This window comes from Melozone crissalis, unplaced genomic scaffold (assembly GCF_028551555.1).
Source record: "Melozone crissalis strain CALT ecotype California unplaced genomic scaffold, PUWL_Pcris_2 ptg000617l_1, whole genome shotgun sequence".
Lineage (NCBI taxonomy): Eukaryota > Metazoa > Chordata > Aves > Passeriformes > Passerellidae > Melozone > Melozone crissalis.
In genome coordinates, this window is record NW_026536295.1 from 38,031 (window position 1) to 107,435 (window position 69,405).

Consider the following 69,405-nt stretch of genomic DNA (forward strand, 5'->3'; position numbering starts at 1 on the left):
CACCCCCTTGTCCCCGCCGTGTCCCCCCCGCGCGTGTCCCCGCGCACACGGCAGGTGGCGCTGTCAGACCGGGATAGGGATTGCCGGGATCTATTCCCGGGATTCGGGACCCTCAGGGCCCACCTGGGATAAACCCGGGATAAACCTGGGATAAACCTCTCTGTGATAAACCTGGCTGCGATAAACCCGGGATAAATCTGACTGCAATAAACCTGACTGCGATAAACCTGTCTGGGATAAACCCGGGATAAACCTGTCTGGGATAAACCTACTGGGGATGAACCTGGATGGGATAAACCCGGGATAAATCTGCCCTGGATAAACCTGCCCAGGATAAACTTGTCTGGGATAAACCTGGAATAAACCTGTCTGGGGTAAACCTGCCCAGGATAAACTCGGGATAAACCTGCCAGAGATAAACCTGTCTGGGATAAACCCAGGATAAACCTGCCCATGATAAACCAGGATAAACCTGCCCGGGATAAACCTGTCCAGGATAAACCTGCCTGGTATAAATCAGGGATAAACCTGTCTGGGATAAACCTGTCCAGGATAAACCTGGCTGCGATAAACCTGGGATAAATCTGACTGCGACAAACCTGACTGCGATAAACCCGGGATAAACCTGGCTGAGATAAACCCGAGGTAAACCCGGGATAAACCTGACTGCGATAAACCTGTTTGGGATAGGATAAACCCACCCGGGATAAACCTGTCTGGGATAAACCCAGGATAAACCTGTCTGGGATAAACTTGCAATAAACGTGTTTGGGATAAACCTGCCCAGGATAAACTTGCCCAGGATAAACTCGGGACAAACCTGTCTGGGATAAACCTGTTTGGGATAAACCTGTCTGGGATAAACCCGGGATAAATCTGCCTGGGATAAACCCTGGATAAACCTGCCCAGGATAAACTTGTCTGGGATAAACCCAGGATAAACATGTCTGGGATAAACCTGTTGGGGATAAACCCGGGATAAACCTGCCCAGGATAAACCTGACTGGGACGAGCCTACCTGGGATAAGCCTGTCTGGGATAAATTTGTCTGGAAAGACCTGACCAGGGTAAACCTGGGATAAATCTGCCCAGGATAAACCCAGGATAAACCTGCCCGGGATAATCCCAGGAAGCTTCTCTGACCCCCTGTTCCCTCCTGGGCCTCCCCCACAACCGGTGATGAATTGTTTTTCCGTACCTTTTCTACCCCTTTTTCGACCCCTTTTCCAGCCCTTTTCCTTCCCTTTCTCACCCCATTCCCACCCGTTTTTCCACCCCATTCCCACCCCATTCCCACTCTTTTCCCACCCCTTTTTCAATCCCTTTTCCCACCCCTTTTTCCATTCCTTTTCCACCCACTTTCTACCCCTTTTCCATCTCTTTTCCATCTATTTTCCACCCCTTTTTCATCCCTTTTTCATCTCTTTTTCCCATCCCTTTTCCGTCCATTTTCCAGACCTTTCGCACCCTTTCCCATGCCTGGGGATGGGAATTCCCAATCCAGGGATTTCACCAAGGCCAGGATCAGGATGGGATTAACCCTTCCCATGCCTGGGGGTTGGGCAGAGTGGGGAGGGGGAAATCGTTTGAGGGAGGGGCAGGGGGGACAGAAATGTGACCCTGGAGGGGACAAAAATGTGGCCCTGGGGGGGACAAGAGCATGGCCAGAGGTGGACATCAAAATGTGATCCTGGGGGACAGAAATGTGACCCTGGTGGACACCAAAATATGGTCCTGAAGGGGACAGAAACGTGACCCTGGAGGGGACAAGAGTGTGACCCTGGGAGACACCAAAATGTGGCCCTAAGGGACAGAAGTGTGACCCCGGGGGACAGAAATGTGGCCCTGGAGGTGACAAGAGTGTGGGCCTAAGAGGGGACACCAAAATGTGACTCTGGAGGGGACAGAAATGTCAGCCTGGGAGACAGAAATGTGACCTTGGGGGACACCAAAATGTGACCCTGGGGTGTACAGAAGTGTGACCCTGGTGGTGACAAGACTGTGGCCCTGGGGGGGGCACAAAAATGTGACCCTGGTGGTGACAAGAGTGTGGCCCTGGGGGGGGGGGGGGGGACAAAAATGTGACCCTGGTGGTGACAAGAGTGTGGCACTGGGGGGGGGGAGGGGACAAAAATGTGACCCTGGTGGTGACAAGAGTGTGGCACTGGGGGGGGGGGGGGGACAAAAATGTGACCCTGGTGGTGACAAGAGTGTGGCACTGGGGGGGGGGGGGAACAAAAATGTGACCCTGGTGGTGACAAGAGTGTGGCCCTGGGGGGGGGAGGGACAAAAATGTGACCCTGGTGGTGACAAGAGTGTGGCCCTGGGGGGGGGACAAAAATGTGACCCTGGTGGTGACAAGAGTGTGGCCCTAAGGGGGGACAGAAATGTGGCCCCTGTGAGGATAAAGGTGTGACCCTAATGGGGATGTGAGGGGGGGACAGGAAAGTGGCCTCAGGAGAGACCCAAATGTGTCACCGGGGAGGGACAGAATACTGGCCCTGGAGGGGACAGAAAGGTGGCCCTGAGGGACAGAAAGGTGGCCCCGAAGGACAGAAATATGACCCTGGAGGAAACAAGAGCATGGCCCTCAGGGGGGACACCAAAATGTGACCCTGAGGGACAGAAATGTGACCCTGGAGGTGACAAGAGCATGGCCCTCAGGGGGGACACCAAAATGTGACCCTGAGGGACAGAAATGTGACCCTGGAGGTGACAAGAGCATGGCCCTCAGGGGGGACACCAAAATGTGACCCTGAGGGACAGAAATGTGACCCTGGAGGTGACAAGAGCATGGCCCTAAGGGTGGACAGAATGTCAAATCAAAATGTGGCCCTGGGGGACAGAAAGGTGGCCCTATAGGGGACAGAAATGTGACCCTGGGGGACACCAAAATGTGACCTGGAGAGGGGACAAGAGCATGGCCCTAAGGGTGGAACACCAAAATGTGACCCTGGTGGGGACAGAAAGGTGACCCTGGGGGACACGAAAATGTGGCCCCAGAGGGGACAAAAATGTGACCCTGGGGGACAGAAATGTCATCCTGGAGGTGACGAGAGCATGGGCCTAAGAGGGGACATCAAAATGTGGCCTTGGGGGACAGAAGTGTGATCTTAGGAGGGACAGAAATGTGACCCCATTTTTCCTTTGTTTTTTCCCCAATAATCCCTGGATTTCCCCAATTTTTCCCCGATTTTTTCAGCGATTTTTTCCCCAATTTTTTCCCTGATTTTTCCCCAATTTTTTCCCTGTTTCCCACCGGGATAACAACCTTCCCTCCTGCTCCTGGGATGAGCCCTGGGACGAGCTTCCCCCACGGTCACCCAGCGCCAGGCTGGAATTTGGAGCCACTCCGACAGATTGTAAATATTTGGGATTCGGCTGACAGGGAAAATTCAAATGCTTTAAGAGGGAAAAAAAATGGCTCAGGATCCCTGAATCCCTCGGGAATCTGCCTGGAGGCTCCTCTGGATCCCTGGATCAGCCCCTGTGGATCCCTCAGGAATGTTTTGTGTCCCCAAATGCTGAAGGGAGCTGAGCTTGGAGTCCTGGGACTGGGACAATCCTGGAATTTCCATCAGGAATTGAGGCATGGAAAATGGGGAGGGGTTAAAGGGTGTAGGGATGGATGGATGGATGGATGGATGGATGGATGGATGGATGGATGATGGTTGGATGATGGATGGATGGATGGATGGATGATGGATGGATGGAGAGATGGATGGATGGATGGATGGATGGATGGATGGATGGATGGATGGAGAGATGGATGGATGGATGGATGGAGAGATGGATGGATGGATGATGGATGGATGGATGGATGGATGGATGGATGGATGATGGATGGATGGATGGATGGATGGATGGAGAGATGGATGGATGGATGATGGATGGATGGATGGATGGATGATGGATGGATGGAGAGATGGATGGATGGATGATGGATGGATGGATGGATGGATGGATGGATGGATGGATGGATGATGGATGGATGGATGGATGATGGTTGGATGATGGATGGATGGATGGATGGATGGATGGATGGATGGATGATGGATGGATGGATGGATGATGGATGGATGGAGAGATGGATGGATGATGGTTGGATGATGGATGGATGGATGGATGGATGATGGATGGATGGAGAGATGGATGGATGGATGATGGATGGATGGATGATGGATGGATGGATGGATGATGGTTGGATGATGGATGGATGGATGGATGGATGGATGGATGGATGGATGATGGATGGATGGATGGATGGATGGATGGTTGGATGATGGATGGATGGATGGATGGATGGATGGAGAGATGGATGGATGGATGGATGGATGGATGGATGGATGGAGAGATGGATGGATGGATGGATGGATGGATGGATGATGGATGGATGGAGAGATGGACGGATGGATCCTTCTCTCCCAGCCTTTCACCCTCACAGATGCCAAGGGAAGGAGCCGAGAACCTGGGGACCAGAATCCTCCATTCCCAGATCCCAAGGAAATTACTGGAAGCAAAGCTGAGATCCCAGAGGATCAGGATCCTCTTTTCCCAGTCCCTAGGGAATTACTGGAGGTAAAGTCGAGATCCCAGGGGATTGGGATCCTCCTCTCATGGATCCTGAGGGAAGGACTGGAGGCAAATCTGAGATCCCACAGGATCAGGGCCCTCCTTTCCTGATCCCAAGGGAGTTACAGGAGGTAAAGTCGAGATCCCACAGGATCAGGATCCTCCTTTCCCAATCCTCACGGGAGGCAAAGCCGAGATCCTGGGGGATCGGGATCCTCCTTTCCCAATCCTCATGGGAAGCAAAGCTGAGATCCCAGAGGATCAGAACTCTTCTCTCCCTGATCCCAAGGGAATTACTGGAAGCAAGGTTGAGATCCCAGAGAATTGGGATCCTCCCTTCCAAATCCTCGCAGGAAGCAAAGTTGAGATCCCAGAGGATCAGGACCCTCCTTTCCTGATCCCAAGGGAGGGACTGGATGCAAAGTCAAAATCCCAAGGGATCGGGATCCTCCTTTCCCACTCCCAAGGGAATTACTGGAGGCAAAGCTGAGATCCCAGAGGATCGGGATCTTCCTTTCCCAGATCCTGAGGGATTTACGGGAGGCACAGCCAGGATCCCAGGGGATCAGGATGCTCCTTTCCCAATCCTCATGGGAAACAAAGCCAAGATCCCAGAGGATCGGGATCCTCCTTCCCCAGATCCTGAGGGAGTTACTGGAAGCAAAGCCAAGATTTCAGAGGATCTGGGCCATCCTTTTCCAATCCCAAGGGAATTACTGGAAGCAAAGCCGAGATCCCAGGGGATCGGGATCCTCCTTTCCCAATCCTCACGGATAGCAAAGCTGAGATCCCAGGGGATCGGGATCCTCCTTCCCCAGATCCTGAGGGAATTACTGGAGGGAAAGTCAAATCTCAGAGGATCAGGACCCTCCTTTCTCAATCCCAAGGGAATTACTGGAAGCAAAGCCGAGATCCCAGGGGATCGGGATCCTCCTTTCCCAGATCCTGAGGGAATTACTGGAAGCAAAGCCGAGATCTCAGAGGATGTGGGCCCTCCTTTCCCAATCCCAAGGGAATTACTGGAAGCGAAGCCAGGATCCCAGGGGATCGGGATCCTCCTTTCCCAATCCTCACGGATAGCAAAGCTGAGATCTCAGAGGATGTGGGCCCTCCTTTCCCAGTCCCAAGGGAATTACTGGAAGCAAAGGTGAGATCCCAGGGGATTGGGATCCTCCTTTCCCAGCCCCCTCCCTCTCCATACCCTTTGGGAAGATCCCAGACACTCCCAGGTTTCCAACAATCCTTTATTTCTCTCTCCAAGGAATGGAACCCCGCGGGACACATTGGCTTTGGCATGAGAACCAGGGAGCCCTTCCCGGCAGGAATCGGGCACCCCTGGGTGAGGAAGATGCAGAAATTCCTCCCTGGAATCGTCAGGAAGTGTCCCCCGAGCCTCCTCTCCGACGGATCTTTCTGGAATTCCACGGACAGCGCCGTTGGTCATAAATATCCTCAGGAATCTGACAAATGTACAGCTCGAGGATCAGAAATCCATGGATTTTTTTTTCCCTCTCTGGAAAGGTGACGGAACACCCCCAAAGTCCCCCCCTGCCACCTCCAGCGCTCCAGAAGGGTCCCCCCCGTGTCCCCTCTGTGTTCCCCCCGTGTCCCCTGGAGGGGCTTTGGGTGCTGGGAGGGGAAAATTCCATCCTGGAAGGGCGGGAATGGGAAAGGAGGGAAGTTCTGCTTCCCTGTTGGGGTGGTGGTGACAGAGGTGACCTCCGGGGTATCCCGGGGAATTCCGGGAGTGTCCCAGGAGTGAGGGCGGTGGTGGGAAGGGGTGCGGAGGGAAGGATGGAGGAGTGTTGTAACATCCCAGATTTCTCTCTGAGGGAAAAGATTCCATCCCCGGAGTCCTGGTGAGGATGGGAATGGGGATCCCGGGGGATAATTGCCCCCAAAGTTCCTCCCCGAGGGAACAGTTCCATTCCCAGAGTCCCGGTGAGGATGGAGATGGGGATCCAAGGGGAAAATATCCCAAAAAAACCTCCCTGAGGGGAATAATTCCACCCCTGGAGCCTTGGGGAGGATGGAGATGGAGATCCCAAGGGAAAAGATCCCAAATTTCCCCCAAAATACCTTCCCAGGAGGAATAATTCCACCCCTGAAGCCTTGGGGAGGATGGAGATGGAGATCCCATGGGAAAATATCCCAGATTTCCCCAAATACTGTTCCAGGAGGAACAGCTCTACCCCCAGAGCTTTGGAGAGGATGAAAATGGGGATCCCACGGGAAAATATCCCAGATTGTCCCCAAAAAAAACACTCTGAGGGAAATAATTCCATCCCTGGAGCCTTGGAGAGGATGGAGATGGGGATCACACGGGAAAATACCCCAAACTGTCTCCAAAATACAATTCCAGGAGGAAAAATTCCATCCCCGGAGCCTTCAGGAGGACAGAAATGGGGATCTCAAGGGAAAATACCCTGATTATCCCCGAAAAAACTATTCTGAGGGAAATAATTCCACCCCTGGAGCTCTGGGGAGGATGGAGATGGGGGATCTCATGGGAAAATATCCCAGATTTCCCTAAATACTGTTCCAGGAGGAACAGCTCTACCCCCAGAGCTTTGGAGAGGATGAAAATGGGGATCCCAAGGGAAAAGATCCCAAATTTCCCCCAAAATACCTTCCCAGCAGGAACAATTCCATCCTGGAGCCTTGGAGAGGATGGAAATGGGGATCCCACGGGAAAATATCCCAGATTGTCCCCAAAAAAAACACTCTGAGGGAAATAATTCCATCCCTGGAGCCTTCGGGGAGGATGGAGATGGGGATCACATGGGAAAACATCCTGAATTTTCCCCAAAATACCTTCCCAGGAGGAACAATTCCATCCGTGGAGAGGATCTCAAGGGAAAATACTCCGATTATCCCCGAAAAAATAATTCTGCGGGAAATAATTCCACCCCTGGAGCCCTGGGGAGGATGGAGATGGGGGAATCTCATGGGAAAATATCCCAGATTGCCCCCAAAATACCTTCCCAGCAGGAACAATTCCATCCTGGAGCCTTGGAGAGGATGGAAATGGGGATCCCATGGGAAAATATCCCAGATATTCCCCAAACACCTTCCTGAGGGGAACAACCCCATCCCCAGACCCTCGGTGTGGATGGACACGGAAATCCCGTGGGATCAGCCAGCCTCCCATGGATGATTCCCGCTAAATCCCGAGAACTCCCAGCTCTGCCCCGCCACCAATTTGGGTTAAGACAGCCCCAAATCCCAGGGTTTGGAGCAGCCTACGTGACTCCCGGCTGCTTTTGCGGGCGGCTGATGTGGAAAAGCTCTGGCTAAGCCCCTCTTAGCCTGATTTCCGCAGCCGTCGGGTCCCTCTGCGCTTCCCGGGGAATTCCCGAGGATCCAGAGCTGCCCACGGTGGGAGGTGCCCCTCAATTCCGAGGCTCTCCCGCTCTCCCAAGTTTCACATTTTCAAGGAGTGGTTTTTGTGTGTGTGTGTGTGTGTGTGAAATTAAAATCCAAGAGGTTTTAAATTAAAATCCATTCCGGAGCCAACGGGCACGGCCCCGCTCCGGCGTCATTCCCGTGTCCGGAGCAGCTTCCTCCCGCTCCAGGAGGGATCCGGGATGGGAGGGCATGATGGGGGCTACACGGAGCTGCGTCTCTTGGCGAATCCCGGGAACGCCGCCAGGCTCTGGAGCCCGGTGGACACGGAGCTGATGGCGGAGCGCCGGGAGCGGCAGAAGCACCGGTGCTCCGGAGTCTCGGGGCAGCGCGCGGGCGACGAGTGGCTGCGCTCCACGCCCGTGTCCGAGCTGGACAAATCCCTGGGAATGATCATGGGGATGGAATACTGCAGCTTCTCGCGGCTCTTGTACCACAGGCACGAGCACACCGACTGGAAGTGCAGCACCTCGGCGTAGACGTTCCTGAAGCCGCTCTCGGCCGGGGCCACCGCGGCGCCCTCGGGGACGGCGGCCACGGCTCCGGAGCGAGCGCCCCGGCCGAGCAGCGCCCGCTGCTCGGCGTCGCGGCGCTCGTCCTCGGCGTTCATGGTCATGAAGCGCAGCACCACCAGGTTGAGGAAGGCGCCGATGACCGTCAGCCCCGTGAGGATGTAGACGAAGCTGAAGGCCACGTACTGCGGCTGCGTCTGCAGCGCGTGGTCCTTCTGCAGCGCCACGTAGTCGCCGAAGCCGATGGTGGTCAGCGTGATGAAGCAGTAGTAGTAGGCCTGGAAGAAGCTCCAGTTCTCGTAGTGCGAGAAGGCGGCGGCGCCGATGCAGAGCGTGCTGACGCACGAGAAGAAGCCGATGGTCACCATGTTGGCCATGGACACCTCCGGCCGCCGCATGCCCAGGCGCTTCTTGAGGCGGCGCAGCAGCGAGCGCACCAGGGTGTTGATGCGCTCGCCCAGGCTCTGGAACATCACCAGGGTCAGCGGGATGCCCAGCAGCGCGTAGAGCATGCAGAAAACCTTCCCGCCGTCCGTGCTGGGCGCTGCGTGCCCGTAGCCTGTGGGGAGAGGGAGAGAGGGGTTGGATCCGTGATCCCAGAGGGAATGGGGAGCGGGGAATGTCGGTGGGAAAAGCAGGAGGGGTGTGGGATCCCAAAGTGAGGGAAGGGAGGGGAGCTTAGAGATCATCCCATTCCAAGCCTGACACCTCCCATGATACCTGGGTGATCCAAATCCACTCTTGGATGCTCCCAGGGATCCAGGGATTCTCTGGGAATTCCAGCCCAGCCAGGAATCCCTTCCCAAGATCCCACAATCCCAAGCTCCCCTTTCCCACTGGAAGCCATTCCCTGGCTCCTGCCCCTCCAGCCCTTGCCCAAATCCCAGCTCTCCTTTCCCTCTGGAAAAGGCTCCAAGGATTCCCTGGACCCTTCCCTGACCCAGCTGCACATTCCCAGCTCTCCCAGCCTGCCATTGGATCCATCCCCATCCCGACTCCTCTCCTAGAAAGAGTTTTAGGAATGAAAGGCTTCACTTGGACTCTCAGGACTCCAGGAACGGTCTCTCTCCCCTTTACCTCCCTTTTCCATAAAAATCCCTGTGAACGGATTCTGAGTGTCCTTTTTCATGGAATCATGGGGTGGTTTGGGTGGGGAGGGACCTCAAATCCCATCCTCTTCCAACCCCGACTCCTTCCACCATCCCAGGATGCTCCAAACTCCATCCGACATTTCCTTGGACATTTCCAGGTATCCAGGGGCAGCCACAGCTTCTCTGGGAACGCTGTGCCAGTGACAATGTTTGGGTGAACCCTTGGGTGGGGGCACATTCCCCATGCCTGGGTTCGGGAAAATTCCCAAATTTCCCATCCCAGACTCTCCGGAGATGGGGAAATCAGGGATTTTGGTGGTCACCAGGGCTGAGCGCTCTGTCTGTCCCCTGTCACCCCCCGTCCCCTGTCCTGGTGCCCCAGTTCCCGCCATCCGGGGGCTGCATCCGCATCCAGCCCGGGAACAGCTGTGCTCCCGTAATCCCACACCGCTGCTGATGGGATTTATCCCACTCTGTGCCCGTGGATCGGCTCTCCTGAATGGACCCTGGGATGCCACGGGCAGGGCCAGCGCAGGCCTTGGATGGGGGTGGCAGGAACCAGCTGCTCCCTTTTCCTGCCCCTTTTCCTGTCCCCGTCCCTCTCCTCCTTTTCCTTTTCCTGTCCCTGTCTATTTCCTCCTTTTCCTGTCCCTTTCTTCCTTTTCCTGTCCATTTTCCTGCCCATGTCCCTTTCCTCTTTTTCTTTTCCCTTTCCTCCTTTTCCCTTTCCTCCTTTTCCTTTCTCTTTTCCGTCCCTTTCCCTCTCCTATTCCTTCTCCATCTCTTTTTTTCTTTCCCAGTCTCTTTCTCATTTCTTATTTTTATCTTTTCCATCATTTCCTCACTTTCTTCCTTTTCCTCCTTTTCACTTCCTTTTCCTTTCCCTCCTTTCCCTTTATCTTTCCTTACCATTTTTCTTTCCCTTCCTCTTCTTCCTTTTTTCCTTTTCTTCATTTTTTCTTTTTCCTTTTCCTTTTCCTTTTCCTTTTCCTTTTCCTTTTCCTTTTCCGTTTCCTTTTCCTTTTCCGTTTCCATCGCTTTTCCATTCCTTCTCCTTCTTAGTTTCTCTTTCTCATTTCCTTATTTTAAAAATTTATCCTCCTTTCCTTCTTTTTCTAACCTTCCCTCACCTTTCCTTTCCTACTTTCCCTTCCTCTCTTTTTTCCCATTTTTCTCCTTTTCCTTCTTTCCCTCCTTTTTCTTCCTTTCCCTTTTCCTCTAATTTTTTCACTTTTCCTCCTTTTCCTTTTCCTTTTCATTTTCCTTTTCCTTTTCCTTTTCCCAGGAAAACCAGGAGCAGGCAGGAACAGGAAGGAGACTCCAAACCTCTTCCTTTGGACTCAGAGCATTCCTGGGCCCCTTTTCCAAGCCCTGTCCCAGCCATGGTCTCAGAACACCCCCCAAACCTTTGGGAATGCTGAGGGGAGCTGATCCTGGGTCCCAAATCCCAATCCTGTGTCCCCCTCACTGCCACCTTCGAGAGGACACAGATGAAGCTGGAGCAAGGGGAAAATCGGGATCGTGGGATCACCTCCAAGGAGGAGCTGCTGTGGGATCCTCTTTGTGTGGGGATGGAATCCGTGGGAGGGAATCGATGGGATGGAATCGATGGAGAGGAAATCCATGGGAAGGAATCCATGGAGAGGGAATCCATGAGAGGCAATCCATGGGAAGGAATCCATGGAGAGGGAATCCATGGAGAGGGAAATGATGGGAGGGAATCCATGGAGAGGGAATCCATGAGAGGCAATCCATGGGAAGGAATCCATGGAGAGGGAATCCATGGGATGGAGTCCATGGGGATGGAATCCATGGGAAGGAATCAATGGGAGGGAATACGTGGGAGGGAAGCCATGGGAGGGAAGCCATGGGAGGGAATTGATGGAAAGGGAATCATGGGAGAGAGAGCAACACCTGAGAGTGGCACCTGAGATCATGTCTGGAGAGCAACACCTGAGCATCACCAAAAATCATCACTGGGGCATCACAGAGCAGCACCTGGGAAACACCTGTGATACACCTGGGAAACACCTGGCAAACACCTGAGAGCATCACCAGAAAACATCACCAGAGCATGACCTGAGCAGCACCTGGGGTCATCATGGCAGAGCACCACCAGAAAACATCACCTGAGTGCCATCTGACCATCACTGGAACATCACCTGAGAGAGAGCATCACTGGAGAGCATCTCTGAGATGTCACCTGAGCATCACCAGAAAACATCACCTGAGCAGCACCACTGGAACATTCCCTGAGCACCACCTGAGAGCATCACTGCAGCCTCGCTCCAGCCTCACCTGAGAAACACCTGGGGAGAATCACCTGGGAGCATCATCTGGACATCGCTGCAGAGCAATGCCTGAAATCATCCCCTGAGCATCCCCAGAGCATTCCCTGAGCATCACTGGAGCATCACATGAACATCACCAGAGCATCACCAGAGCATCACCTGAGCATCACCAGAGAGTAACACCCGAGAGAATCACCTGGCAGCATCACCTGAGAAGCACCTGAGAAACACCTGAACATCACTGCAGCATCACAGAAGCATCACCTGAAGCATGACCTGAACATTACCTGAGAGCATCCCCGATCCAACCCTGCTTTTTGTGCCCCCACCCTGTTCCTTGTGTCCCTTCCCTATTCCTCATGTCACTCCCTGTTCCTCCTGTCCCTTCCCTGTGTCCCTCTACCCCTGTTCCTCATGTCCTTCCCATTCCTCTTGTCCCTCCCCTGTTCCTCCTGTCATTCCCTGCTCCTTGTGACCCCTCCCACTTCATTGTGTCCTTTCCCTTGTCCCATCCAGTTCCCTGTGTCCCTCTCTCCCTGTTCCTCATGTCCCTCTCTCCCTGTTCCTCATGTCCCTTTCCTGTGTCCCTCTTCTCCCAGCTCTGTGTCCCTCCCTCCCAGTTCCTCACGTCCCTCTCTCCCAGCTCCTCGTGTCCCTCTCTTCCAACTCCTTGTGTCTCTCTCTCCCTGCTCCTCATGTCCCTCTCTCCCTGTTCCCCGTGTCCCTCTCTCCCTGTTCCTTGTGTCCCTTCCTTATTCTTCATGTCCCTCTCTCCCTGTTCCTCATGTCCCTTCCCTGTGTCCCTCTCTCCCATCTCCTCATGTCCCTCTCTCCCTGTTCCTCGCGTCCCTCTCTCCCAGCTCCTCATGTCCCTTCCCTGTGTCCCTCTCTCCCTGTTCTTCATGTCCCTCTCTCCCAACTCCTCAAGTCCCTCTCTCCCTGTTCCTTGTGTCCCTCTCTCCCTCCTCCTTGTGTCCCTCTCTCCCTGTTCTTCATGTCCCTTCCTTGTTCCTCATGTCCCTCCCTCCCAGCTCCTTGTGTCCCATCCCTGTGTCCCTCTCTCCTGCTCTTCATGTCCCTCTCCCTGTTCTTCCTGTCCCTCTCTCCCGCTCTTCATGTCCCTCTCTCCCTGTTCTTCCTGTCCCTCTCTCCCTGTTCCTCATGTCATGTTCCCCTCTCCATGTTCCTCATGTCCCTCTCTCTCTCCTCCTCGTGTCCCTCTCTCCCAGCTCCTTGTGTCCCGCTCCCTGCTCCTTGTGTCCCTCTCTCCCTGCTCCTCATGTCCCTCTCCCTGTTCTTCATGTCCCTCTCTCCCTGCTCCTCATGTCCCTTCCCTGTGTCCCTCTCTCCCTCCTCCTCGTGTCCCTCTCTCCCTGTTCTTCTTGTCCCTTCCTTGTTCCTCATGTCCCTCTCTCCCTGTTCTTCCTATCCCTCTCTCCCGCTCTTCACGTCCCTCTCTCCCTGTTCCTCATGTTCCCCTCTCCCTGTTCTTGGTGTCCCTCTCTCCCAGCTCCTCCTGTCTCTCTCTCCCAGCTCCTCGTGTCCCTCTCTCCCAGTTCCTCACGTCCCTCTCTCCCAGCTCCTCGTGTCCCTCTCTTCCAACTCCTTGTGTCTCTCTCTCCCATCTCCTCATGTCCCTCTCTCCCTGTTCCCCGTGTCCCTCTCTCCCTGTTCCTTGTGTCCTTTCCTTATTCTTCATATCCCTCTCTCCTTGTTCCTTATGTCCCTTCCTCGCGTCCCTCTCTCCCATCTCCTCACGTCCCTCTCTCCCTGTTCCTCATGTCCCTTCCCTGTGTCCCTCTCTCCCATCTCCTCATGTCCCTCTCTCCCAGCTCCTCATGTCCCTTCCCTGTGTCCCTCTCTCCCTGTTCTTCATGTCCCTCTCTCCCAACTCCTCAAGTCCCTCTCTCCCTGTTCCTTGTGTCCCTCTCTCCCTCCTCCTTGTGTCCCTCTCTCCCTGTTCTTCATGTCCCTTCCTTGTTCCTCATGTCCCTCTCTCCCAGCTCCTTGTGTCCCATCCCTGTGTCCCTCTCTCCTGCTCTTCATGTCCCTCTCCCTGTTCTTCCTGTCCCTCTCTCCCGCTCTTCATGTCCCTCTCTCCCTGTTCTTCCTGTCCCTCTCTCCCTGTTCCTCATGTCATGTTTCCCTCTCCATGTTCCTCATGTCCCTCTCTCTCTCCTCCTCGTGTCCCTCTCTCCCAGCTCCTTGTGTCCCGCTCCCTGCTCCTTGTGTCCCTCTCTCCCTGCTCCTCATGTCCCTCTCCCTGTTCTTCATGTCCCTCTCTCCCAGCTCCTCATGTCCCTTCCCTGTGTCCCTCTCTCCCTCCTCCTCGTGTCCCTCTCTCCCTGTTCTTCTTGTCCCTTCCTTGTTCCTCATGTCCCTCTCTCCCAGCTCCTCATGTCCCACCCCTGTGTCCCTCTCTCCCTGTTCTTCCTGTCCCTCTCTCCCTGTTCCTCATGTTCCCCTCTCCCTGTTCCTCGTGTCCCTCTCTCCCAGCCCCTCGTGTCCCTTCCCTGCGTCCCTCTCTCCCTCCTCCTCGTGTCCCTCTCTCCCTGTTCTTCTTGTCCCTTCCTTGTTCCTCATGTCCCTCTCTCCCTGTTCTTCCTATCCCTCTCTCCCGCTCTTCACGTCCCTCTCTCCCTGTTCCTCATGTTCCCCTCTCCCTGTTCTTGGTGTCCCTCTCTCCCAGCTCCTCCTGTCTCTCTCTCCCAGCCCATTGAGTCCCTCTCTCCCAGCTCCTCCTGTCTCTCTCTCCCAGCTCCTCGTGTCCCTCTCTCCCAGCTCCTCATTCTCCCTCCAGTCCCACACCCCAAGCCTTCACCATCCCCTCCCCAGCAATTCCCAAATCCCCTTTCCGGCTGTTCGGGATGGATTTTGGGATGGACCCTCCCGCAGTGCCCACGGGTGCCTTTTCAAAATCCTCCCTGAGCATCCTCCTGCCCTTTGCTGCCCCTTCCTGCCCTTTCCTGCCCTCTCCAGCCCCCTCCAGCCTCTCCATCCCTCCCCGGCCTCCCGGAGCTATTTTTAGCGCCCTTTCCCGAGGGAAGGGAGTTTATGAGCTCTCCAAGCGTCGGTCAATCCCCCGATCCCCCCCCGTTCCCGGTTTTAGCAGGAGCTGCCTGAGCTCCGGCACGTCTGAGGGTGGGGGGAAGGTCGGGAATGGCAGGAGAGGGAAAACCCCGGAAAAACGGCTCCGGGGGTGACCCCCAAATCCCTCCGGGACCCGCGGATGGCTAGAAATTGTGTTGGAGAGGAGGGCACGTCCCAGCCGGGAAATCCGCCGGGAATAACGCCTGGAATTCCGGCTCCTTCCCCACCTCCTGCCCCCCGGCCCTTCCCGGCTCCCGGGGGTGTCCCTGGAGCCGAGCGGGGCCGGGATCCCGCTGCGGGCAGGGCCGGGAGCAGGGATCGTGTCCCCAGGGAGGGAGGATGACACGTCCCGCAGGAACGCGGCCGATCCTGGCCTTTTTAGGGCCGGAGGAGCGGGGCTGGATCCGGCCCCGGAGCAGGTGCAGGGCTGGCCCCGGGCCTGGAGCGGATCCCGGCTGTCGGGGCGATGGATGGCCGGGATTAGCGGGACAGCTGCGGGAACGGGAACGGGCAGGGGGAGGATGGCACACGGCTGGGAGGGACGGGAGCGAAGGGAAGGATCTGTGGGAATGGGGATGGGAGGGTGGGATGGGGATGAGGGGCAGGGAATGGAGCAGGGAACGGGGCAGGAGATGGGGCAGGGGGTTTGGGGAATGGGGCAGGGGATGCAGGGAGTGGGGCAGGGGATGCAGAGAATGGGGCAGGGGGATTTAGGGAATGAGGCAGGGGGTTTAGGGAATGGGGCAGGGGGTTTTGGGAATGGGGCAGGGGGTTTGGGGAATGGGGCAGGGGGTTTAGGGAACCTGGACAGGGAAATCAGGAAAGCAGGGGATGGGATTCAGGGAGATTCAGGGAATGGGCAGGAGGTTTAGGGAATGGGGCAGGGCAGGGGATGCAGGGAATGGGGCAGAGGATGCAGGGAATGGGGAAAGGGGTTTAGGGAATCTGGACAGGGAATTCAGGGAAGCAGGGGATGGGATTCAGGGATCAGGGACAGGGAGATTCAGGGAATGGGGCAGGGAATGTAGGGAGTGGGGCAAGGGATGTAGGGAACGGGGCAGGGGGTTTAGGGAACCTGGACAGGGAAATCAGGGAAGCAGGGGATGGGATTCAGGGAGCAGGGACAGGGGATGGAAGGAGCCTCCTCATGCCAGCCCTTCCTGCTATCCCACTGCTTCCAGTAAGGATCAGCATCTGCTCCCAGTAGGGATCATTGTCCCATTGCTCCCAGGGAGGATCCCACTGCTCCAAGTAAGGATCTGGCTATTCCCAGTAAAGATCCTTCTGCTCCCAGTAAGGATCACACTGTTCCCAGTAAGAATCCCACTGCTCCCAGCAAGGATCTCACTTTTCCCAGTAAGGATCCCGGTATTCCCAGTAAGGATCCTGTTGTTCCCAGTAGGAATCCCACTGTTCCCAGTAGTTTGTCATTGTCCCATTGCTCCCAGTAAGGATCCCACTGTTCCCAGTAAGGATCCCGCTGTTCCCAGTAAGGATCATTGTCCTATTGTTCGCAGTAAGGTTCATTGTCCCATTGCTCCCAGTGAGGATCCCACTGTCCCCAGTATGATCCCATTGCTCCCAGTAAGGATCCCACTGCTCCCAGTAAGGATCCCACTGCTCCCAGTAAGAATCCCACTGTTCCCAGTAAGGATTCCGCTGCTCCCAGTAAAGATCCCGTTGTTCCCAGTGCTGGGGCCACCCCAGCTGTCCCCAGGCAGGGGGAGGGGACACAGCTGTCCCCAGAGACCCCCGCGTGCCCGGGAAGAGCAAACGCGCCTGGAGATGGCGGCTGGGAACGCAGCAGGTGCTGGGGACAGCGGAATTCCAGGAAAAAATGTCCTGGAAAACACGGAGCTGGCACCGAGGGACACGGGCAGGGGACACAGGCATGGGGACAGGGGCAGGGGGACACGGGCAGGGGACATGAGCAGGGGACACGGGCACGGGACATGGGCAGGGGACATGGGCAGGGGGAGAAAACCAGGGGGACACTGGCAGGGGGACACGGGCAGGAGGACATGGCCAGGGGACACAGACAGGGGACACAGTCAGGGAGACGCAATCAGGGGGACACAGCCAGGGGGACACGGCCAGGGGACACAGGCAGGGGACACGGCCAGGGGGACACAGGCAGGGGGACACAGCAGGGGACACGGGCAGGGGACACGGGCAGGGGGACACAGCAGGGGACACGGGCAGGGGGACACGGGCAGGGGGACACAGGCAGGGGGACACAGCAGGGGACACGGGCAGGGGACACGGGCAGGGGGACACAGCAGGGGACACGGGCAGGGGGACACGGGCAGGGGACATGGGTAGGGGGACATGGGCAGGGGACACGGGCAGGGGACACGGGCAGGGGGACACGGGCAGGGGACATGGCCAGGGGGACACAGCCAGGGGGACACGGGCAGGGGGACATGGGCAGGGGGACACGGGCTGGGGGACACCTGGGTCATGCAGGGCCACCAAAATGCCTGGATGGGGCTGGGGGACACAGGAGGGGACATGGGGACACCAAAATCCCTGGGTGGTGCTGGGGGTCACAGGACATGGGGACACGTCCTGCAGCCAGAGCAGAGGGATGGGATCTGGGATGGGCTGAACTGGGAATGAAGAGCTGGAGGGACCCCTGGGAATCCCAAAATCCCGACTGGCCCTGTTCCAGTTCTCCTTGGATCCATCCATCCATCCATCCATCCATCCATCCATCCATCCATCCATCCTTCTCCCCATCCCCAAATCTCCTCTGTTCCATCTCCCCCCTTCTCCCATACTTCCCCCCTAGAAAAGCAGGATCCCATTCCGTAGGAGGGCGGTTCTGGAACATTCCAGGGTCCCCCCATGTGACCCCAAAGATCAGGGACCCCCAGGACCCCCCATTCCCAGCAGGATGGGGTTGGATGTGGGGCCAGACCCTGATCCCCCCCTTCATTCCCACATCCCTCCACATTCCCGCGCCATTCCCAAAGGGACTCGGCTCCGCAGCGGGATCCCCCCCCCGGATTTTTTGGGGTGTGGGGGGTGCCTGATTCCCCTCCCCCCAGCGCCTCCCGCGGCCGGGGGGGTCGGGATGGAGTCATGGAAAATCCCGGCGCCGGCCAAGCTCCCTGTTTGCGCCAAAACTGGCAATTTTTCCTTGGATTCTGGGGCCCCGCCAGGCCCCTTCCCGCCCCCCCCTCCCCGTGCCTCTCCCTGGAAAAGGGGGGGCCCCCAGCGGGAAGGGGGGTCCAGATAAAAATCCCTCAGGGATTTTGGGATGGATTTTGGGGTGGATTTACGGGTGGATTTTGGGATGAATGTTAGGGTGGATTTGGGGGTGAATTTGGGGTGGATTTTGGGATGAATTTTGGGGTGAGTTTTGGGGTGGATTTTGGGGTGGATTTTGGGGTGGATTTTGGGTGGAGTTTGGGGTGGATTTAGGGCTGGATTTGGGGTGGATTTGGGGTGGATTTGGGGTGGATTTTGGGGTGGATTTTTGGGTGGATTTAGGGGTGGATTTTGGGGGTGGATTTGTGTCCCAAAATGGGCAGGGATGGGTGTCCAGGCCCTTCCCAGAAAAATGGGGATGAGGATGTGGAGTGGGGATTTGGGATGGGGATGGGGATGGGGATTTGGGATGGGGATATGGGGTGGGGATATGCGAAAAGGGGGGCCTACAGTGGAAAGGGGGGTCTGGAGCTCAGGGATAAGCTAGGATGCCCTGGGAATGCCCCGGGGCACCCCAAGGGGGGCGGCCCCGATGTTCTGGGAGGATCGGGGGGGGGGGTGGGGGGCGCAACAGCTCCAGTGGGAATAAAATCCCTCAGGGATTTTGGGATGGATTTAGGGCTGGATTTTGGGTGGATTTTGGGGTGGATTTTGGGGCGGATTTGTGTCCCAAAATGGGCACAGGTGGGTGTCCAGGCCCTTCCCAGAAAAATGGGGATGAGGACGTGGAGTGGGGATTTGGGATGGGGATGGGGATGGGAATATGGGATGGGGTTATGGGGTGGGGGTATGGAATGAGGATGAGGGATATGGGATGGGGACAAGGATGGAGATTATGGGGTGGGGATATGGGATGGGGATATGGGATGGAGATATGGGGTGAGGATGTGGGGTGGGGATATGGGGTGGGGATATGGGGTGGGGATATGGGGTGGGGATTTGGGGTGGGGATGGAGATATGTGGTGGGGACGGGGATGAGGATGGGGATGTGGGATGGGGATGTGGGGACATGAGATGAGGATGGGGATATGGGATGGGGATGGCGATATGGGATGGGGATTTGGGATATGGGGTGGGGATGGGGATAAAGGGCAGGGATATGGGGTGGGGATATGGGATAGGGATGGGGATATGGGGTGGTAATGGGGATATGGAGTGGATATGGTGGGATGGAGATTATGGGATGAGGATGTAGCATGCGGATATGGGTTGGGGATATCGAATGGGGATTGGGATGGATTTTACGGGATGGGGATGGGGGTATGGGATGAGGGATGAAGATTATGGGATGAGGATGTGGGGTGGGAATGTGGGATGGGATTGGGATGTGGGATGGGGATGCAGGATGAGGATATGGGATGGAGATTATGAAATGGGGATAGGGGATGGGGATGTAGGATGGGAATTAGGACATGGGATGCAGATGAGGGATGGGAATGGGGACAGGGATATGGGGTGGGAATGCGGGATGGGAATGGGGACAGGGATATGGGGTGGGAATGCGGGATGGGAATGGGGACTGGGATATGGGGTGGGAATGCAGGACAGGGATGGGGATGCAGGACAGGAACAAGGAATGGATCCAGTCCCTTTCCCCTGGGAGCTGCTGATTCCATCCATCCATCCATTCCAGAAATTCCATTCCAGGCTCTCAGATCCACCCCGAGCCCGAGCCACCAGCTCTGGTGCTTGGGAAAAACCGGGAAAAACTCCCAAATCTTCAGAAATCTGGGATGGCTTTCCCTGCCCCTAATCCCCCTGGCCCATGAGTTTCATTCCTTGCTCCTGGTAGGGATTTTCTGGGATTTTGGGAGGAATCAGCTGGGAAGGCCAGGAGTGGGAATTAGTGGGAACTAATTAATAGTGTCACTCCTGGATGTAAAAAAGACGGGAATTTATGGCCTGGGCAAGAGAAGGGGATGGGAGAGGGAAGATCCAGAGGGGCCCCAATCCTGATCCTGATCCCGATCCCAATCCTGATCCTGATCCCGATCCCAATCCTGAGCCTGATCCCAGTCTTGACCCCAACCCCAACTCTGATCTTGATCCCAAACCTGACCCTGACCACAATCCTGATCTGGATCTCAATCCCAATCTTTATCCCAATCCTGATCTGATCCTGATCCTGATCCCACTCCCAATCCTGACCATGATCCTGAACCCGATCTCAATTCCAATCCCAATCCCGATCCCGATCCTGATCCCAATCTCAATCCCAATCTTGATCCTGATCCCAATCCTGATCTCAATCCCAATCCCAATCCTGATCCCAATCCCGATCCCATCCTGACCATGATCCCAATCCCGATCCTGACCATGATCCTGATCCCGATCTCAATCCCAATCCCAATCCTAATCCTGGATACCAATCCCAATCTTGATCCCGGATCCCAATCCTGATCCCAATCTCAATCCCAATCCCAATCCCAATCCCAATCCCAATCCCAATCCCAATACTAATCTCATTTCCAATCCCGATCCTGATCCTGGATCCTGATCCCAATCCCAACCCCAATCCCGATCCCTGCCTTGAATCCCATGGGAACAACCCCAAGGCCTCCCCACGTCGAGTTTGCCGGAGCCTCCTTGGGAAGAGATTCCCAGGAAAAGGCACCGGATTCAACCCGGGCTGGGATTGTCACCCTAAATCCTAAATCCCCATCCCAGCGGGAAGCGGCTCCGATCCCAATGGGAATTCTCCACATCCTCATCCAGCCCCTTCCTGGATCCTCTGGAAAACCCCTGGATGCAGAGGATCCAGGAGGAACATCCAGGAATTCCAGAGTGCAACAGGGAAGGGAAGCGATCCCAATTTTCCAACAATTCTCGTGGATGGGATGCTCCCAAAACCCCCAGGATGGGCTTGGGATCTCTTTCCCAGGAAAACCCAGGAGGGAATTTCAGGAATATTCCCCCTTTCTCCCTCTTAATTCCAAAGCCTGTGGATGGTTCAGGAGGTGCCAGCACGGATTTCCATGGAAATGTTTGTTTTTGTGGAATGGGAGCAGGAATGGCCGGAAGGATGGGAGGAATTCCAGCCCTGGAATTGTGGCCAAATTTTCCCCTTTCCCTCTTGATCCCAAATCCCATCCCCCATCCCAAGGAGCCACCAGCAATTTCCATGGAAATGTTTTTTTGTGGAATGGGAGCAGGAATGTCCAGGAGAAACATCCAGGAATCATTAGTGGAACAGGGAAGGGAAGCGATCCCAATTTTCCAACAATTCCCGGGGATGGGATGCTCCAACAACCCCCGGGATGGGCAGGATTGCTTTTCTGGGAAAACCCATGAGGGAAAACCCAGGAGGGAATTCCAGGAATTTCAGGAATATTCCCCCTTTCTCCCTCTTGATTCCAAAGCCTGTGGATGGTTCAGGAGGTGCCAGCACGGATTTCCATGGAAATGTTTTTTTTTTTTGTGGAATGGGAGCAGGAATGGCTGGAGGGGTTGGGAGGAATTCCAGCCCTGGAGTTGCGGCAGAGTTTTCCCCTTTCCCTGGTGATCCCAAATCCCATCTCAAGGAGTGATTTCCATGGAAATGGGGTTTTTTGGTGGAATGGGAGCAGGAATGTCCAGGAGGGGGTGGGAGGAATTCCAGCCCTGGAATTGCGGCAGAGTTTCCCCCTTTCCCTGTTGATCCCAAATCCCATCCCAAGGAGTGATTTCCATGGAAATGTTTTTTTGTGGAATGGGAGCAGGAATGTCCAGGAGGGGGTGGGAAGAATTCCAGCCCTGGAATTGCGGCAGAGTTTTCCCCTTTCCCTGTTGATCCCAAATCCCATCCCAAGGAGCCACCAGCGATTTCCATGGAAATGTTTTTTCTGTGGAATGAGAGCAGCAATAGCCCGGGGGGTTGGGAGGAATTCCAGCCCTGGAATTGGGGTGGGAATTCCCTGAAATTCCCCTTTCCCTGTTGATTTCAAGGAGCGATTTCCATAGAAATTTTTTTTTTTTTTTTTGTGGAATGGGAGCAGGAGTGTCCGGAGGGGTGGGAGGAATTCCAGCTTTGGAATTAGGGCGGGAATTCCCTGGAATTCCCCTTTCCCTGTTGATCCCAAGGAGCGATTTCCATGGAAATGTTTTGTTTTTGTGGAATGGGAGCAGGAACGTCCCGAGGGGACGGAGGGAGCTCCCTATCCCAGCAATTCCCAACAATTCCCGGAGTTTTTCCCCCCAAATCCCAGGAATTCAGTGCCTTTCCTGCCGCCCGGGGGTGGCAGTGCCGTGGGAGATGACAGAGCTGTCCCCAAACCCTTCCCGACCCCAGAGGTGGCCACGGATGGGGGACAGGGGCGGTGTCACCGGCCTGGGGCACACGGAACAGGGGGACAGAGGGACAGAGGGGGACAGAGGGGGACAGAGGGGACAGAAGGGACAGGGTGGGACGGAAGGGACAGAGGGGACACGGGGGTCAGGGGGACAGAGAGGACAGGGGGACAGAGGAAACTGAGGGACAGAGGGGATGGGGGCCTGAGGGGACTGAAGGGACTGAGGGGACAGATAGGACAGGGGGGACAGAGGGGATAGGGGGGACTGTGGGACAGAGGGACAGAGGGGACAGAAGGGCAGGGCAGGACAGGGGGACAGAGGAGAAAGAGGGGCAGATGGGACTGAAGGGACAAAGGGGACAGAGGGGACAGGGGGGATTGAGAGGACAGGGTGGGACAGGAGGGACAGAGGGGACTGAGGGTACAGAGGGACAGAGGGGACAGGGTGGGACAGAGGGGACATGGGGATTGAGGGGACAGAGGGGACAGGCCAGGACAGGGCAGGACAGGAGGACAGAGGGGCTGAGGGCACAGAGAGGACAGACAGACAGAAGGGACAGAGGGACAGGAGGGACAGAGGGGACAGAGGGACAGGGTGAGACAGGGGGGACAGAGGGATAGAGGGGACAGAGGGGACAGAGGGACAGGGTAGGACAGAGTGGGACAGGAGAGACTGAGGAGACAGGGCAGGACAGGGGGACAAGGGGACAGGAGGAGAGAGGGGACAAGGGGGACAGAGGGGACAGGAGGGACAGAGGGACAGAGGGGACAGGAGGAGAGAGGGGATAGGAGGGACAAGGGAGGGAAAAGGACATAGGAGGGACAGAGGGACAAAGGGGTCAGGGGGTGACAGGAGGGGACAGAAGGGAAGGGGGGGGTCTGAGGGGACAAAGAGGGGCGAGGGATGTGACAGGAGGGGACAGAGGGGACAGGGGGTGACAGAGTGGGACAGAAGGAGGACAAGGGGGATGACAAACGGGGACAGAAAGGGACAGGGGGAGACCAGAGGGGACAGCAGGTGACAAACGGGGACAAAAGGGCCCGGCCTCCCGCCGGGCGCTGTTCCCGTGGCAGAGGCTCGGGCGGGTGGCGGCGGTGACAGATGGTGACACCGCGGTGGCATTTGCCACCTGCTCCCTCTGCGCGGGGCCGCGGGGGAGGGGGGGCGGGGATCGGGGCTTCTGGGATCGGGATTTTGGGATCGGGGTTTTTGGGATCAAGATTTTTGGGATTGGGTTTTTAGGATCGGGGTTTTGGGGATCGGGGTTTTTGGGATCGAGTTTTAGGGATTGTGACTTTTGGGGTCGGGGCTTTTGGGATTAGGACTTTTGGGATCGGGACTTTGGGATCGGGGTTTTTGGGATTGGGTTTTTTGGGATTGTGATTTTTGGGATCTGTTTTTTTAGGATCTGTTTTTTTGGAATTGGGATTTTTGGGATTGTGACTTTTGGGATTAGGGTTTTTTGAATCTGTTTTTTTAGGATCGGGTTTTTTGGGATCGGTATTTTTGAGATTGTGACTTTTGGGATCAGGATTTTTGGGATTGTGACTTTCGTGATTGGGATTTTTGGGATTGGGGTTTTTGGGACCGGGTTTTTTTGGGATTGGGTTTTTTAGAATCTGTTTTTTTTGGGATTGTGACTTTTGGGATTGGGTTTTTTAGGATCTGGTTTTTTAGGATCTGGTTTTTTGTGATTGGGGTTTTTGGGATCGGGTTTTTTAGGATTGGATTTTTGGGATTCTGACTTTTGAGAGTGGGATTTTTGGGATCAGGGTTTTTGGGATTGGGACTTTTGGGAGCCATCCAGAGCCAGAGCAGCCCACCCTGGCTCGGGACAGCGGCAGAGATGACAAGGGACACTGCCGGTGACACTGCCACCCCCCCGGGGACATCCCAGCCCCTGGAATTGCGGGATGGGGGCAGAGGGGACATCCCAGCCCCAGGAATTTCTTGGGAGCCACAGGAAAGCTTTGGAGCAGTGACAGGAGCTGCTTCTCTCTCGGCTTTTTTCATGGATAAAGGGGGAAAAAACCAAAACCCCAAATGGATTCAAACTTTTCCCAGTGGGATCTGTAATCCCGGATTTTCCTCCCCTCGTGCCACCAGGATCTGTAATCCCAGATTTTTCCCCACCAGGATCTCCCCCACCTCAGGAGCCGTTTCCCAATCCCAGTCCAGCTTTTCCCTGTCCCACCAAGAGCTCGGTGGTGAATTCCTGGGAAAATCCCTTTTTTTCCCCTGCCTTGGAAAATCCAGTTCCATGGGAATAATGGGAATTTCTTCCCCTTTTCCCTGGATTTGGAGGGGTCTCCTCTCATTCCAGCCCCATCCCAGCGTTGCTGCCATATCCATCCATCCAAATTGTGGATTTTGTGGAATTGTGGGATTTTGGGATCTTCTCGCACATCCGGATGTCCCAGACCCTTCCCCACATCCCTGGAAATTCCAGAAGAACTGGGCTGGATTCAGGGAAAGCCATTTGAGGCCATTCCCTCTGCAATTCCCAAATTTGGGATATTGGGAATCCTCATCCCAATCCCAAAGTGGAGCCCAACTCCAGGACTTAAGGTTGGGAGTGCTGGGATGGGCAGGAATTTTTGGGATGCAATGTTTGGGTTGGGATAAGTCTCGCTCCAGCATTCCCAGCTCCTGGCAGTGGGATTGGGAATTCCGGGATTGGGAATTCCAGGATCGGGAATCCTGGGAGGGCAGAGTGGGATCCCGATCCATCCTCGGGATGGATCCCAGCAGGTCCATGTCCCTCTCCAGCATTCCGGGATCCTTGGGATGGGCTGGATCCCTTTGGAGATTCTCAATTCCTCCCATCCTGTCCAATGCCGGAGGATTGGCCACAATTCCAGAACTTTTCCAGTTGCTCCTGGCAGCCTGGAGAGGTCGGAGCTGGGATAATGGGAATGGTAAAAACACTGGGATAATGGGATAATGGGATTGAAAAAGACTGGGATAATGGGATGATGGGAATGGCAAACACTGGGAAAATGGGAATGGTAAAGACCAGGATAATGGGAATGGTAAACACCAGGAAAAATGTGATAATGGTATTGAAAAACACTGGGATAATGGGATAATGGGAATGTCAAACACTGGGATAATGGGATAATGGGATTGAAAAATAACAGGAAAATGGGATAACAGGAATGGCAAACACCGGGATAAGGGGATAATGGGATTGAAAAACACTGGGATAATGGGAATGGCAAACAACACTGGGATAACGGGATAACAAGAATGGCAAACACTGGGATAACAGGGATGGCAAACGCCAGGAAACTGGGATCACGGGAATGGTAAACATGGGGAAAAATGGGATAGAAAAACACCAGGATAATGGGATAATGGGAATGGCAAACACTGGGATAGTGGGATAATGGGAATGGCAAACACCAGGAAAAATGGGAAAATGGGATTGAAAAACACTGGGATAATGGGAATGGTAAACATTGGGATAATGGGAATGGCAAACAACACTGGGATAACAGGATAACAGAAATGGCAAACACTGGGATAACAGGGATGGCAAACACCAGGAAACTGGGATCATGGGAATGGTAAACAGGGGGAAAAATGGGATAGAAAAACACCAGGATAATGGGATAATGGGAATGGCAAACACTGGGATAATGGGATAATGGGAACAACAAACAGCAGGATAAAGGGATAATGGGATTAGAAAACACCTGGATAATGGGAATACTAAACACTAGGATAACAGGAATAGTGATTACCAGGATAATGGGATAATGGGAATTGCAAGCACCGGGATAACAGGGACAATAAACACCCTGACACCAGGATAACAGGAATGGCAAACACCAGGATAATGGGAATAAATAATGGGAGTGACAAACACCGGGATAACAGCTCTGGGAATAACAAACACCAGAATACCAGTGCTGGGAATAACAAACACCCTGACACCGGAATAATGGGAATAATGAACATTGGGAAAACAGCCCTGGGATAATGGGAATAACAATCACCAGGAATAACAAACAGCAGGATAAGAGCTCCAGCAATAACAGCCTGACACTGGGATAACAGCTCCGGGAATAATAAACACCTTGAGAGTGGGAATAACAACTCCAGGAGTAACAAACACCCTGACACCGGGATAATGGGAATAATGAACATTGGGAAAACAGCCCCGGGAATAATGAACACCCTGAGGATGGGAATGACAAACATTGGGATAATGGGAATAATAAACATTGGGGATAAAAACCCCTGGAATAGCAAACACAGGGATAAAAGTGCTGGGAATGACAAACACCCTGACACCTGGATAATGGGAATAATAAACAGCAGGATAACAGCTCCGGGAATAACAGCCTGGAACTCTGGGAACAATGAACACCCTGCGAGTGGGAATAACCGCTCTGGGAATGACAAACACCAGGACAAAAACCCTGGAATAACAAACACCCTGACACTGGAATAATGGGAATAATAAACATTTGGAAAACAGCCCGGGGAATAATGAACGCCCTGACACCGGGATAATGGGACTGACAAATACCAGGATAACAGCTCCGGGAATAACAAACACCGGGATAGCAGTCTGGGAATAAAAAACACTGAGATAAAAGCCCCGGGAATAATGAAACACTGACACCGGGATAAGAGCTCTGGGAATAACAAACACCCTGACACCGGGATAACGGGAATAATGCACATTGGGAAAACAGCCCCGGGAATAATTAATGCCTTGAGGGTGGGAATAACCAACACGGCCGGGATAAGAGCTCCGGGAATGACAAACGCCGGGATAAAAGCCCCAGGAATAAGGAACAACCAGAAAGTGGGAATAACAACTCTGGGAATAAAAAAAACAACTGGGATAAAAGGCCTGGAAATAGCAAACACCGGGATGACAACTCCGGGAATGACAAACACCCTGACACCGGGATAATGGGAATAATGAACATGTGGAAAACAGCCCCGGGAGTAATCAATGCCCTGAGGGTGGGAATAAGAAACACCGGGATAACGGCCCTGGGAATAACAGCCTGATAAAAGTCCCAGGAATAAGGAACACCCTGAGAGTGGGAATAACAACTCTGGGAATAACAAACACCAGAGTAAAAACACCAGGAATAATGAACACCCTGACATGGGGAATAATAAATATTGGGATAATGGCTCCAGGAATAACAAACACCGGGATAACGGCTCCAGGAATAATAAATATGGGGATAAAAGCCCCAGGAATAACAAATATCGGGATAAAAGCCCCAGGAATAACAAACACCCTGAGACCGGGATAATGGGAATGACAAACACCAGGATAGCAGCTCCGGGAATAATGAATGCCCCGAGGGTGGGAATGACAAACAGAGGGATAAAAGCCATGGAATAACAGCTGGACACCAGGATAACAGCTCCAGGAATAAGCAACACCCTGAGAGTGGGAATAAGAACTCCAGGAATAACAAACACCGGGATAGCAGCTCCAGGAATAATAAATATTGGGATAAAAGCCCTGGAAATAACAAACACCCTGACACCGGGATAATGGGAATGACTAACACCGGGATAACAGCCCCGGGAATAATGAACACCCTGAGGGTGGGAATAACAAACACTGGGATAAAAGCCTGGGAACAACAGCCTGACACTGGGATAAAAGCCCCGGAAATAAGCAACACCGTGAGAGTGGGAATAAGAGCTCTGGGAGTAACAAACACCGGGATAACAGCTCTGGGAGTAACAAACACCCTGAGGGATAATGGGAATTACAAACATTGGGAAAACAGCCCCAGAAATAATGAACACCCTGAGGGTGGCAGTGTAAAACACAGGGATAAAACCCCTGGGAATGACAAAGACCCTGACACCGGGATAATGGGAATAATAAACTTGGGTGGGAAAACAATGGGGATAGCAAACACCGAGATACCAGTGCTGGGAGTGACAAACACCCCGATGTCGGGATAATGGGAATAATGAACATTGGGAAAACAGCCCTGGGAATAATGAATGCCCTGAGGGTGGGAATGACAAACACCGGGATAACAGCCCTGGAATAACAGCCTGATAAAAGTCCCAGGAATAAGGAACACTCTGGGAATGGGAATAACAACTCTGCGAATGACAAACACCAGGATAACTGCTCTGGGAAGAATGAACACCCTGAGGGTGGGAATGACAAACGCCAGGATAACAGCCCTGGAATAACAGCTGGACACCAGGATAAAAGCCCCAGGAATAAGGGATGTGTTGAGAGTGGGAATAAGAATGACAAACACCTGAATAACAGCTCCAGGAATAACAAACACCGGGATAGCAGCTCCGGGAATAATGAACACTCTGAGGGTGGGAATGACAAACACTGGGAGAAAAGCCCTGGAATAACAGCCTGACACCAAGTTAAAAGCCCTGGGAATAATGAACACCCTGACACCAGGCTAACAGCCCTGGGAATAATGAACACCCTGAGAGTGGGAATAACAACTCTGGGAATAAAAAAACTGGGATAGAAGCCTTGGGAATAACCAACACTGGAACAACTGCTCTGGGAATGACAAACACCGGGATAAAAACTCCTGGAATAACGAGCACCCCAACCGTGGTGTTTCAGCACCGGGAAATCTTTTGACTCCACACACCAGGATTTAGGGCCCGGAAATCCTCCCAATATCCACAGCCCAAATCTGGGAACCCACGAGCACCCCAATACCTGGATCTGAGCCCCGGGAACAAACAGGCACCCCCATATCCCTGTCCCAATCCTGGGAATGCACAGGAACCCCAAAATCCATGTGACAGCAGCTCTGGGGACCCAGGGACACCCCAAAATCCGTGTGACAGTTTTGGGGACCCAGGGACACCTCAAAATCTGCGTGGCAGCCTTGGGGACCCAAGGACACCCCAAAATCCGTGTGACAGCTCTGGGGACCCAGTGCCAGCCCAAAATCTGTGTGACAGGCCTGGGGAACCAGGGACACCCCAAAATCTGTCCCAAAGCTGGTGTCCCCCATCCCATTATCCCATTATCCCATTAACCCATCCCTCCCCTCTCTCTGAATGGTGGCCAGGGCCCTGTGTCACCTGCTGTCCCCTCACTGTCCTCTCCTGTCCCCACCTCTCAGGCCCTCCCTAGGGCAGAGTTTGGGGGGCAGCTGGGGACCAGGGGACATTGGGTGACCCCGGCCACCCCTGGAGGGGACCCAAAGGCCAGAGGGGTGACAGTGAGGGTGACAATGGGGTGACAGTGTGGGTGACAGAGGGGTGACAATGAGGGTGACGGGGGGGGGGGGCGGGGGGTAGGTCCCAAAGGGGCCACCCCCAGTGACACTTCCCAGGATGGGGACAGGGCTGGGGACATCCTTGAGTGTGGGGGACAGAGGTGACACACCCTGGGAGAGCCTGGCAGGGTGGGGACATGTCCCTGTCCCCTCCCCACAGGGCTGGGCACCCTACAGGGACACACCCCTGTCCCCATGGGGCTGGGGACCCTACAGGGACACGTCCCTGTCCCCTCCCCCGGGCTGGGGACCCTACAGGGACACACCCCTGTCCCCATGGGGCTGGGGACCCTATAGGGACACACCCTGTGGGGCTGGGGACCCTACAGGGACACATCCTGTGGGGCTGGGCACCCTATAGGGACACATCCCTGTCCCCTTGGGGCTGGGCACCCTATAGGGACACATCCCTGTCCCCTTCCCCGGGCTGGGGACCCTATAGGGACACATCCCTGTCCCCTTCCCCGGGCTGGGGACCCTACAGGGACACATCCTGTCCCCTCCCCCGGGCTGGGGGTCCCACAGGGGTGTCCGGGCCAGCAGAGCCACCACAGGGGGGTGAAAGCGCCTTGGGGACACATCCCAGGGTCGGGAGGGTCCCGGCCAGGGGCATTCCCCGGTCCCGGGGGTCTCGCGAGGGTTTCCCGGTGGGAGAGGGGCGGGGGGGAGTCCCGGGGTCGGGGATTTGGGGGGTCTTGGGCGGGGAATGGGAAACGGGAATTAGGGCAGGGGAATCGCCCCTCAAACACCGGGATGGGAAACGGGGGGATCACTCCTATCCCAAAAGATGGGAGAGATGGGAATCAGGGCAGGGGGGTCGCCCTCAAAACACCGGGATGGGAAACGGGGGGATCACCCCGATCCCAAGAGATGGGAGAGACGGGAATTAGGGCAGGGGGATGGCCCCAAAACACCGGGATGGGAAACGGGAGTCTGGGCAGGGGAATCGCCCCCAAAAACACCGGGATGGGAGGGAGAGAGGGGGGTCCTGCAGGGGCATCGGCCCCAAAACACCGGGATGGGAAACAGGGGGATCGCCCCGATCCCAAGGGATGGGAGAGACGGGAATTCGGGCAGGGGGATGGCCCCAAAAAACCGGGATGGGAAACGGGAGTCAGGGCAGGGGGATCGCCCCGATCCCAAGGGATGGGAGAGGCGGGAATTAGGGCAGGGGGATCGCCCCGAAAACCCTGAGACGGGTGAGAGGGGCGTCCCTGCAGGGGGACCGCCCCGATCCCAAGCGATGGGAGAGAGGGAGGACCAGGCAGGTTTTTCCCGGTGCTGGAGGAGCCGGGGAGGGATCGCCCGGATCCCAGGGGATTGGAGACGGGAATCCGGGCAGAAGGATCACCCCCAAAACACCGGGATGGGAAACAGGGGGATCCGGGCAGGGGGATCGCCCCCAAAACACCGGGATGGGAAACAGGGGGATCCGGGCAGGGGGATCGCCCCGATCCCAAGGGGTGGGAAACAGAGCACCGGGCAGGTTTTTCCCGGTGCCGGAGAGGGATCGCCCGGATCCCACCGGGATGGGAGAGACGGGGGAACGGGCCAGGGGGACCGTCCCAATTCCAAGGGTTGGGAGAGGGGGGCGTCCGAGCAGGGGGATCGCCCCGAAAACACCGGGATGAGAAACGGAAATCAGGTCAGAGGGATGGCCCCGATCCCACGGGGATGGGAAACAGGAGGACCGAGCAGAGGGATCGCACCGATCCCGAGGGGTGGGAGACAGGGGGGGACCGGACAGGGGGATCACCGCGATCCCACCGGGATGTGAGACAGGCGGGTCCTGGCGGGTTTTTCCCGGTGCTGGAGGAACCGAGCAGAGGGATCGCCCCGAAAACACCGGGATGGGAGACAGGGGCGTCTGGGCAGGTTTTTCCCGTTTCTGGAGGAGCCAGGGAGGGATCGCCGCGATCCCAAAGGATGAGACACAGAGCACCGGGAATTTTTTCCCGGTGCCGGAGGAACCGAGCAGAGGGATCGTCCCGGTCCCACCGGGGTGGGAGAGAGGGGGGTCCGGACAGGGGATGGCACCGAAAACACCGGGATGAGAGACAGGGGGGTCCTGGCAGAGGGATCGCACCGATCCCAAGGGATGGGACACAGAGCACCGGGGGGTTTTTCCTAGTGCCGGAGGAATCGAGCTGAGGGGTCGCCCCCGTCCCAGCGGAATGGGAGACAGGGGGCACCGGGCAGGGGGATCGCCCCGAAAACAGCGGGATGGGAAACAGGGGGGCCTGGGCAGGGGGATCGCCCCCAAAACACCGGGGTAGGAAACAGGAGGAACCGGGCAGAGGGATCGCCCCGAAAACACCGGGATGGGAAACAGGGGGGACCGGGCAGAGGGATCGCATGTATCCCAAGGGACGGGACACAGAGCACCGGGGTTTTTTCCCGGTGTCGGAGGAACCGAGCGGAGGGATCGCCCCGGTCCCAGCGGGACGGGCGGCGGCTGTGCCGGGGGGGTCTCCGGGCGGCGAAAGCGCCGAGCTCCCGATTTCCCCCCGCTCCCTCGGGGACAGGCGGGGCTTTCCCGGTGCTTCCCGCGTGGATCCCCCGATCCCACCAGGAAAAAACCCGAGCCGGGATCTGCCCGCGGGGAGCCGGGCGGGGCGGGGGCAGCCGGTACCTATGGTGGTGATGACGGTGATGGCGAAGTAGAAGGAGCCGGCGAATTTCCACTGGACGCCGGCGTTGTGCGGCTTGAGCTTCAGCACGACCCGCTCGAGCTCGCCGTAGCTCTCGGCGCTCAGGTTGTACTTTCTCTTGAGCTCGTCGCTCTTGGCCTCCAGCCGCCGTCTCTCCGCCGTCTCCGCCTCGGACTCGAGCGCGTCGAAGACGGCGGCGCCCACCAGCAGGTAGGTGAAGGTGCAGACGATCAGCGCCAGCGTCCGCACGTTCTGCCGCTTCATGGTGCGCCGGCGGCGGCTGCGGGGCGCGGCGGGGCCGGCTGGGGCATGGCGGCAGCGCCCGGGCACGGCGGGCGGGCGGGCGGCCGGGGGAGGCGGCCCAGGCGCGGCTGCGGCGGCCGCGGCGGCGGCGGGGCCGGCGGAGGAGCGGGAGGAGGGAGAGAGGGAGGAGGAGGAGGAGGAGGAGGGAGAGGGAGGGGGAGGGAGGGCGGGGGAGGGGGCGGAGCTGTCCTTCAGCACCAGGGCCCCCGGGGACCCCCCGAGTGTCGCACGGGGCCGGGTGACACCACTGGGGACAGAGTCCGAGCCCCGGAGCGCGGCTGGTGCTGGGAACAGGTCCCAAAGCCCAGATCCCAATTCCCAACACTGGGAATGGATCCCAAAGCCCAGATCCCAATTCCCAACACTGGGAATGGATCCCAAAACCCAAACCCCAGTTCCCAACTCTGGGAATGGATCCCAAAACCCAAATCCCAGTTCCCAACTCTGGGAATGGATCCCAAAGCCCAGACCCCAATGTCCAACTCTGGGAAAAGATCCCAAAGCTTGGATCCCATCCCAAACCTGGGAAGAGCTGCCAAAACCCCAAAGCCCAGATCACAGTTCTGGAAAGAGCTCTCAAAACCCCAAATCCCAAATCTGGGAACAGCTCCCAAACCCCAAAGCCCAGATCATAACTCTGGAACAGCTCCCAAAATGCAGATCCCGATTCCCAAACCTGGGAACATCTTCCAAACCCTAACACCCAAATCTCAACCATGGGAATGCTTCCCAAACCCAAATCCCAAACCCAAACCCTGGGAACAGCTCCCAAACCCCAAAACCCAACCCTGGGAACAGCTCCCAAAAGCTTAAAGCCCAAATCTGGGAACAGCTCCCAAAACCCCACATCGCAAAGCCAAAATCCCAGCCCTGGGAACAGCTCCCAAACCCCAAACCCCAAATCCCAGACTTGGGAACAGCTCCCAAACCACAGATCCCAAACCTCAAACCTGAGAACAGCTCCAAAAACCCAAAGTCCAACCCTGGGAACAGCTCCCAAACCCCAAAGCCCCAAATCCGAAATCTGGGAACAGCTCCCAAAGCCCAAACCCCAAATGCCAAACTCCAAATCCCAACCCTGCTCCAGAGCTGTCTCCACCTGCATCCTCTCCCATCCCATTATCCGACCCCATCCCATTATCCCATCCTATTATCCCACCCCATCGAACCTTTCCTGGGATGCTCTCAGGGATTCTCTGGGAATTCCAGCCCAGCCAGGAATCCCTTCCCAAGATCCCACCATCCCAAGCTCCCCTTTCCCCCTGGAAGCCATTCCCTGCCTCCTGCCCCTCCAGCCCTTGCCCAAATTCCAGCTCTCCTGGAGCCCCTTTGGGATGGGGAAGCGGCTCCAAGGATTCCCTGGATTTTTCCCTGATCCAGCTGCACATTCCCAGCTCTCCCAGTTCCTTCTCCCACTGATTTTTGGGATCTCAATTCCATGTGGGCTCTCACCGGGGTGGAATTCCCGCTTTTCCTGCTGCCCCCGGATTTCGGGATCATCCCTGTGGGGCTGGATAGTGCCACCCTCTGGAGCAGGGAATGTTTTCCAAGTTTTCCATCCCGGGACAGCTTCTGTCAGCTGCTGTCACCCGAAACCAGGGGACATTTGTCCCTCACACCTGTGCTGGCATCTCAACCCAGACCTGATCCCGTGGGAATTCCAGAGTCCCAGGGAATTCCAGCCTGGGATATGGGATGTGGGATTAATGAGGTGTGGGGTTAATGGAGTGCTGTGGGTTATGGGGTGTGGGGTTATAGGGTTCAGAGTTATTTGTGTTCTGTGGGTTATGGGGTGCTGTGGGGTATGGGGTGTGGGGTTAAAGGGTGTGGGGTTAATGAGGTGGGGGTTAATGGGGTGTGGGTCTAATGGGGTGCTGTGGGGTATGGGGTGCATGGTTATGGGGTTCAGAGTTATTGGGGTGCTGGGTTATGGGGTGCTGTGGGTTATGGGGTGCAGGGTTATAGGATGCTGGGTTATGAGGAGCTGTGGATTATGGGATGCTGTAGATTATGGGGTGCAAGGTTATGGGCTTCAGAGTTATTTGGGTTCTGTGGGTTATAGGGTGCTGTGGGTTATGGGGTGCAAGGTTAATGGGGTGCAGGGTTATGAGGAACTGTGGGTTATGGGGTGCTGTGATTTATGCTGTGTAGGTTTAATGGGGTGCTGGGTTATGGGGTGCTGTGGGTTATGGGATGTGGGGTTAATGGGGTGCGGTGGAGTATGGAGTTCAGAGTTATTTGTGTGCTGTGAGTTATGGGGTATGGGGTTGATGGGGTGCTGTGGGTTATGGGGAGTGGGTTTAATGGGGTTCTGTGGGTTAATGGGGTGCAGGGTTATGGAGTACTACGGTTATGGGTTGTGAGGTTAATGGAGTATGGGTTATGGGGTATGGTTTGCAGGGTTAATGGTGTTCTGTGGGTTATGGGGATGTGGGGTTAACAGGGTGCTGTGGGTTATGGGGTGCTGTGGGGTATGGGGTGTGGGGTTAATGGGATGCTGGGTTATGGGATTCTGTGGGTTATGGGGTGCAGGTTTAATGGGGTACGGGGTTAATGATGTTCTGTGGGTTATGGGGTATGGGGTTAATGGGGTGCTGTGGGTCAATGGAGTGTGGGGTTAATGGTGTGCAGGGTTACAGGGTGCTGGGTTATGGGGTGCTGTGGGGTTAATGGGGTGTAGGGTTAATGGGGTATGGGTTTATAGGGTTCTGTGGGTTTTGGGGTATGGGGTTAATGAGGTGTGGGATTAATGGGGTGTGGGATTAATGGGGTGCTGTGGGTTATGAGGTGTGGGGTTAATGGGTTATGGGTAATGGGGTATGGGTTGCAGGGTTACGGGGTGTAGCATTAATGGGGTGCTGTGGGTTATGGGTTGCAGGGTTATGGGGTTCAGTGTTATTTGGGTTCTGTGGGTTATGGGGTGCTGTGTGTTATAGGGTACAGAGTTATGGGGTGCTGGATTATGGGGTTCAGATTTATTTGGGTTCTGTGAGTTGTGGGATGCTGTGGGTTATGGGGTGTGGAGTTATGGGGTCCTGTGAGTAAATGGGCCATGCAGTTAATGGGGTGCAGGGTTATGGGATGTGGGTTTAATGGGGTTCTGTGGGTTATGGGGTGCTGTGGGTTATGGAGTGCTGTGGGTTATGGGGTTCAGAGTTATTTGTGTTCTGTGGGTTATGGGGTTCAGAGTTATGGGGTGCTGTGGGTTATGGGGTGCTGTGGGTTATGGGGTGCTGTGGGTTAATGGCGTGCCGTGGGTTAATGGCGTGCAGGGTCATTTGTGTGCTGTAGGATCCGGAACTGTAGGATCCGGGATCGTTGGGATCCCCTGGGATTCACTCTGGCAGGGTGCGGCGTTTTTGGGAACAAAGATCTGCGGGATCCTTCCTGGCTACAGAAGCTCCTTTGCCTTTTCCTGCTCCTGGGGTGCGGCAGCTGCCGCGACAGCTTGGGCTGGATCCGGCTGATCCGGCAGGGCCCAGCATGGAGCGGGAAACCCGGAATGGCCTGGCAGCCATGGGGTCTGGGAAACATCCCAAATGTCCCTGATCCACAGAATCCAGGAAACGCATCCCAAATATCCCAACAGAATCCCAGGAAACATGTCCCAAATGTCGCTGATCCACAGCATCCCGGGAAACATATCCCAAATGTCCCTGATCCAAGGAATCCGGGAAATATATCCCGAATATCCCAAAGGCATCCTGGGAATCGCAGCCCAAAATATCCCAAAAGTATCCTGGGAATCATATCCCAAATGTCCCTAATCCACAAATCCCTGGAAACCTATCCCACATGTCCCTGATCCACAGAATCCCAGGAATTGCATCCCAAATATCCCAAAGGCATCCTGGGAATTGGAGCCCAAAATATCCCAACAGTGTCCTGGGAATCAAATCCCAACCATCCCACTGGCATCCTGGGAATCACATCCCAAATATACCAACAGCATCCCAGGAAATACATCTCAAATCTCCCTGATCCACAGAATCCTGGGAATCAAATCCCGACCATCCCTGACCAGTTTCCCTCTCTCCCATCCCAGTTTCCCTCTCTCCCATCCCAGTTTCCCTCTCTCCCATCCCAGTTCCCATCTCCCATCCCAGTTCCCTCTCCCATTCCAGTTTCTCTCTCTCCCATCCCAGCTTCCCCAGTTTCCCTCTCTCTGATCCCAATTTCCCTTTCTCCCATCCCAGTTTCCCCAGTTTCCCTCTCTCCTTGTCCCCTCTCCCCTTTCCCGACCTGAGTCATTCCCTGGCCCCCGGAGATTCCCAACTCCGGCCGCTGCTGCCTCTGGAAACCACAAATGGATCTGGGCTCCAGCCGGGCCATTTTCTCCCTCTTTGCTGCCAAAAATAAAAGGAATTAAGAGCAAAAAAAACCCCAAAAAATCCACCTGAAATTGCTCCTAAAAAGCCAAATGCGCTCCCGCTCTTCCGCCGCCGCTGCCGAGTCATTCCCAAAAAGCTTCAATTTGGGTTTTGTGGGATCTTAATGGATCTGAGCCCCGGCACCGGCGATGCCCGTGGGATTGGGGCTGCCTGACGAGGCTCCTGCAGCTTCCAGGGCTCCGTGTCCTGGATCAGCCCTTCCTGATCCACCTCAGGAAAATCCTGCGGGAATTTTCTTCCCGTCACCGCCCTTGGAGGGGTTTTGGGAGTGGAAATGCGGGAATGGGGAGCGTTGGGAATTCCCTGTTATCCCATCTCTGGGATTATGGGATGAGCTCCTGGCCCGTCCCGGGAATTGGGGTGGGAGTTCTGGAATTGCAATCCAGGGATTTGGGTGGGATTTGGAACGGGCCTTGTGCAGGTGGCTCCAGGTATCCCAAGGCAGCCGTTGCAGAGGATTCCTTCTCAAAAAAATGGAAATTTGGGGTCCCTGGATATCCCATGGGAATGGGCACTAATGAACAGGACACGGCCTGGGTGTCCATTCCTGCATTTCTGGATATCCAGGGAATTCCTGAGGGACTCCTCCTTCTGGAAAACAGAGCTGGGACGGGATAATGGGATGGGATGGGATGGGATGGGATGGGATGGGATGGGATGGGATGGGATGGGATGGGATAGGATGAGTTGCTCCAAACCCTGGCATTGAACACAGCCAGGGATCCAGGGATTCTCTGGGAATCCCAGCCCAGCCAGGAATCCCTTCCCAAGATCCCACCATTCCAAGCCCCCCTTTCCCACTGGAAGCCATTCCCTGCCTCCTGCCCCTCCAGCCCTTGCCCAAATTCCAGCTCTCCTTTCCCTCTGGAAAAGGCTCCAAGGATTCCCTGGATCCTTCCCTGATCCAGCTGCACATTCCCAGCTCTCCCAGCCTGACATTGGATCCAGCCCTATCCTATCCTCATTCCTCCTTCAGTAGGAATTTTGGGATCCCGGAATTTTCCTGGGAATTCAGGACTCCAGGAAGGATCTCCCTTCCCTTTCCCATCCCTGAATTCCATAAAAATCCCTCAGGTTGGATCCTGAGTGTCCTTGATCCCGGAATGGTTTGGGATGGGATCCATGGACCTTCAATCCCATCCCAGGGACAATTCCCACCATCCCAGGGTGCTCCAAATCCATCCTTGGACACTGCCAGGGATCCAGGGATTCTCTGGGAATTCCAGCCAGGAATCCCTTTCCAAGATCCCACCATCCCAAGCTCCCCTTTCCCACTGGAAGCCATTCCCTGCCTCCTGCCCCTCCAGCCCTTGCCCAAATCCCAGCTCTCCTGGAGCCCCTTTGGGATGGGGAAGCGGCTCCAAGGATTCCCTGGATCCTTCCCTGATCCAGCTGCACATTCCCAGCTCTCCCAGCCTGGAGCAGCTCTGTGCTCCCCTCTGGCCTCTCTCCAGCAGCTCCACACCCTCAGGATGTTGGATCCCAGACCGGGAGCAGCTCTGCAGGTCAGGAATTCCCTGAACCAGGAATTTGCTTTTCCTCCTTCCCAGCAGCACCAACTCCAGGAATTGGGAATTTTCCTCAGCCATGAAAAGTCCTTTTTTGGTGGAGTCACTTTCCAGATTTTGGGGAGCTCCTGGAATCGCTGGGTGCAGCAGGAATGGGGTGGGAAAGGGAACATCCCCGAGACTCCAGCTGGAAAACTGATCCTGCAAATCCCTGCTGCTCATCCCGGTGGGATATTTGGAATGTCCCAATTCCAGTGGGTGCAGCCAGGATCCACCCCAGTGGGACATTTGGACTGTCCCCATTGGGATCCATCCCACTGGAGTATTTGGAATGTCCCAATTCCAGTGGGGGCAGCCAGGATCCATCCCAGTGGGACATTTGGACTGTCCCCATTGGGATCCGTCCCAGTGGGATATCTGGAATGTCCTCATTGGGATACATCCCAGTGGAATGTCCCCATTCCAGGGGGGCAGCTGGGGTCCATCCCCGTGGGATATTTGGAATATCCCAATCCCATGGAGGCAGCCAGGATCCATCCCAGTGGAATGTCCCAGTTTCAAGGATGCAGCCGGGATCCATCCCAGTGGAATGTCCTTATTCCAGGGAGGTAACTGGGATGCATCCCAGTGGGATATTTGGAATGTCCCAATCCCACGGAGGCAGCCAGTATCCATCCCAGTGGAATGTCCCAATCCCAGAGGGACAGCCAGGATCCATCCCAATGGGATATTTGGAATGTCCCCATCCCAGGGGGCAGCCAGGATCCATCCCAGTGGGACATTGGGGATGTCCCAATATCGGGGACACAGCTGGGATCCATCCCAGTGGGATATTTGGAATGTCCCTATTCCACGGGGGCAGCCAGGATCCATCCCAGTGGAATGTCCCAATCCCAGAGGGGCAGCCAGGATCCATCCCAGTGGGATATTTGGCATGTCCCCATTCCAGGGAGGGAGCTGGGATCCATCCCAATAGGATATTTAGAATGTCCCCATCCCAGGCGGGCACCCAGGATCCATCTCAGTGGAATGCCCCAATCCCAGGGAGGTATCCAGGATCCATCCCAATGGAATGTCCCAATCCCAGGGAGGTAACTGGGATCCATCCCAGTGGGATATTTGGAATGTCCCTATTCCACGGGGGCACCCAGGATCCATCCCAGTGGAATGTCCCAATCCCAGGGGGGTATCCAGGATCCATCCCAATGGAACGTCCTAATTCCAGGGAGGTAACTGGGATCCATCCCAGTGGGATATTTGGAATGTCCCAGTTCCAGGGAGGCAGCTGGGATTCATCCTGTCCCTGCTGTCCCCACTGTCCCCACTGTCCCTGCTTTTCCCGCTGTCCCCGCTGTTCCCACTGTCCCTGTTTTTCCCTCTGTTCCCGGTGTCCCCACTGTTCCCGCTGGTCCCGCTCTCTGCAGCCATCCCGATTTAGCTCCGCTGAAAGCTTTGCTTTTCCTGATGTGATTTTTCCTGACGTGGAGCCCTTCCCGCCCTCCCTTCCCTCGGGATGCGATCCCTGCGGATCTGACACTTCTGGGCCAGCGGCAGCGGCCCCTCCATCCCCCAAATCCCACCGGGAATCCCAATCCCGGCCCTCAGAACGCCCCTATCCCATAAAAACCCCTCCCAAAAGGCCCCATCCCGGCAGGAGCCGCCCGATCCCCACAAAACACAAGGAAAACACGGAGCTGGCCGTCCGTGCCATCTGGAGCACAAGGAAATGGAATTTTAATTAAAAACTCATGAGCTGGATGCTATAAATACCTTGGAGCGCTGGAAGTTATTCCCACATCGGGAACACCGAGCTCCCATCCTGACCCCGGAGACGGGAGCAGGGCTGGGTTGGGATCGGGGTTTTTTATCATTCCTGGAAGTTTTTGTTTGGCTTTCCCTTATTTTTGTTTCTGGGAGCTCTCAGGGGTTTGGGGGAGCTCTGGGCTGGAGGCAGCAAATCCCAGGAATTCTCACTCCGGGTCATTTGGGGCCTGGATTTCCAAGCTGTTGGAATAATGTGGATAAAAGCAAAGTTTTGGGACATTCCCAAAACCCCAGGTGTGCTGTGCTCCCAAAAAATCAGCTGAGAGGAAACTCGGATTCTCCAGCTGGAATCTGATCCCAGATCTGAGGGATGATCCCTGGAATTAACAGGAAAAGGGATTCCCTGGGTGGGATCCAAAATCCTCCCGCTCCAGGATTTTTCTGGAGAACAGGGATGGATCCAGACTGGAGCACAACATCCCAATCCCTGTCCGGACAATTCTGATATCCAGAATCCACGGATGGCCCAGATCAAATATCCTGCTGGGAATCTTGGGAAAGGGGCTTCATCCCAGATTTCCCTCAGGGCTGGATCTCATGGATCACAGTGGGAATTTGGCCCCGGGGGATCCTGATCCCGATCCTGTGGAATGCAGAGAATGCAGGAAATGCAGAGAATGCAGGAAATGCAGAGAATGCAGGGAATGCAGGCCTTGGGAATCTCTGGGAAGCTGGGGAACATCCTGGAAGTTCATGGGGGAATCCCTGAGGGAAAAGCGGTGGGAATGACCCCAAATCCTAGATCCCAAATCCCACATTCCCAGATCTCAGATCCTCCATATCCACACAGTAAACACTGTCCCAAAAAGAGCTTTTTTGGGATTCCTGCTGGGAATTTCTTCCCAGCTGCTCCCAGCCCATCCCTGCCCACTCTGGGGGAGTTCCTGTGCCGAAGGATTTGGGATCCCAGCCCTTCCCGAGCTGTTTTCCAGGGAAGAGGGAGCAGAGCTGGCCTGGCTGGAACCCAGGAGGGAACAAATCCACCCCACGGATCCCTGCTCCGGGGTTTTTATGGGAACAGGGCCTTCCCAAGGCTCCCAGGGATAGGGAGACCCCATGGATGAGGAATTCAGGGATGGAATAATCCACTTTAAAAAACAATTAGCCAGGAAAATTATTTTTATATTTTTATCCCTGGGAAAAACCTGCATTGCAACATCCATTTAATCCCACAGGGCATTCCCAGAGGAATTTGGGATTCAGAGGAGCAGCTACCAAATCCTCCCTTTTCCAGGGGTTTTTCCCTTCCTGGAGAGCTCCACTTCCATCAGGAGCTCAGGTTCATCAGGAATTCCCTTCTCCCACTGCTTTTTTTAGGAGCTGGGAATGAATCCCAGCCCATCCTCTCCCTGTCCCAAAAAAGCAGGAGCTGGGAATGTGGAGGCAGCCGGAGCAATGTAAATACAGAGCTGTGCAGTCAAAACAAGGAAAATCCGATGTTTTTCCCGGTTTTTCAGGACACAGCCCCCAGAGGGAGAGCTCTGCCTCCAGGAGATAACCGGGATGGGGGAGGAATGTTTTCCCTTGGCTCCGTGGGTGCGGAATTCCTGGAGTTGGAGCAGCGAGGATTTCAGGATCAAAGGAGAGGTTTCGGTGGGAAGGGGCCTCAAGTCCCAGCCCAGCCCACTCTTGAAACTTTCCCCAATCTCAGGGTGATCCAACCTTTCCTGGGACACTCCCAGGGATTCTCTGGGAATCCCAGCCCAGCCAGGAATCCCTTCCCAAGATCCCACCATCCCAAGCTCCCCTTTCCCACTGGAAGCCATTCCCTGCCTCCTGCCCCTCCAGCCCTTGCCCAAATTCCAGCTCTCCTGAAGCCCCTCTGGAAAAGGTTCCAAGGATTCCCTGGATCCTTCCCTGAACCCAGAGGGGCTCCAGGAGAGCTGGAATTTGGGAGTGCCACATCCATTCATTTTTTAAACAATTCCTTGGATTCTGACTCCACCATTTCAACATCCATCCCCTCTTCCCGAGGAGAAATATTCCGGAATATCCACCCAGACCTTCCCTGGGGTCCTGAGTTTGGCTGGATCCATCCCTGTGGATCCCACAGCATTCCCACAGAGCATTCCCAAGGCTCTGGGATCATTCCCGGTGCTGGAGCCGCTCCCTTGGCTCGGGGATGGACCTTGGCAGCCGCTCCCGGCTCCGCTCCACCTCGGCCAGTCCCAAATCCCGGGAGATTTTCCAGCTTGTCGGGATTTACGTCAGCCTGGCATGGCCTGGAAATGCTCCCTGGCACTGGGAATGGGGGCAGATCCCAAAGCATCCCAAGGTTTCCTTAAATCCCAAACATTTCAGGGAGTGCTGCTCTGTTAGATGTCCTGGAGAGAAAGGAAATCATGGAATTTTGGGGGGATCCTGGAATGGTTTGGGTGGGAAGGGACCTTAAATCCCACACCATTCCATGGGGAGGGACACCTCCCACATTCCCAGGTCGCTCCAGCCTGGCCTTGGACACTTCCAGGGATCCAAGGGCAGCCACAAATTCCCTGGGAATTCCATCCCACCCTCCCAGGGAAGGATTCCTTCCCCATATCCCAGCTCCAAATCCAATCCCAGATCCTGCAGGGATTCCTGGAGCAGATCCCAAAGCATCCCAGGGTTTCCTTAAATCCCAAACATTTCAGGGAATGCTGCTCTGTTAGAAGTCCCAGAGAGGGAGGAAAATATGAAATTGTCGGAGGGTCCTGGAATGGTTTGGGTGGGAGGGGATCTTAAATCCCATCCCATTCCCACATTCCCAGGTTGCTCCAGCCTGGCCTTGGACATTTCCAGGGATCCAGGGGCCAGCCACAAATTCCCTGGGAATTCCATCCCAGCCTCCCAGGGAAGGATTCCTTCCCCATATCCCAGCTCCAAATCCAATCCTGGATCCTCCTGGGATTCCCGGGGTTGCTGCTCCCATCCCAAGCTGGCACCAGGATTGGCACCAGCTGGATCCCAGCCTGGATGTGCCTTTCCCACTGGGAATGACCATTCCAAGCCCAGGCAGCGCCTCCTGCTCTCCCAGCCGGGATATTCCCAGCTCCATCCTGCTCTGGGATTGGGGCTGGTGCAGTTGGGAGAGAAAATCCCAGTGGGATTGGGGCTGGGAATGGGGCAGGACATCTCTGTGTAATTCCTGAGATTTTGGCTCCCTATCCTGAGTTTTCCCAGCCAATCCCTGCCCTGACCAGGCTGGATCAGGACATGGAGGATTTTAAATGGGAATTCTGTGAGGAAATCTGGGAAGGACACTTGGGATGGGCAGCTGGATCCTGCTGGGATGTTGAGATGTTGTGCAGGGCACAGGGAATTCCCAGGAGGGTCAGAAGCTCCTGGAAAGGAGGAGAGCCCGGGCAGTGCTTCCAGAGGGAGAATTCCAACTGTCCATGGCCACCAGGCCCAAGGAATTCCTCTGGGAAGCTCCAAAACGTGGAGCAGCATCTCCAGGGATCAGCTCTGGTGGGATCGCAGTCCTTGTCCCTGGATTGGGCCTGGGACCAGCTGATCCCAACCCTGCTGGGAAGGAGGGAAGGAGTGAGGAGCCCCGGAGCTGCTCCAAGGCTGGATCCAGGCTGGGCGAGCTGGGAATGTGCAGCTGGATCAGGGAAGGATCCAGGGAACCCTTGGAGCCACTTCCCCATCCCAAAGGGGCTCCAGGAGAGCTGGGATTTGGGCAAGGGCTGGAGGGGCAGGAGGCAGGGAATGGCTTCCAGTGGGAAAGGGCAGCTTGGGATGGTGGGATCTTGGGAAGGGATTCCTGGCTGGGCTGGAATTCCCAGAGAATCCCTGGCAGTGTCCAAGGGTGGATTTGGATCACTCTGGGATCCTGGGAGGTGTCCCTGGGATGGGATTGAAGGTCCATGGGTCCCATCCAAAACCATTCCGGGATTCTGGGATCAAGGAAACTCAGGATCCATCCCGAGGGATTTTTATGGAATTCAGGGATGGAAAAGGGGAGGGAGACCCTCCCTGGAGTCCCCAATTCCCAGTGAAATCCCTGGACCCCAAATTCCTTCTCATGGAGGAATGGGGATGGGGCTGGATCCAATCCAGGAGAGCTGGAGAGGGATTTGGGAAAAGGGCCTGGAATGGCAGGACAGGGAATGGCTTCCATCATGGACAGAGGTTTGGGATTTTGGGGTTTTGGGATTTTGGGCAGGAATTCCTGGCTGGGATGGTGGGTCGGAGCTCGGCTGGAATTCCCAGAGAATCCTTGGATCCCTGGCAGTGTCCAAGGAATGCTTGGATCACCCTGGGATAGTGGGAGGTGTCAGGGCTGGACTGGGATGGGGTTTGAGGTCTCTTCCCACCCAAACCATTCCACGATCCGATGGCTCCCTGCTCTGGGAATTCCCTGTTCCTCCCTTTCCAGCCCAGCTTATCCCTCTCCATCCCAGCCTGGCCTCCCACCGCTTCCCTCCACCTTTGGAATCTGTGTCCCGGGATCTCTGATCCAGGCAGAGCTGGATCCGACCCCTTCCCATTCCCAGTGGATCCTCCATGGGCTGAATCCTGTCCCTTTTCCCACCCCAGCTCCATGAGATCCATTTTCGGGAATGGTTCCGTGCTCCGGGCCCTGCGTCAGCAGCTCCGGCTCTGGAATTCCCGGGAACAAAGGGCAAAGCCCCAATCCATCTTTTTTTTCCCCAAAACCAGGCACGGGGCCAGGCCTTGGCACTGCTCCCCCCCTGCTCTGGCAGCAGCCAAGGATTGCACAGAATCCCTGGGAAAAAGCCTGGAAAAGGGGATGAGAGGGACTCCTCGTGTTCAACGGGAATAAGCGGGAGAATTCCAGGAAAAAACCCAGGCACAGGATCCAGGAGCACTCCTGGAATTTGGACTCCAAGCAGGGCAGGGGGTGTGGCCCAGGTGAGTCGCAGCCAGGGAATTCCGGAATTGGGAGCGGGAATTCCTTGTCCTGCTCAGGGATGAGGCTGGGAATCATGAGAGGATTCAGAGGCAGCATTGGGGTTTGTTTTTTCCAAAAATAAATGGGGGGAAATGAAGGAAAATGGGATTATTCACGGATACTGAGGGAAGCAGATTTGTATTCCAGAGGGGAAAGCTCCCAGTTAAAACCAAACCACGATCCCTGGAAACACGGGATGAGGGATTGACTCTGGATCCGTGGGGCTCCGAGCAAACCCAAGGTGAGCTGGAATTACCCAGCAGGACCCATCTGGGAATTTTTCCTCTTTTTCCATGAGCTTTTCCTGTTGGTTTCCAGCACCTGGAAGTGGTTGTGGATTCTCCAGGATCCTGCCTGAATTCCAGCTGGGATCACTCCACGGGTCACTTCCAGACCAAAGGTTGGAATTGGATAATCAGGGAATCATCAAATATCCCGAATTTTGGGGATGATCCTGGTCTGGAATCCAGATGTCTGGGAATCAGTGTCAGGATAATTTTGGGATGTTCCCAAATTCCATGACAAGCCTGGAATGTCATGGATCTCCCATGGAAAATTGGGATTTTCATCCCCCAGGAATCCTGGATAACCTGTCCCTTCCCTGACCTTGTTTCTCCGTCTGGAAAGATTTTCCTGAACTTTCCCCTCCTTTCCTACCTTTGGAGCCTCGAATTTTTCCACCACCAGGACACAGGGAAAATTCCCTTCCCATTCCTCAATTTTTTCCCTTTGGAATCAGCAGAATCAGCCCAGCCCTGCCTCTTCCCTCCACAAAAAATTCCAAATCCTCCCAGATGCTCCTGCAGGTTGGATTTTCCCGGAAAATCACAGGAAGCCAGGAAAGCAAAGGCCCTGGTGAGTCGGGATCTGGGAGCGTCTCGGAATTCCGGGAATCTGAGGCTGAGCCCGGGAGCTGCTGGAACCAGGACACAACAACCCCGGGAGCGAGGCTGGAAAAGCCACAGGATGTGACAGGGAGGGAGGAAATCAAGGAAAATCAGGGAAAATCTTATTTCCAGCACAAATCAACCCTGACAGGGGCGGAGGGAACAGAACATTCCCGGATCTGTCACGTTCCTGGATCCGCCGCATTCCCGGGCAAATCCAACGGTGCCAGCCTGGATCCACAGCCGGGACCAATGGGATCTGGAGCTGTTCCCTGTTTTTCCTGCCCTTCCCAGGGCTTTTCCCGTGGTTACAAATCCCGGTGGGAGCAGCCAGAGGAGGGATGGGAATGGGACACTGATCCCAGCCTTGGGACAGCGGGAATATCCCAGATATCAACGGAATCCAGGGAACGGTACCCTGATGGAGCAGCTGTGGGGAGATTCCCCACCCAGGCTCTTCCAGGAAAAATCTTCGGGATCCCCCCCCAGTGCAGATGGACAAAGTGGGGAATTCCTGCTGGGAATGAGCCTGAAGAGGAAAATTCCAGGCTCTCTCCCTCCTTTTCTTGGATCAAGTTGCTTTATCAAGGCTCCTCCCTGAGGGAATCTTGGCATTTTCGGTGGGAAGGGACCTCAAAGCCCCTCCAGTCCATGTACAGGGACATTTCCCACTATCCCGGCTGGATTTTCCCACATTTCCATCCATCCTTCTCCTCCAGGAGTGGGAATGACCGATCCCCCTGGACAAGGCCTCTGGCAGAGGATTTTTTCCATGGATTTCCCTCTCTGCTTTTCCCTGCCTTCTCCTCCGTTCCTGAAGCCAATCCCCACGTCCAAAACTTCTCCCGGCAGGATTTTCCCAGCCTGAATCCCGGGATTGCCACCAAGGCTGGATGTGGCCGCTCTTCCCTGGCGCTCCGCGATGAGAATCTGGGAATTCCCATCCCACCACACCCCCCGTCCCCATCCCATTGGGATCCGGGATCTCCAGGAGTTCAGGGGTGTCTTTTGGGAAAAGGGAGGGACGGTGGCCCTTGGGGACGCTCCGTTGTCCCTGGGCGGTGTCCGTGACCTTGGGAAGGGCAGCGCTGCCGTTGGGAACATTCCAATATTGACGTTTTCCGCTTCCGAGCCCTCGGGGCCGGGCTGTGGTCAGGGATGAGGCTCTCCGGCTCCTCCGGATCAATGGGAACGCCACAAGGACCTCCCGGGTGTCCTTGTCCCCAACCCGGAATGGGGGGGATCATCTCAATCCCTTGGGATCCTCCCAATCCCGGATTTTCTGCGTTCCCTCGGAATGTCCCACCCTGCTCTCCATGGAGATCCATGGAATCCCCGGGATCCTGGGAATGGTTTTCCATGAGGGTGGAAGGAGATGGGGAATGAACAACACGGGAGGTGCTTTCAAAATCCCAGGATTTTTGTGCCTAAGGGACAACGCACGGCTGGGAAGGGCCATCCTGGAATGTTTGGGAAGGATTCTGGAAGGTTCTCCTGGAGCTGAGCACTCTCTGGGATGTTTCCTGACTCCATCAGCACATTCCTGGATGTCCAAGTCGGATGTATCCATCCCCAAATCCATCCCTATCATGGATTCATCCCCATCCATGGGATTTCATGGAATTCCAGCCTGGTTTGAGTGGGAAGGGATCCCAAATCCCATCCCATTCCAATCCCGACAATTCCATGGTCCCAAGGAGCTCCAACATTTCCTTGGACACTCCCAGGGATTCTCTGGGAATTCCAGTCCAGCCCTTCCCAACCCTTCCAACAAAGAATTCCTTCCCAAGATCCCACCCATCCCTGCTTGTTCCTCCCTGATTCCAGCCGCGGAAAATCCCATTTCCAAAGCCTGGAGCAGAGTTTGGAGCAACTTCCACCCCCTCCATTCCACCTGGAGAGGTGGAAAAGATGGGGAAAAGTGGTGAGGAAAATCCATGGAAAACACATTTCCCACAGGGATCAGCCTGTCCCCACTTGGAGGAGACACAGAGGTGGAAATGTGGCAAAATCCGGGATGGTGGGAAGTGTCCCTGCCCATGGAAGGGGGTAGAATGGACGGGCTTTGAGGTTCCTTCCCACCTAACCCATTCCATGATTCCCACCCAACCCATTCCCTGATTCCCACCAAAGCCATTCTGTGATTCCCACCAACCATTCCATGATTCCCACCATTTCATGATTCCCACGAAAACCATTTCCTAATTCCCACCAAAACCATCCCGTGATTCCCACCCACACCATTCTGTGATTCCTATCCAAACCATTCCATGTTTTCCCCTCAAACCATTTCCTGATTCCCTCCAAAACCATCCCGTGATTCCCACCAGATCCATTCCATGATTCCCACCATTTCATGATTCCCACTCAAACCATTCTGTGATTCCCACGAAAACCATCTCCTAATTCTCACCCAAACCATTCTGTAATTCCCACCCAAACCATTCCATGATTCCCATCCAAACCCTTCTGTCATTCCCACCAAACCATTCCGCAATTCCCACCCAAACCATTCCACAATTCCCACCAAAACCATTGCACGATTCCCACCAAAACCATCCCGTGATTCCCACCCACACCATTCTGTGATTCCCATCCAAACCATTCCATGATTGCCATCCAAACCATTCTGTGATTCCCACCAAACCATTCCATGTTTTCCCCTCAAACCATTCCCTGATTCCCTCCAAAACCATCCCGTGATTCCCACCAGATCCATTCCATGATTCCCACCATTTCATGATTCCCACTCAAACCGTTCCCTGATTCCCACCCAAACCATTCCATGATTCCCATCCAAACCATTCTGTGATTCCCACCAAACCATTCCATGTTTTCCCCTCAAACCATTCCCCGATTCCCTCCAAAACCATCCCGTGATTCCCACCAGATCCATTCCATGATTCCCACCATTTCATGATTCTCACTCAAACCGTTCCCTGATTCCCACCCAAATCATTCCATGATTCCCATCCAAACCCTTCTGTCATTCCCACCAAACCATTCCGCAATTCCCACCCAAACCATTCCACAATTCCCACCAAAACCATTGCACGATTCCCACCAAAACCATCCCGTGATTCCCACCCACACCATTCTGTGATTCCCATCCAAACCATTCCATGATTCCCATCCAAACCATTCAGTGATTCCCACCAAACCATTCCATGATTTCTCCTCAAACCATTCCCTGATTCCCTCCAAAACCATCCCGTGATTCCCACCCGAACCATTCCATGATTCCCACTCAAACCGTTCCCCGATTCCCACCAAAACCATTCAGTGATTCCCACCCAAACCGTTCCCTGTTTCCCACCCAAACCATTCAGTGATTCCCACCAAAATCATTACATCATTCCCATTCAAACCATTCCATGATTCGCACCCAAACCATTTTGTGATTCCCACCAAGATCATTCCATGATTCCCACCCCAACCATTCCCTGATTCCAAGGGATCCTGCACCTCCTGTATCCCAGCTCATCCCTCTTCCCTCCCAGATCCTGCTCCCATCCCTGGAGCCGGCAGCAGCCGGAGGCAGGGGCTGCCTTTGATGGTTTTCCAGGAAATCCAAGGACACGGAATGGGCGGGAGAGGCCCATCAGGGCCGGCAGGTGCCTGATGGAAAACAGAGACGGCCGCAGGCGCTTCCCGAAATCCAATTAGGTATTGTAAACAGCTCCGTCGGGCTGGGCCTGCACGCCGGGATAAAACCTGTGGAAAATGCTCTGGGGGGAAGGGTTCCTGGGAAAATGGGGGATTTGGGACAGCCCAGGGAGATGCGGGAGGGAAATGGGGCCAAACTCAGTCCAGGTTTGGATCCAGCTCTGTCCCAGTGGTGGGAGAGGAGCTGAGGGGGGAAAATGGACAAAATCCAGATGCTGGTGTGGATTTGGGAAGTGACCTGGGCCAGGGAAGTGATGCCATGGCCGGATATCCCACAGGGATACTCCGCCTCTGGATTTGGGTTCTGCACCTCTGGGTTTGGGCTCTGCACCTCTGGATTTGGGTCCTTCATTCTGGGTTTGGGTTCTGCACCTCTGGGTTTGGGTCCTTCACTCTGGAGTTGGGCTCTGCACCTCTGGGTTCATATCCTCCACCTCTGGATTTGGGTTCTTCATTCTGGGTTTGGGTTCTGCATCTCTGGGTTTGGGTCCTTCACTCTGGAGTTGGGTTCTCCACCTCTGGGTTTGGATCCTCCACCTCTTGGTTTGGGTTCTGCACCTCTGGGTTTGGGTCCTTCACTCTGGAGTTGGGCTCTGCACCTCTGGGTTTGGGTCCTTCACTCTGGGTTTGGGTTCTGCACCTCTGGGTTTGGATCCTCCACCTCTGGGTTTGGATCATGTGGATCTGGGTCCTTCACTCTGGGTTTAGGTTCTCCACCTCTGGATTTGGGTCCTTCACTCTGGATTTGGGTCCTTCACTCTGGGTTTGGGTCCTCCACCTCTGGATTTGGATCCTCCACCTCTGGATTTGGATCCTCCACCTCTGGGTTTGGGTTCTGCACCTCTGGGTTTGGGTCCTTCACTCTGGAGTTGGGCTCTGCACCTCTGGGTTTGTATCCTCCACCTCTGGATTTGGGTTCTGCACTCTGAGTTTGGGTTCTGCACCTCTGGATTTGGGTCCTTCACTCTGGAGTTGGGTTCTGCACTACTGGGTTTGGATCCTCCACCTCTTGGTTTGGATCATGTGGATCTGAGTCCTTCACTCTGGGTTTAGGTTCTCCACCTCTGGATTTGGGTCCTCCACATCTGGGTTTGGGTTCTGCATCTCTGGGTTTGGGTTCTGCACTCCGGGTTTGGATCTTCCACCTCTGGGTTTGGGTTCTGCACCTCTGGATTTGGGTCCTTCACTCTGGATTTGGATCCTCCACCTCTGGGATTGGATCCTTCATCTCTGGGTTTGGATCCTCTAGATTTGGATTCTCCACCTCTGGATTTGAATTCTCTGCCTCTGGGATTGGATCCTTCATCTCCAGGTTTGAATCCTCTGGATTTGGGTCCTGGGATGGCCTGGAATGCCACTGTCCCTCCCCTCCCATCCCGCTGTGCACAGATTCAGGGAATCCTGGAAGGGTTTGGGTGGGAAAGGACCTTCAATCCCACCCCACCCCAACCCTGTCACCTTCCTCTATCCCAGGGTGCTCCAAGCCTCTTCCACCCTGACCTTGGACAATTCCAGGGATGTCAACGGGATCCCAGCCAGGAATGTTTTCCTCATTTCCCTGTTTCTGGGGGATGGGGACAAATCGATCCCTTTTTGTTCCATTTTTGGGGGAGCAGGAGCCTTTCCCTGATCCTGGCATCCTTCAGCTGCTCCTGATCCTGCACATCCCTTTTTCAGCTGGGATGTGGGAACAGGACATGGGAGGAGGATGGAACCAGAGGCCTGGAATTTGGGCAAGGGCTGGAGGGGCAGGAGCCAGGGAATGGCTTCCAGTGGGAAAGGGGAGGTTGGAATGGTGGGATCTTGGGAAGGGATTCCTGGCTGGGCTGGGATTCCCAGAGAATCCCTGGCAGTGTCCATGGCCAAGGTTTGGATCACCCTGGGATTTTGGGATTGAAGGTCCATGGATCCCATCCCAAACCATTCTGGGATTCTGGAATCCAGGACACTCAGGGTCCATCCCGAAGGGTTTTCATGGAATTCGGGGATGGAAAAGGGAAGGGAGACCCTTCCTGGAGTCCTGAATTCCCAGGGAAGCCCCTGAATCCTGAAATTCCTTCCCAGAGAGGAGTTGGGATGGGGATGGATTCAATCCAGGAGAGCTGGAGAGGGATTTGGGAAAGGGGCCTGGAAAGCCAGGACAGGGAATGGCTCCCACCATGGCCAGAAGGTCGGGATTTTGGGATTTTGGGATTTTGGGCAGGAATTCCTGGCTGGGCCAGAATTCCCAGAGAATCCCTGGATCCCTGGCAGTGTCCAAGGAAACTTTAAATCACCTTGGGATCAGGGAAGGTTTCAGGATTGGACCGGGATGGGATTTAAGGTCTTTCCCACCCAAACCATTCCAGCATTCCAGCATTCCATGGAACATCAGGCTCCAGCATCCAGAGCAGTTGGAATGAGGAATTGCAGCTGTTCCCTGCTCCAAAGGCTGGAACAGAGTCGGGATCCAGAGCCTGGATCCGATCCAACCTGGACCTTTCCAGAACCAACCTGCAAAGTGGAAGATCCTGGCTGGGACCCGACATTCCCGATCCCTCTCCCAGACATTCCGGATGCGCTCCCACCACCTCCTCTGCCCGTTTTAAATTTGGATTATTTCACCTCCAGGGCATCTTCCCGTTTTTCCACCCCAATCCCTGTTTTCCATTTGTATTGGATCCGGTGTCCCAAGTGTCCGGTGCCACCATCTGCTTCCCACAGGGAGAGATCAGGAGCTTTTTCCAGGGAGATAACGGCATTAGGGAGTCTGCTGGAAATTAGGGAAGTGCTCACAGGATTTATTACAGAGCTTAATCCAATTCCAGCCCCAGGAGAGCTTGAGCTCCACATCCACGGCTCTGGGAGCAGAACAGGCAAATCCAATTCCAGTCCCCCTGGAGAAGCTCAGCACGGGGTGAGGGCGGCTCCCCCAGGATGCTCCACCCAGAGCTGGAATCCTTGGAGATGGAGCGGCAGGAATATCCACAGGGCTGGGAGAGGGGGATCCAAACTGGGATTGGGGTGACCAGGTAATCCAGCCTCAGCATTCCTGATACATGTCACCCAACCCAAACATTCCCAATCCAGGTCACCCAGCATTCCCAACATTCCTGATCCATATCACTCAACCTGAACATTCCTGATCTCTGTCACAAGACCGAACATTCCCAGTCCGTGTCACCAATCTGAACATTCCCAATCCATGTCTCCAACCCGAATATTCCCAATCCATGCCACCAACCTGAACATTCCTGATCCCTGTCACCAGCCCCAATATTCCCAATCCATATCACCATCGTCAATATTCCCAATCTCTGTCTTCCAACCTGAACATTCCCAATCCATGTCACCAACCCCAACATTCCCAATCTACTTCTTCTAGACTGAACCCTCCCAATCCATGTTATTCAACTCCAACATTCCCAATCCATGTCACAATCTCAACATTCCTGATCCCTGTCACCAACCCAACATTCCCAATCCAAGTCACCAACCCAAACATTCCCAATCCGTGTCACCCATCCCCAATATTCCCAATCCACGTTGCCCAACCCAAAATTCCCAATCCATGTAATCCAATTTGAACATTCCCAATCCATGTCACCCAACACAAACATTCCCAATCCATGTCACCAACCCCAACATTCCCAATCCAAGTCACCAACCCGAACATTCCTGATCCCTGTCACCAGCCCCAATATTCCCAATCCGTATCACCATCGTCAATATTCCCAATCTCTGTCTTCCAACCTGAACATTCCCAATCCATGTCACCAAGCCCAACATTCCCAATCTACTTCTTCTAGACTGAACCCTCCCAATCCACGTCACCAACCTGAACAATCCCAATCATGTCACCAACCCAAAATTCCCAATCCATGTCACCAACCTGAACATTCCCAACCCATGTCACTCAACCCAAAATTCCCAACCATGTCACCAGCCTCAATGTTCCCAATCTACGTCTTCCATTCTGAACCTTCCCAATCCATGTTATCTGACCCCAACCTTTCCAATCCAGGTCACCCGCAGGGGAAGAATCCCTTCCCAAGATCCCACCATCCCAAGCTCCCCTTTCCCACTGGAAGCCATTCCCTGGCTCCCTCCAGCCCTTGCCCAAATTCCAGCTCTCCTGGAGCCCCTTTGGGATCCTAATTTTTTTGTGCTTTGGTCCCTCAGAGCTGCATCCTATGGGATTTGCAGGCTGGGAAACAAAACCCCAGCCTGGAGCCATCCCAGCAGCTCCAGAAGATCCTGGAATGGTTTGTGTGGGAACGGCCCTTCAATCCCGTCCCATTCCATGGACACCTCCATGATCCCAGGGTGCTCCAAACTTTCCTTGGGAAAGGGAGGGGAAAAGAGGTGGGAAAAAGAGGGGGGAAGAGGGTTAAAAGGAGGGTGATGAGAGATAAAAAGGGAAATAAAACTATGATACAAGAGGTGTGAACCGAGAGTAAAAGAGGTGGCAAAAGGGGAGTAAAAAGGTTTAAAAAGAGGAGCAAAAGTGGTATAAAAAGAGGAGTAAAAGAGGTGTAAATTGAGGGCAAAAGAGGTGTAAAAAGGGAGCAAAAAGGTTTAAAAAGAGGAGTAAAGGAGGTGTAAAACGGGGGTAGAAGGTGTAAAAATAAGAGTAAAAAAAGTGTGAAAAGAGGAGTCAAAGAGGTGTAAAAGGGGGTTAAAAAGGTGTAAAAATAAAAGTAAAAATGGTGTAAGAAGAGTAGTAAGAGAGGTGTGAGAGGAGGGTAGATGGGTTCTGACAGCGAGGTGATAAGAGATAGAAAAAAAGAAAAAATTTCCTTTTTAAATAAAAATTCCTTTAAAAAAATTAAACTCTTTTTAAATATTAAAATTTTGTTAAACTTTTTTAAAATTCCTTTTTTACAAAAGGAAATAAAATGGTGATAAAAGAGACAAACTGAGATGCTCGTGTGAGTTCTCAAAGGTTCAAAAATGATGATAAAACAGCTGTAAAAGGGCGGGAATGTGACCCCAAAATTCCCTGTGGTCCCAGGGCCTTGCCCATGGAACTGTGCCATGGAATTGTGCCCCTCTCTGGATCCCATCCCGGGCAGGGATCAGGCTCAAGCACAAATTAATGAGCGGCTTTAATTAATTATTCCCCCCCAGAAGCAGTGGGGAGGGCGGGGCACAGATGTTGCTCACAGCTGGATATGGGAGATCCCAATCCCAGCCCTAGGAAGGAACTGGGATAAACTGGGAATGAGGATGTGCCCGGATCCCGCCGGGAATGAGCCTGGCCTGGAGCTGGGAATGGCCAGGAAGGGTCTGGAAGTTGCCATCAGCCATTTCCAACGTGTAATTACAGGGATTAGAGGGATTAGGGGAAAGCAGGACACGGCAATTCCCTTAATTCCACCCATTGGCACTCCCGGGGAGCAGCTGGGGACAGCCTGGAATGGTTTTCCAGGGGGATTCTCCATCCTTGATCCCGGCCCAAATCCTCTGGGATACAGAGCCGGGGGATGGCTGGAGAGGAGCTGGGGGTGGGATTTTGGGAAGGAATTCCTGGCTGGGAGGGTGGGGAGGGGCTGGGGTGGAATTCCTGGAGAATCCCTGGCAACCTCTTTTTCCCCTCTTTTCCCCACTTCTTTTCCCTTCTCTTTCCACCTCTTTTCCCCACCTCTTTCCTCTTATTTTTCCAACTCTTTCCCTCTCTTTTTCCACCTCTTTTCCCCTTTTTCCACATCTTTTCCTCATTTTTTCCACCTCTTTCCCCCTCATTTTCTACCTCTTTTCCCTTCTCTTTCCACCTCTTTCCACCCGTTTTTCCACTTCTTTTCCCTACTTTTTTCCACCTCTTTTCCCTTCTTTTTCCACCTCTTTTCCCCCTCTTTCCCCCTCTTTCCCCCTCGTTTTCCCCCTCTTTTCCCTCTTTTTCCGCCACTTTCCCCCTCTTTTTCCAACTCTTTTCTCTCTTTTGTCCACCTCTTTCTCCTTCTTTTTCCCACCTCTTTTCCCTCTTTTTCCATCCCTTTTCTCCTCTTTTTTCCACCTCTTTTTCCCCTGTTTTTCCACCTTTCCCACCTCTTTCCCCCTCCTTTTCCAACCCTTTTTCCTTCTCTTTCCACCTCTTCCCCCCTCTTTTTCCCACCTGTTTTCCCCTCCCTTTCCCAAGGAAAGTTTGGAGCACCCTGGGATCATGGAGGTGTCCATGGAATGGGATGGGATTGAAGGTCCCTTCCCACCCAAACCATTCCAGGATCCTCTGAAGCTGCTCCAGGCTGGAATTCTGTCCCAGCAGAGAAAGACTTTGGGATGTGGCTCCAAGGGAAAAAAAAATAGGATCCAGGGAATCCTTGGAGCCGCTTCTCGATCCCAAAGGGGCTCCAGGAGAGCTGGGATTTGGGCAAGGGCTGGAGGGGCAGGAGGCAGGGAATGGCTTCCAGTGGGAAAGGGGAGCTTGGGATGGTGGGATCTTGGGAAGGGATTCCTGGCTGGACTGGAATTCCCAGAGAATCCCTGGATCCCTGGCAGTGTCCAAGGAAAAGCTGAATGAGATTCTGGGATAGTGAGAATTGTCCCTGCCCTTGGAATGGTTTGGGATTTGAGGTCCCATCCCACCCAACCCATCCCTTCATTTTGGGATCCATCCCAGGAGCATCCAAGGCCTTTGCAGAATTCCTGCCGGGATTTGCAGTTCCCACAGCTCATTCCTGGCTGATTTATGACAACAAACAAACAAACAAACAAACAAACAAACGGAATTGTTCCTCTTGAAAAGCAAAAAAATGGAGCGGCCTCATCATCCCTGCAATCAAAGCGAGCTTTTCCTTGGGATTTTTCCAGGTTTTTCCTGCTGACGTCACCGGCATCCATCACCTGCCGGGGACTTCAAAGGCGGATGGAGAGATCCATGAAACGGGAAACGTGATCCTGTGTCCCAAAGAAAAGAGCCCAGAGAGGGAATTCTGAGCTGTGCCAAAGGAATCTGGCAACAGCTCCTGAGGGTTTTGTAAAAATCCAGGGATCTGAAGAGATTCCATCAGAATTATCCAGGAAAACCTCGTGGAATCATGGAATTGTTTTGGTGGGAGAAGAGCTCTGAGAGCTCCGAGTCCACAGGGAATTTGTTCCTCTTCCCTTTTCCTGGGAATGTGGATCCTTGAGGGGACAATTACACCCTGGAGGGCCAAAACCTGGGATTTGCAAATTTCATGGGGGAAATTCTGGAAGGGATTGGGTGGGAAGGGACCTTCAATCCCATCCCATTCCAACCCTGACGCTTCCACAATCCCAGGGTGCTCCAAATTTTCCATGGACACTCCCAGTGATTCTCTGGGAATTCCAGCCCAGCCAGGAATTCCTTCCCAAAATCCCAAACTTTTCCATTTAAAACATTTCCTTTCCATGATTTCTGCCCACAATCCCCGCTCCATCCCGACATTCCAGCCTTGCCCTTTTCCCGGGATCTCCAATCCCACCCCGACAGGGAATCCTGGAATGCCGGGACACCGGGAATGGAACCCCCCGTGCCAGCGGGCAGGGCTGGGTGGGATTTTGGGATTTTGGGCAGGAATTCCTCCCTCGGGAGGCTCCCAGGGGATGCAATTCCCGAGCTCTTGCTGCCCCCTAAAGGACTGGAGCGGGGAGGAGCTGCCGAGCGATCCCGGGAATGGGAAAAATCCATGGAAAAGCGGGAGAATTCCTCCCTTGGGGTCCCGGGTTTGAGCTGGGAGCGGGTCTGGACCCAAAGCAGGATTTGGGATCACCCGATCCAGGTGGGAACATCCCCGAGGCCGAAAAGGAACTTCGGGATCAGATCCGGATCCAGGAGGAGCCCTGAGATTCTGCCCTCCTCATTAAAAATCCCAAAGAATTCCCAGATTCTGGATTTTCCTTCATTTTCCTCCCCTTCCCTGTTTTTTTCCCAAGTTTTTCTTCTTATTTTTATTTTTTGAGGTTTTTTTCCCCCCGATTTTGTTGCCTTCGTTTCCACATTCCCATTTTCCTCCTTTTCCTCCTTTTCTTTCCTTCCTCGGCTCCTCTGGGACATTCCTGGGATTTTTTAGGAACAGCGGGATCCCATGGAGCTCTGCCTCGGTTTCCCCATTCCCAACTTTCTGCAGCTGGAAAGGGAAAAGGGGGAAAGGGGGAAAGGGAAAAGGGGGAAAGGGGGAAAGGGGAGAGGGGAAAAAGGGGAAAAGGAGAAAAACGGGGGGAAGGGGGAAAAGGAGAAAAAGGAGGAAAAGGGAAAAGGGGAAAAAGGAGAAAAACAGAAAAGGGAAAAGGGGGAAAAGAAGAAAAAAGCAGGAAAAGGGGGAAAGGGAAAAGGAGGAAGAGTGGGGCAAAGGGGAAAAAAGGAAAAGGAGGAAAAAGGGGGAAAAGGAGGAAAATGGAGAAAAGAGGGGAAAAGGGATAAAGGGGGAAAAAGGAAAAGGAGAAAAGGGGGAAAGGGGGAAAATGGGGAGAAGGGCAAAAAGAGGAAAAAGGAAAAATGAGAAAAGGAGAAAGGGTAAAAAGGATAAAAAAGGGGAAATGGGAAATGGGGAAAGGGAGAAAATGGGAAAAAAGGGGGAAATGGGGGAAAAGGAAAAACGGAGAAAAAGGGGGGAAATGGAAAAGGGAAAAGGGGAAAAAGGGGGGAAAAGAGGAAAAGGGGAAAGGAGGGAAATGAGGAAGAGGGGAAACGGGGGAAAAAGGAGAAAAAGAGAAAAGGGGGGAAGGGGAAAAAGGGTGGGGAAAGGGGAAAAGAAGAAAAGGGGGAAAAGAAGAAAGGGGGAAAAGGGAGAAAAGGGAAAGGGAAAACTGAGGGAAAAGGGGAAAAAAGTGGAAAAGGGAAAGCTGAGGGAAAAAGGAGAAAAAGGGGGGAAATGGAACAGAGAAAATGGGGAAAAGGAGGGAAAGGGGGAAAAGGGAATACTGAGGGAAAAGGAAAATGGGAAAAAGGGGGAAAAGGGGGAAAAGGAGAAAAAGGGGGAAAGGGGGAAAGGCAGAAAGGGGGAAAAGGGGGGAAACAGGAAAAATGGAAAAGGAGAAAAGGGAAAATGGAAAAGGGGAAAAGGGAAAAATGGTGAAAAAGGGGAAATAGAAAGGGAAAAGGGGGAAAAAGGGGAGAAAGGGAGAAAAAAGTGGAAAAGGGAAGGGAAGGGAAGGGAAGGGAAGGGAAGGGAAGGGAAGGGAAGGGAAGGGAAAGAAAAAAGAAAAAGGAAAAAGGAAAAAGGAAAAAGGAAAAAGGAAAAAGGAAAAAGGAAAAAGGAAAAAGGAAAAAGGAAAAGAGCAGAGGGGAGGAGAGGGGAGGGAGGAGGAGGAGAAGGGGGAGGAAGGAGGGAAGGGAGGAGGGGCGGCCCCGCTGCTGAATAATTCATCGCCGGCAGCGGGGGCAGCTCCGCACCGGCCCCGAGCCCGTCCCGATCAGAGCTCCGCGATTTTCCCGATATTCCGGAGGCTCCGGGATAATCCCGGGGGGGGCTGGGAGGGTCAGGCCGGGGCTCCCGGGATCCTCCTGCCCGCCGGCGCCTCACCCATCCCTATTTTTAGAGCCCTGAGAGGATCAGCGGGAATCAAGGATCCCGTGGCCTCCGCTCGCCGCGGGCACCGCGCCGGACCCCGGCGCTGGACGGGCCCGGAGAGGCCGAGGTGGGTCGGGAATTTATGGAAGTTCTGGGATTTGTGGGATTGGTGGGGGTTCTGGGATTTGTGGGAGTTGTGGGGGAGTCCGGTTTCGTATCCGTGGTTTTAATCCGGAGAAAGGTCGGAAAAAGATAAAGGGAGTGTTGGGAGGGGTTAAATCCGTGTCCTGAATCTTTGGGAATGACTGGAATGGGATTGGGAATGTTGGGAGGGGTCCTGAATCCCTGGGATGAATCCTTGGGAATGGCTGGAATGGGATTGGGAATTTTGAGGACTTCTGATGCATGAATCCAGAATCTTTGAAAATGGCTGGAATGGGATTGGGAGTGCTGGGAGAGGTTTGATCCACATCCTGAATCTTTGGGAATGGGATTGGGAATTTTGAGGGGAGTCTAATCCATATCCTGAATCTTTGGGAATGGCTGGAGTGGGATTGGGAATGTTGGGAGGGGTCTGATCCGTGAATGCTGAATCCTTGGGAATGTTGGAATGGGATAGGAAATGTTGTGGGGGGGGGGGGGGGGTCTGATCCATGAATCCTGAATCTTTGGGAATGGATGGATTGGGATTGGGAAGGCTGGGAGGGGTTTGATCCATGGGGGGAATCCTTGGGAATGGTGGAATGGGATTAGGAATGTTGGGAGGGATCCTGAATCCTTGGGAAAGGCTGGAATGGCATTGGGAATGTTGGAGGGGGGTCTAATCCATGGGTGTGGGAACCTTGGGAATGGCTGGAATGGAATAGGGAATGTTGGGAAGGGTCTGATCCGTGGGGTGAATCCTTGGGAATGGTTGGAGTGGGATTAGGAATTTTGGGATGGAGGGATCTGATCCATGAATTGTGAATCCTTGGGAATGGCTGGAATGGGATTGGGAATGTTTGGAAGGGTCTGATCCATATCCTGAATCCTTGGGAAGGGCTGGAATGGGATTGGGAATGTTGGGATGGGTCTGATCCATGTCCTGAATCATTGGGAATGGCTGGAATGGGATTGGGAATGTTGGGATGGGTCTGATCCATGTCCTGAATCATTGGGAATGGCTGGAATGGGATTGGGAATGCTGGGATGGGTCTGATCCATATCCTGAATCCTTGGGAAGGGCTGGAATGGGATTGGGAATGCTGGGATGGGTCTGATCCATGTCCTGAATCATTGGGAATGGCTGGAATGGGATTGGGAATTTTGAGGGGGTTCTAATCCGTTAATCCTGGAACCTTGGGAATGTCTGGAACGGGACAGGGAAGTTTAGTGGGATCTAATCCATGCTGTGTTTCCTTGGGAATGCCTGGAAGGATCCAGGAATTTTGGCAGCACCTCTGGATGCTGCTCCCAAAAAATTTCCCATCTTCCGTCTCCTCGCTCTGATTTCCATTCCCAGGAAACACCGGAATTCCGGGATACCCATTTTGGGAGAGCCATCTCCTTCCCACACCTGATTCCAAGCATCTGGAATTCCAAAATTCTGGAATTCCCAAAAATTCACTCACCTTATCCTGATTTCCACACCCTCCAAAGTGCTCCGGAGGGAAAAGGGGAATTCCAGCCCACGAAGAGAGTAGAGGATCCCAAATAATCCCAGTTTGGAATTTCACGGGATCAGATCCCGACCGGAGGTCTGTGATCCCCAATCCCATAAATCTGAATTTACCAGGATCGTGGGAAATAAATCTGAATTTCCCAGGACTGACAGAAATTAATCCGAATTTCCCGGGATTGTGGGAAAAATCCACGTTTCCCAAGATTGTGGGAAATAAATCTGAATTTCCCAAAATTGTGGGGAATAAATCCAAATTTTCTAGGATTGTGGGGAATAAATGTGAATTTCCCGGGATTGTGGGGAATAAATCTGAGTTTCCCAAAATTGTGGGAAATAAATCCGTATTTCTCAGGATTGTGGGAAATAAGTCTGAATATCCCGGGATTGTGTGAAGTAAATCAGCATTTCCCAGGATTGTGGGAAATAAACCCAAATTTCCTGAAATTGTGGGAAATAAATCCGAATTTCCCAGGATTGTAGGAAATAAATCTGAATTTTCCAGGATTGTGCGAAATAAATCCGCATTTTTTGGGATTGTGGGAAATAAATCTGCATTTCTTAGGATTTTGGGAAATAAATCTGGATTTCCCTGGCTTTGTGGGAAATAAACCTGAATGTCCCAGGATTGTGGGAAAGAAATCCAAATTTCCAGTGATTGTAGGAAATAAACTTGAATTTCCTACAATTGTGGGGATTAAATCTGAATTTTCCGGAATTGTAGAAAACAAATCCAAATTTCCCAGGATTGTGGGAAATAAATCCATCTTTTTTGGGATTGCGGGAATTAAATCTGAATTTTCCGGAATTGTAGAAAATAAATCCAGATTTTCCAGGATTGTGGGAAATAAATCCACATATTTCGGGATTGTGGGAAATAAATCGGAATTTCCCAACATTGTGGGAAGCAAATCTGAATTTTCTGAGATTGTGGGAAATAAATCCACATTCCTCAGGATTGTGGGAATTAAATCTGAATTTTTTTGAATTGTGGGAAATAAATTCACATTTCCCAGGATTGTGGGAAATAAATCCATCTTTTTTGGGATTGCGGGAATTAAATCTGAATTTTCCGGAATTGTAGAAAATAAATCCAAATTTCCCAGGATTGTGGGAAATAAATCCATCTTTTTTGGGATTGCGGGAATTAAATCTGAATTTTCCGGAATTGTAGAAAATAAATCCAAATTTCCCAGGATTGTGGGAAATAAATCCATCTTTTTTGGGATTGCGGGAATTAAATCTGAATTTTCCGGAATTGTAGAAAATAAATCCAAATTTCCCAGGATTGTGGGAAATAAATCCATCTTTTTTGGGATTGCAGGAATTAAATCTGAATTTTACGGAATTGTGTGAAATAAATCCGAATTTCCCAGGAACCGCAGACTCATCTCGGCTCCGCCCAATGGAATTCCCACCGGTAAAATCCGCCTTGCTCTCCCTCCTCCTCCTCCTGGCCGCTCTCCTCCACCAATCCCTGGGGAAATCCCTTCCCGCCGGCTACCGGGAGCACGAGGATCCCCGGGAATCTCCGGGATTGATCCGGTGTGGGGAATACAGCAACCAGGTGCTGCCGGACGGGCGGTGCCGCATCGTGGCCACGCTGCCGCAGGGCGACGAGCAGCGCTGCCCGGACCTGTTCCGCTGCACCGACGAGGTCTCCTACTGGCTCCACGAGAACGAGGAGCGCAAGCAGCAGATCCTGGAGCTGCGCGAGCTCATCGCCGAGCTCCAGGAGGAGCTGCGCAACCACCGGCACCGCCTCAAGGCCCTGGAGATACAGGTGAGGGTGGAGACCGTGAGAGTGTTTTATTTACGTGGGCGGTTCTGGTTCCTGGAATTTGGCACGGTTAGAACTTGGATTCCAGGGATAATTTCTCCAAAATCAGTCCCAAATCCCTGAGTTTTATCCATTGAATCTCTTTAACTTGTGGAAGAGCTGTGGGTCCGTCCCATTCCCAAAGCCCTGGAGATCTCGGTCAATGTGGCACCCATGGAGTTTGTTCTGTGGATGGTTCTGGTTCCTGGAGTTTGGCAGGGTTGGAACTTTGATTCCAGGGTTAATTGCCTCAAAATCAACCCCAAATCTTTGAGTTTTATCCATGGAATCTCCTCCACTTTTTAAGGGTTGTGGATCCATCCCATTCCCAAAGCCCTGGAGATCACAATAAAAGCGTCCATGGAATTTTTCCGTGGGCAGTTCCGGCTCCTGGAGTTTGACGGGGTTGGGACTTGGATTCCAGGGATAATTTCTCCAAAATCAGTCCCAAATCCCTGAGTTTTATCCATTGAATCTCTTTAACTTGGGGAAGAGCTGTGGGTCCGTCCCATTCCCAAAGCTCTGGAGATCCAGGTAAAAGTGGCGCCCAAGGAGTTTATTCCGGGGGTAGTTCCAGTTCCTGGAATTTGATAGGGTCAGAACTTGGATCAGGAGCATTCCAGGGATAATTTCCTCAAAATCAACCCCAAATCTTTGAGTTTTATCCATGGAATCTCCTCCACTTTTTAAGGGTTGTGGGTCCATCCCATTCCCAAAGCTCTGGAGATCCAGGTCAATGCGTCCTCCATGGCTTCGTTTTTTTCCCCATGGAGAATTCCAGCTCCTGGAATTGGGCAGGGTTGGAACTTGGATTCCAGGGATAATTGCTTCCAAATCAATCCCAAATCTTTGAGTTTCACCCATGGAATCTCCTCCACCTTTGGCTGTGGCTCCATCCATTCCCAAAGCCCTGGAGTTACAGGTGAGGGTGGAGACCGTGGCAGTGTTTTATTTATGTGGGGGATTCCAGCTCCTGGAATTTGGATCAGGAACATTCCAGGGATAATTTCCTCAACGTCAACCCCAAATCTTTGAGTTCCTTCTTAGGAAAGACTGTGGATCCATCCCATTCCCAAAGCCCTGGAGATCCCAAGTAGAAGTGATTTCCATGGGATTTATTCAAGGGGTGCTTCCAGTTCCTGAAATTTGGCAGGAATTTGGATCAGGAGTATTCCAGGGATAATTTCCCCAACATGAATCCCAAATCTTTGAGTTTTATCCATGGAATCTCTTCCACTTTTGATCCTTCTTAGCAGGAGCTATGGCTCCATCCCATTCCCAAAGCCCTGGAGATCCAGGTCAATATGATGTCCATGGATTTTTTTCTTTTTCTGTGGGAGGTTCCAGCTCTCAGAATTTGGCAAGGTTGGCACTTAGATTCCAGAGATGATTCCCTCAAAATCAATCCCAAATCCTTGAGTTTCACCCATGGAATCTCCTCCACCTTTGGGAGGGCTGTGGATCCATCCCATTCCCAAAGCCCTGGAGATCTCGGACAATGTGGCCACCCCATGGGATTTATTCCAGGGGTGCTTTCGGTTCCTGGAATTTGGCAGGGTTGGAACTTGGATTTCAGGGATAATTTCTGCAAAATCAACTGCAAATCCATGAGTTTTTTCCATGGAATCTCCTCCTTTGGTCCTTCTTAGCAAGGGCTGTGGGTCCATCCCATTCCCAAAGCCCTGGAGATCACAAGTAAAAGTGTCCATGGAATTTTTTCCGTGGGCAGTTCCGGCTCCTGGAGTTTGACGGGGTTGGGACTTGGATTCCAGGGATAATTTCTGCAAAATCAATCCCAAATCCTTTTGAGTTTTATCCATTGAATCTCCTTAACTTGTGGAAGAGCTGTGGCTCCATCCCATTCCCAAAACCCCCGGAGATCCCAGGTAAAAGTGTCGGTGGAAATTTTTCATTGCTGCTCCCACTTCCTGGAATTTTGGAGGCTCAGAACTGGGATCAGGAGCATTCCAGGGATAATTTCCTCAAAAACAATCCCAAATCCTTGAGTTTTATCCATGGAATCTCCTCCAGCTTTGGAAGGGCTGTGGCTCCATCCCAGTCCCAAAGTCCTGGAGATCACAAGTAAAAGTGTCCATGGGATTTTTTCCATTGGTGCTTCCAGCTCCTGGAATTTGGCAGGGTTGGAACTTGGATTCCAGGGTTAATTTCCACAAAATCAATCCCAAATCCTTGAGTTTTTTCCATGGAATCTCCTCCTTTGGTCCTTCTTAGCAAGGAGCTGTGGGTCCATCTCATTCCCAAAGCCCTGGAGATCCCACATGAATGTGGCCCCCATGGGTGAATCAGGAGCATTCCAGGGATAATTTCCTCAAAATCAATCCTAAATCCTGGAGTTTTATCCATGGAACCTCTTCCACCTTTTGAGGGGCTGTAGATCCATCCCATTCCCAAAGCCCTGGAGATCACAAGTAAAAGTGTCCATGGAATTTTTTCTGTGGGAGATTCCAGTTCCTGGAATTTGGTAGGGTCGGAAGTGGGATCGGGAGCATTCCAGGGATAATTTCCTCAAAATCAATCCCAAATTCTTGAGTTTTATCCATGGAATCTCCTCCACCTAACTAAGTGTTGCAGATCCATCCCATTCCCAAAGCTCGGGAGATCCAGGTAAATGTCTCCTCCATGGCTTTTTTTTTCCCCTTGGAGAATTCCAGCTCTTGGAATTTGGCAGGGTTGGAACTTGGATTCAAGGGTTAATTGCTTCCAAATCCATCCCAAATCCTTGAGTTTTATCCGTAGAATCTCCTCCTTTGGTCCTTCTTAACAAGGGCTGTGGGTCTATCCCATTCCCAAAGCCCTGGTGATCCCAAGTAAAAGTCTCCATGGAATTTTTTCCATTGGTGCTTCCAGTTCCTGGAATTTGCTAGGGTCGGAACTTGGATCAGGAGCATTCCAGGGATAATTTCCTCAAAATGAATCCCAAATCCTTGAATTTTATCCATAGAACATCCTCCACCTTTGATCCTTCCTAGAAAAGGCAGTGGATCCATCCCATTCCAAGACGGTTTCCCACACCAGACCTGGATTTCCACCCATGCCATGGATCAGGAACATTCCAGGGATAATTTCCTCAAAATCAATCCCAAATCCTTGAGTTTTACCCTTAGAATCTCCAATTTTGATCCTTCTTAGCAAGGGGAGTGGCTCCATCCCATTCCCAAAGCCCTGGAGATCCCAAGTAAATGTGGCTTCCATGGGTTTTTTCCTTTTCTGTGGTGGATTCCAGCTCTTGGAATCTGGCAGGGTTGGAATTTGCATTCCGGGGATAATTTCCTCAAAATCGATCTCAAATCCTTGAGTTTTATCCATGGAATCTCCTCCACCTTTTGGAAGAGCTGCGGATCCTTTGCCAGACCCAGACAGGGATTGGGAAGCGGGAGGGAATTCCCAGGCTGCTGTGGGATTTGGGAATTTCTGGATAAATCCTGCTCTGCCATCTAATGGGAACAAGGAGGGAGCGGCACATTCCAGGTGGGATCAGGGTGTCCATCCTCTGGAATTCACTCTGGGAATCTCCTGCCAGGTCCATCATGGATTTTACATGGGACCAGAGCCTGGTTTTCCTGGAAAAACGGAGGGAAAGGGATGTGAATGTTCCTTTAGGGGCATCCAGGGCTGGAATTCTCATGGTGAGGAGAGGCTGGGAGAGCTGGGGATGTGCAGCTGGATCAGGGAAGGATCCAGGGAATCCTTGGAGCCTTTTCCAGAGGGAAAGGAGAGCTGGGATTTGGGCAAGGATGGAGGGGCAGGAGGCAGGGAATGGCTTCCAGTGGGAAAGGGGAGCTTGGGATGGTGGGATCTTGGGAAGGGATTCCTGGCTGGGCTGGGATTCCCAGAAGAGCCACGGCTGCCCCTGAACGCTTGGGAATTTCCAAGGAAAGGCTGGAGCACCCTGGATTGGTTGGAGGTGTCCCTGCCCATGGAATGGGACAAGCTGGAATATTCCAATGACGAAAGTGTTTGGAAAGCATTCCCACATTCCCAACCTGCTCTTCCCTGCCCTTCACGGAATCCTGGGAACATCAATCTGAATGTGATCCTCCATGAGAATTCCAACCCCAACCATGAGAATTCCAACCCACCATGAGAATTCCAGCCCCAACCGTGAGAATTCCAGCCTCAACCATGAAAATTCCAACCCCAAGCATGAAAATTCCAACCCCAAGCATGAAAATTCCAACCCAAATCACGAGAATTCCAACCCCAACCCTTGGGATCTTTGACCCACCACTCCCACCACCTCGCCATCATTCCCAATCCCATTTTTCCCGGTTTTTTTTCCCCCCTCCCTCACAGCAGGAGGAGGCGGCAGGGCGGAACCAGAGCCTGCTCCAGAGGCTGCAGGACCTGGAGCAGCATTCCCGGGAATCCAGCACGCTGCAGCACATCCAGGCCACGCTGCTCTACGACATCCAGGCGCAGATCAACAACATCTCGGCGCTGGCCGACTGGGCCTGGAGGAACCCCAGCTGCCTCCACGCCGCCGACATCCGCGCCCAGGAGGAGATGCGGCACCCAGGTGGGAGCGGGAATGGGGCTGGGAATGGGAATGGGGCTGGGAATGGGGCTGGGAATGGGGTCGGGAATGGGGCTGGGAATGGGGTCGGGAATGGGATCAGGAATGGTGGTGGGATCCTATTCCATCCTACTTCAGTGGGGGCTTCCATTGCTTTTCCAGCTCTGTGGGTGTGGGATGTGCTCAGGATCACACCTGGAGCTTGCACAAATCCAGGGAATGTTTTCCATCCCAAAACCCACAAAATGTGGAGATTTTACCATAGAAATATGGAATTTTTACCATAAAAACCCCCCATTTTTTCCACTTAAAAACCCAACATTTTTTTGTAATTTTTCTGGTGTTAGTCAAATTTTTTATTTGTTTTTTGCTGGGTTTTTGGTTCTTTTCTAGGAGGAGATGTAACATCCAGGTGGCGAGAATAGGATAGGGAATGGGATAGGGAATGGGGCTGGGAATGGGGCCGGGAATGGGATCGGGAATGGGATCGGGATCCCGCTCCATCCCAGTTCCGTGGGAGGTTCTGTAACTTTTCCAGTTCCAGGTGTGGGATGCGCTCAGGATCACACCTGGAAGTTCGCACAAATCCTGGGAATCTTTTCCATCCAAAAAACCCACAAAAAGTTCCCAAAAACGTGGAGTTTTTACCATCAAAAAATTGGTTTTTTCCACTTAAAAACACAACATTTTTTTTTAAATTTCTCTGGTTTTAGTGTTTTTTTTTTTTTCCTTTCTTTTGGCCAGGTTTTGTGTTCTTTTCCAGGAGGAGACGCAACATCCAGGTGGTGGGAATGGGATCAAGAATGGGATCGGGAATGGGGCTGGGAATGGAGTCAGGAATGGGATCAGAATGGGATCGGGAATGGTGGTGGGATCCCGCTCCATCCCAGTTCCAGGGGAGTTTCTGTAACTTTTCCAGTTCCAGGTGTGGGATGCACTCAGGATCACACCTGGAGCTTGCACAAATTCCGGGAATCTTGGCATCCAAAAAAACCACAAAAAATTCTCCAAAAATGTGAAGTTTTTATGATAAAAAGAAATAATTTTTTTCACTTAAAAACCCAACAAGTTTTTGTAATTTCTGTGGTTTTAGTGAAATTTTTTGTTCTGTTTTTTATCCGTTTTTGGTTCTTTTTTAGGAGGACAGACGGTATCCAGGTGGTGGGAAGTGGATTGGGAATAGGATTGGGAATGGGAATGGGAATGGGATCAGGAATGGGGCTGGGAATGGGATCAGGATTGGGGTCGGGAATGGGATCAGGAATGGGATGGGGAATGGGGTCGGGAATGGGACTGGGAATGGGATCAGGATTCTGCTCCATCCTACTTCAGTGGGATCTTCCACAGCTTTTCCAGCACTGTGGGTGTGGGATGTGCTCAGGATCACACCTGGAGCTTGCACAAATCCTGGGAATGCCCAAATCCTTTTCCATCAAAAAAACCTACAAAAACGTGGAGATTTTACCATAAAGTATGGAACTTTTACCATTAAAAAAACCCCATTTTCCCAATGAAAGCCCAACAAGTTTTTGTAATTTCTGTGGTTTTAGTCAATTCCTTTTTTCTGGATTTTTGGTTCTTTTCTAGGAGGAGATGTGGCATGCAGGTGGTGGGAATGAGATCGGGAATGGGATTGTGAACGGGATCAGGAATGGGATCAGGAATGGGATCGGGATCCTGCTCCATCCCGCTTCTGTGGGGGCTTCTGTAGCTTTTCCAGCTCTGTGGGTGTGGGAGGTGCTCAGGATCACACCTGGGGCTTGCACAAATCCTGGGAATCTTGCCATACAAAAAACCCATGAAAATTCCCCAAAAATTTGGACTTTTTACCATAGAAATATTCATTTTTTCCAATGAAAACCCAACAATTTTTTGCAATTTCTATGGTTTTAGTGAATTTTTTTTTGGTTTTTTTGTCCATTTTTGGTTCTTTTTTAGGAAGACAGACTGCATCCAGGTGGTGGGAAGTGGATCAGGAATGGGAATGGGAATGGGATCAGAATGGGATCAGGAATAGGATTGGGAATGGGATTGGGAATGGGATCGGGAATGGGATCTGGAATGGGATCAGGAATGGGATTGGGAGGTTCTGTAACTTTTCCAGTTC

At 53.5% G+C, this 69,405-nt stretch overlaps 2 protein-coding genes across 2 annotated transcripts; one reads left to right on the forward strand and one right to left on the reverse strand.

Moving 5' to 3' along the window:
- Positions 1-7,641: 7,641 nt before the first annotated feature.
- Positions 7,642-32,624, reverse strand: KCNK3 (potassium two pore domain channel subfamily K member 3). Its single transcript, XM_054295298.1, has 2 exons — positions 32,342-32,624; positions 7,642-9,048 (listed from the first exon to the last, which is right to left on the reverse strand). The coding sequence occupies exons 1-2, from the start codon at positions 32,622-32,624 to the stop codon at positions 8,180-8,182; spliced, it is 1,152 nt and encodes a 383-aa protein (XP_054151273.1). The 3' UTR covers positions 7,642-8,179.
- A 29,726-nt stretch (positions 32,625-62,350) lies between these two features.
- Positions 62,351-68,993, forward strand: LOC128950412 (uncharacterized; the record flags this gene model as incomplete). Its single annotated transcript, XM_054295296.1, has 4 exons — positions 62,351-62,728; positions 67,079-67,301; positions 68,438-68,448; positions 68,886-68,993. Coding segments are annotated over exons 1-4 (720 nt in total), but the record flags the coding sequence as incomplete, so codon positions are not given.
- Between the last annotated feature and the right edge of the window lie 412 nt (positions 68,994-69,405).

Coding starts and splice junctions, on each gene's coding strand:
- KCNK3 (XM_054295298.1), bottom strand. CDS start 32,624: ATGAAGCGGCAGAACGTGCGGACGCTGGCGCTGATCGTCTGCACCTTC. Junction 9,049..32,341: donor CACCGTCATCACCACCATAG/GTACCGGCTGCC, acceptor CTCTCCCCACAG/GCTACGGGCACGCAGCGCCC.